This window comes from Procambarus clarkii, chromosome 1 (assembly GCF_040958095.1).
Source record: "Procambarus clarkii isolate CNS0578487 chromosome 1, FALCON_Pclarkii_2.0, whole genome shotgun sequence".
NCBI lineage: Eukaryota > Metazoa > Arthropoda > Malacostraca > Decapoda > Cambaridae > Procambarus > Procambarus clarkii.
In genome coordinates, this window is record NC_091150.1 from 8037302 (window position 1) to 8109390 (window position 72089).

Genomic DNA, 72089 nt, shown 5'->3' on the forward strand with positions numbered 1-72089 from the left:
CAACACTTACGTTAGGATCATGAAGCAACACTCACGTTAGGGCCGTGACGCAACACTCACGTTAGGACCGTGTTGCAACCCTCGCGTTAGGACTGTGATGCAACACTCACGTTAGGTCCCTGAAGCAACACTCACGTTAGGACCGTGATGGAACACTCACGTTAGGACCGTAATGCAACACTCACGTTGGACAGTGATACATCACTCACGTTAGGATCGTGTTGCAACACTCACGTTAGGACCGTGATGCAACACTCACGTTAGGACCGTGTTCAACACTTACGTTAGGATCATGAAGCAACACTCACGTTAGGGCCGTGACGCAACACTCACGTTAGGATCATGAAGCAACACTCACGTTAGGACTGTGATGCAACACTCACGTTAGGACTGTGTTCCAACACTCGCGTTAGGATCATGAAGCAACACTCACGTTAGGACTGTGATGCAACACTCGCGTTAGGACCGTGATGCAACACTCACTTTAGGACCGTGATGCAACACTCACGTTAGGACCGGGATGCAACACTCACGTTAGGACCGGGATGCAACACTCACGTTTGGACCGCGATGCAACACTCACGTTAGGACCGTGATGCAACACTCACGTTAGGACCGGGATGCAACACTCATGTTAGGACCGGGATGCAACACTCAGGTTAGGACTGTGTTGCAACACTCACGTTAGGACAGTGATGCAACACTCACGTTAGGACCGTGATGCAACACTCACGTTAGGACAGTGATGCAACACTCACGTTAGGACCGTGATGCAACACTCACGTTAGGACAGTGATGCAACACTCACGTTAGGACCGTGATGCAACACTCACGTTAGTACCGTGATGCAACACTCACGTTAGGACCGTGATGCAACACTCACGTTAGGACCGTGATGCAACACTCACGTTAGGACAGTGATGCAACACTCAGGATAGGACTGTGTTGCAACACTCACGTTAGGACAGTGATGCAACACTCACGTTAGGACCGTGATGCAACACTCACGTTAGGACCGTGATGCAACACTCACGTTAGGACCGTGATGCAACACTCACGTTAGGACCGTGATGCAACACTCACGTTAGGACCGTGATGCAACACTCACGTTAGGACCGTGATGCAACACTCACGTTAGGACAGTGATGCAACACTCACGTTAGGACCCTGAGGCAACACTCACGTTAGGACCGTGATGCAACACTCACGTTAGGACAGTGATGCAACACTCAGGTTAGGACTGTGTTGCAACACTCACGTTAGGACAGTGATGCAACACTCACGTTAGGACCCTGAGGCAACACTCACGTTAGGACCGTGATGCAACCCTCACGTTAGGACAGTGAAGCAACACTCAGGTTAGGACTGTGTTGCAACACTCACGTTAGGACAGTGATGCAACACTCACGTTAGGACCGTGACGCAACACTCACGTTAGGATCATGAAGCAACACTCACGTTAGGACTGTGATGCAACACTCGCGTTAGGACCGTGATGCAACACTCACGTTAGGACCGTGATGCAACACTCACGTTAGGACCGGGATGCAACACTCACGTTAGGACCGCGATGCAACACTCACGTTAGGACCGTGATGCAACACTCACGTTAGGACCGGTATTCAACACTCATGTTAGGACCGGGATGCAACACTCATGTTAGGACCGTGATGCAACACTCACGTTAGGACCGTGATGCAACACTCACGTTAGGACCGTGATGCTACAATCACACTAGGACCATGATGCAACACTCACGATAGGACCGTGATGCAACACTCACGTTACGACCGTGTTGCAACACTCACGTTAGGACCGTGATGCAACACTCACATTAGGACTGTGATGCAACAATCACGTTACGACCGTGTTGCAACATTCGCCTTAGGACCGTGAAGCAACACTCACGTTAGGACCGTGATGCAACACTCACGTTAGGACCGTGATGCAACACTCACGTTAGGACCGTGATGCAACACTCACGTTAGGACAGTGATGCAACACTCACGTTAGGACCGTGATGCAACACTCACGTTAGGACCGTGATGCAACACTCACGTTAGGACAGTGATGCAACACTCACGTTAGGACCCTGAGGCAACACTCACGTTAGGACCGTGATGCAACCCTCACGTTAGGACAGTGATGCAACACTCAGGTTAGGACTGTGTTGCAACACTCACGTTAGGACAGTGATGCAACACTCACGTTAGGACCGTGATGCAACACTCACGTTAGGACAGTGATGCAACACTCACGTTAGGACCGTGATGCAACACTCACGTTAGCACAGTGATGCAACACTCACGTTAGGACCGTGATGCAACACTCACGTTAGGACCGTGATGCAACACTCACGTTAGGACCGTGATGCAACACTCACGTTAGTACCGTGATGCAACACTCACGTTAGGACAGTGATGCAACACTCAGGATAGGACTGTGTTGCAACACTCACGTTAGGACCGTGATGCAACACTCACGTTAGGACCGTGATGCAACACTCACGTTAGGACCGTGATGCAACACTCACGTTAGGACCGTGATGCAACACTCACGTTAGGACCGTGATGCAACACTCACGTTAGGACCGTGATGCAACACTCACGTTAGGACCGTGATGCAACACTCACGTTAGGACAGTGATGCAACACTCACGTTAGGACCCTGAGGCAACACTCACGTTAAGACCGTGATGCAACACTCACGTTAGGACAGTGATGCAACACTCAGGTTTGGACTGTGTTGCAACACTCACGTTAGGACAGTGATGCAACACTCACGTTAGGACCGTAATGCAACACTCACGTTAGGACAGTGATGCAACACTCACGTTAGGACCGTGATGCAACACTCACGTTAGGACCGTGATGCAACACTCACGTTAGGACCGTGATGCAACACTCACGTTAGGACCGTGATGCAACACTCACGTTAGGACCGTGATGCTACACTCACGTTAGGACCGTGTTGCAACACTCACGTTAGGACCGTGATGCAACACTCACGTTAGGACCGTGATGCTACACTCACGTTAGGACCGTGATGCAACACTCACGTTGGACAGTGATACAACACTCACGTTAGGACCGTGATGCAACACTCACGTTAGGACCGTGTTGCAACACTTACGTTAGGATCATGAAGCAACACTCACGTAAGGACCGTGATGCAACACTCACGTTGGACAGTGATACAACACTCACGTTAAGACCGTGATGCAACACTCACGTTAGGACCGTGATGCAACACTCACGTTGGACAGTGATACAACACTCACGTTAGGACCGTTTTGCAACACTCACGTTAGGACCGTGATGCAACACTCACGTTAGGACCGTGTTGCAACACTTACGTTAGGATCATGAAGCAACACTCACGTTAGGGCCGTGACGCAACACTCACGTTAGGACCGTGTTGCAACCCTCGCGTTAGGACTGTGATGCAACACTCACGTTAGGTCCCTGAAGCAACACTCACGTTAGGACAGTGATGGAACACTCACGTTAGGACCGTAATGCAACACTCACGTTGGACAGTGATACATCACTCACGATAGGATCGTGTTGCAACACTCACGTTAGGACCGTGATGCAACACTCACGTTAGGACCGTGTTGCAACACTTACGTTAGGATCATGAAGCAACACTCACGTTAGGGCCGTGACGCAACACTCACGTTAGGATCATGAAGCAACACTCACGTTAGGACTGTGATGCAACACTCACGTTAGGACTGTGTTCCAACACTCGCGTTAGGATCATGAAGCAACACTCACGTTAGGACTGTGATGCAACACTTGCGTTAGGACCGTGATGCAACACTCACGTTAGGACCGTGATGCAACACTCACGTTAGGACCGGGATGCAACACTCACGTTAGGACCGCGATGCAACACTCACGTTAGGACCGTGATGCAACACTCACGTTAGGACCGGGATGCAACACTCATGTTAGGACCGGGATGCAACACTCATGTTAGGACCGTGATGCAACCCTCACGTTAGGACCGTGATGCAACACTCACGTTAGGACCGTGATGCTACAATCACACTAGGACCATGATGCAACACTCACGATAGGACCGTGATGCAACACTCACGTTACGACCGTGTTGCAACACTCACGTTAGGACCGTGATGCAACACTCACATTAGGACTGTGATGCAACAATCACGTTACGACCGTGTTGCAACATTCGCCTTAGGACCGTGAAGCAACACTCACGTTAGGACCGTGATGCAACACTCACGTTAGGACCGTGATGCAACACTCACGTTAGGACCGTAATGCAACACTCACGTTAGGACAGTGATGCAACACTCACGTTAGGACCGTGATGCAACACTCACGTTAGGACCGTGATGCAACACTCACGTTAGGACAGTGATGCAACACTCACGTTAGGACCCTGAGGCAACACTCACGTTAGGACCGTGATGCAACCCTCACGTTAGGACAATGATGCAACACTCAGGTTAGGACTGTGTTGCAACACTCACGTTAGGACAGTGATGCAACACTCACGTTAGGACCGTGATGCAACACTCACGTTAGGACCGTGATGCAACACTCACGTTAGGACCGTGATGCAACACTCACGTTAGGACCGTGATGCAACACTCACGTTAGTACCGTGATGCAACACTCACGTTAGGACAGTGAAGCAACACTCAGGATAGGACTGTGTTGCAACACTCACGTTAGGACCGTGATGCAACACTCACGTTAGGACCGTGATGCAACACTCACGTTAGGACCGTGATGCAACACTCACGTTAGGACCGTGATGCAACACTCACGTTAGGACCGTGATGCAACACTCACGTTAGGACCGTGATGCAACACTCACGTTAGGACCGTGATGCAACACTCACGTTAGGACAGTGATGCAACACTCACGTTAGGACCCTGAGGCAACACTCACGTTAGGACCGTGATGCAACACTCACGTTAGGACAGTGATGCAACACTCAGGTTAGGACTGTGTTGCAACACTCACGTTAGGACAGTGATGCAACACTCACGTTAGGACCGTGATGCAACACTCACGTTAGGACAGTGATGCAACACTCACGTTAGGACCGTGATGCAACACTCACGTTAGGACCGTGATGCAACACTCACGTTAGGACCGTGATGCAACACTCACGTTAGGACCGTGATGCAACACTCACGTTAGGACCGTGATGCTACACTCACGTTAGGACCGTGTTGCAACACTCACGTTAGGACCGTGATGCAACACTCACGTTAGGACCGTGATGCTACACTCACGTTAGGACCGTGATGCAACACTCACGTTGGACAGTGATACAACACTCACGTTAGGACCGTGATGCAACACTCACGTTAGGACTGTGTTGCAACACTCACGTTAGGACCGTGATGCAACACTCACGTTAGGACCGTGTTGCAACACTTACGTTAGGATCATGAAGCAACACTCACGCAAGGACCGTGATGCAACACTCACGTTGGACAGTGATACAACACTCACGTTAGGACCGTTTTGCAACACTCACGTTAGGACCGTGATGCAACACTCACGTTTGGACCGTGTTGCAACACTTACGTTAGGATCATGAAGCAACACTCACGTTAGGGCCGTGACGCAACACTCACGTTAGGACCGTGTTGCAACCCTCGCGTTAGGACTGTGATGCAACACTCACGTTAGGTCCCTGAAGCAACACTCACGTTAGGACCGTGATGGAACACTCACGTTAGGACCGTAATGCAACACTCACGTTGGACAGTGATACATCACTCACGTTAGGATCGTGTTGCAACACTCACGTTTGGATCATGAAGCAACACTCACGTTAGGGCCGTGACGCAACACTCACGTTAGGATCATGAAGCAACACTCACAGTTAGGACTGTGATGCAACACTCACGTTAGGACTGTGTTCCAACACTCGCGTTAGGACCGTGATGCAACACTCACGTTAGGACCGTGATGCAACACTCACGTTAGGACTGTGTTGCAACACTCACGTTAGGACCGTGATGCAACACTCACGTTAGGACCGTGATGCAACACTCACGTTAGGACCGGGATGCAACACTCATGTTAGGACCGGGATGCAACACTCATGTTAGGACCGTGATGCAACACTCACGTTAGGACCGTGATGCAACACTCACGTTAGGACCGTGGTGCAACACTCACGTTACGACCGTGTTGCAACACTCACGTTAGGACCATGATGCAACACTCACATTAGGACTGTGATGCAACAATCACGTTACGACCGTGTTGCAACATTCGCCTTAGGACCGTGAAGCAACACTCACGTTAGGACCGTGATGCAACACTCACGTTAGGACCGTGATGCAACACTCACGTTAGGACCGTGATGCAACACTCACGTTAGGACCGTGATGCAACACTCACGTTAGGACAGTGATGCAACACTCACGTTAGGACCGTGATGCAACACTCACGTTAGGACCGTGATGCAACACTCACGTTAGGACCGTGATGCAACACTCACGTTAGGACCGTGATGCAACACTCACGTTAGGACCGTGATGCAACACTCACGTTAGGACAGTGATGCAACACTCAGGTTAGGACTGTGTTGCAACACTCACGTTAGGACCGTGATGCAACACTCACATTAGGACCGTGATGCAACACTCACGTTAGGACCGTGATGCAACACTCACTTTAGGACCGTGATGCAACACTCACGTGAGGACCGTGATGCAACACTCACGTTAGGACCGTGATGCAACACTCACGTTAGGACCGTGATGCAACACTCACGTTAGGACCGTTATGCAACACTCACGTTAGGACCGTGATGCAACACTCACGTTAGGACCGTGATGCAACACTCACGTTAGGACCGTGATGCAACACTCACGTTAGGACAGTGATGCAACACTCACGTTAGGACCCTGAGGCAACACTCACGTTAGGACCGTGATGCAACACTCACGTTAGGATAGTGATGCAACACTCACGTTAGGACCGTGATACAACACTCACGTTAGGACCGTGATGCAACACTCACGTTAGGACCGTGATGCAACACTCACGTTGGACAGTGATACAACACTCACGTTAGGACCGTTTTGCAACACTCACGTTAGGACCGTGATGCAACACTCACGTTAGGACCGTGTTGCAACACTTACGTTAGGATCATGAAGCAACACTCACGTTAGGGCCGTGACGCAACACTCACGTTAGGACCGTGTTGCAACCCTCGCGTTAGGACTGTGATGCAACACTCACGTTAGGTCCCTGAAGCAACACTCACGTTAGGACCGTGATGGAACACTCACGTTAGGACCGTAATGCAACACTCACGTTGGACAGTGATACATCACTCACGTTAGGATCGTGTTGCAACACTCACGTTAGGACCGTGATGCAACACTCACGTTAGGACCGTGTTCAACACTTACGTTAGGATCATGAAGCAACACTCACGTTAGGGCCGTGACGCAACACTCACGTTAGGATCATGAAGCAACACTCACGTTAGGACTGTGATGCAACACTCACGTTAGGACTGTGTTCCAACACTCGCGTTAGGATCATGAAGCAACACTCACGTTAGGACTGTGATGCAACACTCGCGTTAGGACCGTGATGCAACACTCACTTTAGGACCGTGATGCAACACTCACGTTAGGACCGGGATGCAACACTCACGTTTGGACCGCGATGCAACACTCACGTTAGGACCGTGATGCAACACTCACGTTAGGACCGGGATGCAACACTCATGTTAGGACCGGGATGCAACACTCAGGTTAGGACTGTGTTGCAACACTCACGTTAGGACAGTGATGCAACACTCACGTTAGGACCGTGATGCAACACTCACGTTAGGACAGTGATGCAACACTCACGTTAGGACCGTGATGCAACACTCACGTTAGGACAGTGATGCAACACTCACGTTAGGACCGTGATGCAACACTCACGTTAGTACCGTGATGCAACACTCACGTTAGGACCGTGATGCAACACTCACGTTAGGACCGTGATGCAACACTCACGTTAGGACAGTGATGCAACACTCAGGATAGGACTGTGTTGCAACACTCACGTTAGGACAGTGATGCAACACTCACGTTAGGACCGTGATGCAACACTCACGTTAGGACCGTGATGCAACACTCACGTTAGGACCGGGATGCAACACTCACGTTAGGACCGCGATGCAACACTCACGTTAGGACCGTGATGCAACACTCACGTTAGGACCGGTATTCAACACTCATGTTAGGACCGGGATGCAACACTCATGTTAGGACCGTGATGCAACACTCACGTTAGGACCGTGATGCAACACTCACGTTAGGACCGTGATGCTACAATCACACTAGGACCATGATGCAACACTCACGATAGGACCGTGATGCAACACTCACGTTACGACCGTGTTGCAACACTCACGTTAGGACCGTGATGCAACACTCACATTAGGACTGTGATGCAACAATCACGTTACGACCGTGTTGCAACATTCGCCTTAGGACCGTGAAGCAACACTCACGTTAGGACCGTGATGCAACACTCACGTTAGGACCGTGATGCAACACTCACGTTAGGACCGTGATGCAACACTCACGTTAGGACAGTGATGCAACACTCACGTTAGGACCGTGATGCAACACTCACGTTAGGACCGTGATGCAACACTCACGTTAGGACAGTGATGCAACACTCACGTTAGGACCCTGAGGCAACACTCACGTTAGGACCGTGATGCAACCCTCACGTTAGGACAGTGATGCAACACTCAGGTTAGGACTGTGTTGCAACACTCACGTTAGGACAGTGATGCAACACTCACGTTAGGACCGTGATGCAACACTCACGTTAGGACAGTGATGCAACACTCACGTTAGGACCGTGATGCAACACTCACGTTAGCACAGTGATGCAACACTCACGTTAGGACCGTGATGCAACACTCACGTTAGGACCGTGATGCAACACTCACGTTAGGACCGTGATGCAACACTCACGTTAGTACCGTGATGCAACACTCACGTTAGGACAGTGATGCAACACTCAGGATAGGACTGTGTTGCAACACTCACGTTAGGACCGTGATGCAACACTCACGTTAGGACCGTGATGCAACACTCACGTTAGGACCGTGATGCAACACTCACGTTAGGACCGTGATGCAACACTCACGTTAGGACCGTGATGCAACACTCACGTTAGGACCGTGATGCAACACTCACGTTAGGACCGTGATGCAACACTCACGTTAGGACAGTGATGCAACACTCACGTTAGGACCCTGAGGCAACACTCACGTTAAGACCGTGATGCAACACTCACGTTAGGACAGTGATGCAACACTCAGGTTTGGACTGTGTTGCAACACTCACGTTAGGACAGTGATGCAACACTCACGTTAGGACCGTAATGCAACACTCACGTTAGGACAGTGATGCAACACTCACGTTAGGACCGTGATGCAACACTCACGTTAGGACCGTGATGCAACACTCACGTTAGGACCGTGATGCAACACTCACGTTAGGACCGTGATGCAACACTCACGTTAGGACCGTGATGCTACACTCACGTTAGGACCGTGTTGCAACACTCACGTTAGGACCGTGATGCAACACTCACGTTAGGACCGTGATGCTACACTCACGTTAGGACCGTGATGCAACACTCACGTTGGACAGTGATACAACACTCACGTTAGGACCGTGATGCAACACTCACGTTAGGACCGTGTTGCAACACTTACGTTAGGATCATGAAGCAACACTCACGTAAGGACCGTGATGCAACACTCACGTTGGACAGTGATACAACACTCACGTTAAGACCGTGATGCAACACTCACGTTAGGACCGTGATGCAACACTCACGTTGGACAGTGATACAACACTCACGTTAGGACCGTTTTGCAACACTCACGTTAGGACCGTGATGCAACACTCACGTTAGGACCGTGTTGCAACACTTACGTTAGGATCATGAAGCAACACTCACGTTAGGGCCGTGACGCAACACTCACGTTAGGACCGTGTTGCAACCCTCGCGTTAGGACTGTGATGCAACACTCACGTTAGGTCCCTGAAGCAACACTCACGTTAGGACAGTGATGGAACACTCACGTTAGGACCGTAATGCAACACTCACGTTGGACAGTGATACATCACTCACGATAGGATCGTGTTGCAACACTCACGTTAGGACCGTGATGCAACACTCACGTTAGGACCGTGTTGCAACACTTACGTTAGGATCATGAAGCAACACTCACGTTAGGGCCGTGACGCAACACTCACGTTAGGATCATGAAGCAACACTCACGTTAGGACTGTGATGCAACACTCACGTTAGGACTGTGTTCCAACACTCGCGTTAGGATCATGAAGCAACACTCACGTTAGGACTGTGATGCAACACTTGCGTTAGGACCGTGATGCAACACTCACGTTAGGACCGTGATGCAACACTCACGTTAGGACCGGGATGCAACACTCACGTTAGGACCGCGATGCAACACTCACGTTAGGACCGTGATGCAACACTCACGTTAGGACCGGGATGCAACACTCATGTTAGGACCGGGATGCAACACTCATGTTAGGACCGTGATGCAACCCTCACGTTAGGACCGTGATGCAACACTCACGTTAGGACCGTGATGCTACAATCACACTAGGACCATGATGCAACACTCACGATAGGACCGTGATGCAACACTCACGTTACGACCGTGTTGCAACACTCACGTTAGGACCGTGATGCAACACTCACATTAGGACTGTGATGCAACAATCACGTTACGACCGTGTTGCAACATTCGCCTTAGGACCGTGAAGCAACACTCACGTTAGGACCGTGATGCAACACTCACGTTAGGACCGTGATGCAACACTCACGTTAGGACCGTGATGCAACACTCACGTTAGGACAGTGATGCAACACTCACGTTAGGACCGTGATGCAACACTCACGTTAGGACCGTGATGCAACACTCACGTTAGGACAGTGATGCAACACTCACGTTAGGACCCTGAGGCAACACTCACGTTAGGACCGTGATGCAACCCTCACGTTAGGACAATGATGCAACACTCAGGTTAGGACTGTGTTGCAACACTCACGTTAGGACAGTGATGCAACACTCACGTTAGGACCGTGATGCAACACTCACGTTAGGACCGTGATGCAACACTCACGTTAGGACCGTGATGCAACACTCACGTTAGGACCGTGATGCAACACTCACGTTAGTACCGTGATGCAACACTCACGTTAGGACAGTGAAGCAACACTCAGGATAGGACTGTGTTGCAACACTCACGTTAGGACCGTGATGCAACATCACGTTAGGACCGTGATGCAACACTCACGTTAGGACCGTGATGCAACACTCACGTTAGGACCGTGATGCAACACTCACGTTAGGACCGTGATGCAACACTCACGTTAGGACCGTGATGCAACACTCACGTTAGGACCGTGATGCAACACTCACGTTAGGACAGTGATGCAACACTCACGTTAGGACCCTGAGGCAACACTCACGTTAGGACCGTGATGCAACACTCACGTTAGGACAGTGATGCAACACTCAGGTTAGGACTGTGTTGCAACACTCACGTTAGGACAGTGATGCAACACTCACGTTAGGACCGTGATGCAACACTCACGTTAGGACAGTGATGCAACACTCACGTTAGGACCGTGATGCAACACTCACGTTAGGACCGTGATGCAACACTCACGTTAGGACCGTGATGCAACACTCACGTTAGGACCGTGATGCAACACTCACGTTAGGACCGTGATGCTACACTCACGTTAGGACCGTGTTGCAACACTCACGTTAGGACCGTGATGCAACACTCACGTTAGGACCGTGATGCTACACTCACGTTAGGACCGTGATGCAACACTCACGTTGGACAGTGATACAACACTCACGTTAGGACCGTGATGCAACACTCACGTTAGGACTGTGTTGCAACACTCACGTTAGGACCGTGATGCAACACTCACGTTAGGACCGTGTTGCAACACTTACGTTAGGATCATGAAGCAACACTCACGCAAGGACCGTGATGCAACACTCACGTTGGACAGTGATACAACACTCACGTTAGGACCGTTTTGCAACACTCACGTTAGGACCGTGATGCAACACTCACGTTTGGACCGTGTTGCAACACTTACGTTAGGATCATGAAGCAACACTCACGTTAGGGCCGTGACGCAACACTCACGTTAGGACCGTGTTGCAACCCTCGCGTTAGGACTGTGATGCAACACTCACGTTAGGTCCCTGAAGCAACACTCACGTTAGGACCGTGATGGAACACTCACGTTAGGACCGTAATGCAACACTCACGTTGGACAGTGATACATCACTCACGTTAGGATCGTGTTGCAACACTCACGTTTGGATCATGAAGCAACACTCACGTTAGGGCCGTGACGCAACACTCACGTTAGGATCATGAAGCAACACTCACAGTTAGGACTGTGATGCAACACTCACGTTAGGACTGTGTTCCAACACTCGCGTTAGGACCGTGATGCAACACTCACGTTAGGACCGTGATGCAACACTCACGTTAGGACTGTGTTGCAACACTCACGTTAGGACCGTGATGCAACACTCACGTTAGGACCGTGATGCAACACTCACGTTAGGACCGGGATGCAACACTCATGTTAGGACCGGGATGCAACACTCATGTTAGGACCGTGATGCAACACTCACGTTAGGACCGTGATGCAACACTCACGTTAGGACCGTGGTGCAACACTCACGTTACGACCGTGTTGCAACACTCACGTTAGGACCATGATGCAACACTCACATTAGGACTGTGATGCAACAATCACGTTACGACCGTGTTGCAACATTCGCCTTAGGACCGTGAAGCAACACTCACGTTAGGACCGTGATGCAACACTCACGTTAGGACCGTGATGCAACACTCACGTTAGGACCGTGATGCAACACTCACGTTAGGACCGTGATGCAACACTCACGTTAGGACAGTGATGCAACACTCACGTTAGGACCGTGATGCAACACTCACGTTAGGACCGTGATGCAACACTCACGTTAGGACCGTGATGCAACACTCACGTTAGGACCGTGATGCAACACTCACGTTAGGACCGTGATGCAACACTCACGTTAGGACAGTGATGCAACACTCAGGTTAGGACTGTGTTGCAACACTCACGTTAGGACCGTGATGCAACACTCACATTAGGACCGTGATGCAACACTCACGTTAGGACCGTGATGCAACACTCACTTTAGGACCGTGATGCAACACTCACGTGAGGACCGTGATGCAACACTCACGTTAGGACCGTGATGCAACACTCACGTTAGGACCGTGATGCAACACTCACGTTAGGACCGTTATGCAACACTCACGTTAGGACCGTGATGCAACACTCACGTTAGGACCGTGATGCAACACTCACGTTAGGACCGTGATGCAACACTCACGTTAGGACAGTGATGCAACACTCACGTTAGGACCCTGAGGCAACACTCACGTTAGGACCGTGATGCAACACTCACGTTAGGATAGTGATGCAACACTCACGTTAGGACCGTGATACAACACTCACGTTAGGACCGTGATGCAACACTCACGTTAGGACCGTGATGCAACACTCACGTTGGACAGTGATACAACACTCACGTTAGGACCGTTTTGCAACACTCACGTTAGGACCGTGATGCAACACTCACGTTAGGACCGTGTTGCAACACTTACGTTAGGATCATGAAGCAACACTCACGTTAGGGCCGTGACGCAACACTCACGTTAGGACCGTGTTGCAACCCTCGCGTTAGGACTGTGATGCAACACTCACGTTAGGTCCCTGAAGCAACACTCACGTTAGGACCGTGATGGAACACTCACGTTAGGACCGTAATGCAACACTCACGTTGGACAGTGATACATCACTCACGTTAGGATCGTGTTGCAACACTCACGTTGGGACCGTGATGCAACACTCACGTTAGGACCGTGTTGCAACACTTACGTTAGGATCATGAAGCAACACTCACGTTAGGGCCGTGACGCAACACTCACGTTAGGATCATGAAGCAACACTCACGTTAGGACTGTGATGCAACACTCACGTTAGGACTGTGTTCCAACACTCGCGTTAGGATCATGAAGCAACACTCACGTTAGGACTGTGATGCAACGCTCGCGTTAGGACCGTGATGCAACACTCACTTTAGGACCGTGATGCAACACTCACGTTAGGACCGGGATGCAACACTCACGTTAGGACCGCGATGCAACACTCACGTTAGGACCGTGATGCAACACTCACGTTAGGACCGGGATGCAACACTCATGTTAGGACCGGGATGCAACACTCATGTTAGGACCGTGATGCAACACTCACGTTAGGACCGTGATGCAACACTCACGTTAGGACCGTGATGCTACAATCACACTAGGACCATGATGCAACACTCACGATAGGACCGTGATGCAACACTCACGTTACGACCGTGTTGCAACACTCACGTTAGGACCGTGATGTAACACTCACATTAGGACTGTGATGCAACAATCACGTTACGACCGTGTTGCAACATTCGCCTTAGGACCGTGAAGCAACACTCACGTTAGGACCGTGATGCAACACTCACGTTAGGACCGTGATGCAACACTCACGTTAGGACCGTGATGCAACACTCACGTTAGGACAGTGATGCAACACTCACGTTAGGACCGTGATGCAACACTCACGTTAGGACCGTGATGCAACTCTCACGTTAGGACAGTGATGCAACACTCACGTTAGGACCCTGAGTCAACACTCACGTTAGGACCGTGATGCAACCCTCACGTTAGGACAGTGATGCAACACTCAGGTTAGGACTGTGTTGCAACACTCACGTTAGGACAGTGATGCAACACTCACGTTAGAACCGTGATGCAACACTCACGTTAGGACAGTGATGCAACACTCACGTTAGGACCGTGATGTAACACTCACGTTAGGACAGTGATGCAACACTCACATTAGGACCGTGATGCAACACTCACGTTAGGACCGTGATGCAACACTCACGTTAGGACCGTGATGCAACACTCACGTTAGTACCGTGATGCAACACTCACGTTAGGACAGTGATGCAACACTCAGGATAGGACTGTGTTGCAACACTCACGTTAGGACCGTGATGCAACACTCACGTTAGGACCGTGATGCAACACTCACGTTAGGACCGTGATGCAACACTCACGTTAGGACCGTGATGCAACACTCACGTTAGGACCGTGATGCAACACTCACGTTAGGACCGTGATGCAACACTCACGTTAGGACCGTGATGCAACACTCACGTTAGAACAATGATGCAACACTCACGTTAGGACCCTGAGGCAACACTCACGTTAGGACCGTGATGCAACACTCACGTTAGGACAGTGATGCAACACTCAGGTTAGGACTTTGTTGCAACACTCACGTTAGGACAGTGATGCAACACTCACGTTAGGACCGTGATGCAACACTCACGTTAGGACAGTGATGCAACACTCACGTTAGGACCGTGATGCAACACTCACGTTAGGACCGTGATGCAACACTCACGTTAGGACCGTGATGCAACACTGACGTTAGGACCGTGATGCAACACTCACGTTAGGACCGTGATGCTACACTCACGTTAGGACCGTGTTGCAACACTCACGTTAGGACCGTGATGCAACACTCACGTTAGGACCGTCATGCTACACTCACGTTAGGACCGTGATGCAACACTCACGTTGGACAGTGATACAACACTCACGTTAGGACCGTGATGCAACACTCACGTTAGGACTGTGTTGCAACACTCACGTTAGGACCGTGATGCAACACTCACGTTAGGACCGTGTTGCAACACTTACGTTAGGATCATGAAGCAACACTCACGTAAGGACCGTGATGCAACACTCACGTTGGACAGTGATACAACACTCACGTTAGGACCGTGATGCAACACTCACGTTAGGACCGTGATGCAACACTCACGTTGGACAGTGATACAACACTCACGTTAGGACCGTTTTGCAACACTCACGTTAGGACCGTGATGCAACACTCACGTTTGGACCGTGTTGCAACACTTACGTTAGGATCATGAAGCAACACTCACGTTAGGGCCGTGACGCAACACTCACGTTAGGACCGTGTTGCAACCCTCGCGTTAGGACTGTGATGCAACACTCACGTTAGGTCCCTGAAGCAACACTCACGTTAGGACCGTGATGGAACACTCACGTTAGGACCGTAATGCAACACTCACGTTGGACAGTGATACATCACTCACGTTAGGATCGTGTTGCAACACTCACGTTAGGACCGTGATGCAACACTCACGTTAGGACCGTGTTGCAACACTTACGTTAGGATCATGAAGCAACACTCACGTTAGGGCCGTGACGCAACACTCACGTTAGGATCATGAAGCAACACTCACAGTTAGGACTGTGATTCAACACTCACGTTAGGACTGTGTTCCAACACTCGCGTTAGGACCGTGATGCAACACTCACGTTAGGACCGTGATGCAACACTCACGTTAGGACTGTGTTGCAACACTCACGTTAGGACCGTGATGCAACACTCACGTTAGGACCGTGATGCAACACTCACGTTAGGACCGGGATGCAACACTCATGTTAGGACCGGGATGCAACACTCATGTTAGGACCGTGATGCAACACTCACGTTAGGACCGTGATGCAACACTCACGTTAGGACCGTGGTGCAACACTCACGTTACGACCGTGTTGCAACACTCACGTTAGGACCATGATGCAACACTCACATTAGGACTGTGATGCAACAATCACGTTACGACCGTGTTGCAACATTCGCCTTAGGACCGTGAAGCAACACTCACGTTAGGACCGTGATGCAACACTCACGTTAGGACCGTGATGCAACACTCACGTTAGGACCGTGATGCAACACTCACGTTAGGACAGTGATGCAACACTCACGTTAGGACCGTGATGCAACACTCACGTTAGGACCGTGATGCAACACTCACGTTAGGACCGTGATGCAACACTCACGTTAGGACCGTGATGCAACACTCACGTTAGGACCGTGATGCAACACTCACGTTAGGACAGTGATGCAACATTCAGGTTAGGACTGTGTTGCAACACTCACATTAGGACCGTGATGCAACACTCACATTAGGACCGTGATGCAACACTCACGTTAGGACCGTGATGCAACACTCACTTTAGGACCGTGATGCAACACTCACGTGAGGACCGTGATGCAACACTCACGTTAGGACCGTGATGCAACACTCACGTTAGGACCGTGATGCAACACTCACGTTAGGACCGTGATGCAACACTCACGTTAGGACCGTGATGCAACACTCACGTTAGGACCGTGATGCAACACTCACGTTAGGACCGTGATGCAACACTCACGTTAGGACAGTGATGCAACACTCACGTTAGGACCCTGAGGCAACACTCACGTTAGGACCGTGATGCAACACTCACGTTAGGATAGTGATGCAACACTCACGTTAGGACCGTGATGCAACAGTCACGTGAGGACCGTGATGCAACACTCACGTTAGGACCGTGATGCAACACTCACGTTAGGACCGTGATGCAACACTCACGTTAGGATAGTGATGCAACACTCACGTTAGGACCGTGATGCAACACTCACGTTAGGACCGTGATGCAACACTCACGTTAGGACCGTGATGCAACACTCACGTTATAACCGTGATGCAACACTCACGTTAGGACCGTGATGCAACACTCACGTTAGGACCGTGATGCAACACTCACGTTATAACCGTGATGCAACACTCACGTTAGGACCGTGATGCAACACTCACGTTAGGACAGTGATGCAACACTCACGTTAGGACCGTGATGCAACACTCACGTTTGGACCGTGATGCAACACTCACGTTAGGACAGTGATGCAACACTCACGTTAGGACCGTGATGCAACACTCACGTTAGGACCGTGATGCAACACACGTTAGGACAGTGATGCAACACTCACGTTAGGACCGTGATGCAACACTCACGTTAGGACCGTGATGCAACACTCACGTTAGGACAGTGATGCAACACTCACGTTAGGACCGTGATGCAACACTCACGTTAGGACCGTGATGCAACACTCACGTTAGGACAGTGATGCAACACTTACGTTAGGACCGTGATGCAACACTCACGTTAGGACCGTGATGCAACACTCACGTTAGGACAGTGATGCAACACACACGTTAGGACCGTGATGCAACACTCACGTTAGGACCGTGATGCAACACTCACGTTAGGACAGTGATGCAACACTCACGTTAGGACCGTGATGCAACACTCACGTTAGGACCGTGATGCAACACTCACGTTAGGACAGTGATGCAACACTCACGTTAGGACCGGGATGCAACACTAACGTTAGGACAGTGATGCAACACTCACGTTAGAACAGTGATGCAACACTCACGTTAGGACCGTGATGCAACACTCACGTTAGGACCGTGATGCAACACTCACGTTAGGACCGTGATGCAACACTCACGTTAGGACCGTGATGCAACACTCACGTTAGGACCGTGATGCAACACTCAAAACACACATTCCCATCAAGTGTTTAACGTTGTATTCTTGCCCGATATTAATGTTTTATTGCTAATATTAAATTTGATAAAAGTTAGCGATTGAATAAATCAACAAAAGGTGATAGAAAATATAACTAACAAGTGATTAAGTAGAGGAACAAAAAATAAGTGAATAAATAAAACGTGACTAAAGAAACAAATTATATTAGATTGAACAGCTAATACAAGTGATTAACTAGAGAAACATAGGTGATCAGATATCGAAAAACAGGCGATTGCTTTGGTAAATGATGCTTGAACAAATAGATACAAAGATATATATATATATATATATATATATATATATATATATATATATATATATATGTGTGTGTGTGTGTGTGTGTCGTACCTAGTAGCCTGTTACGGACCCGAATCCAGCGTCCGAGCACGGAGCAGTGACGACCGCGCCATCTGTGGGTCAGCTCCCGAAACCCCCACCAAATGGACGACGCCACCTGGTGAGGACGAAGTGTACTGGTCACAAGGGCCAGTTTCCAGTCCTGTTCATCACATAACACAGCCGTTGCTGACCTCTGGTGAGGTGGTGCTCAGACGACAGCCCCATCTGTGGAGTGGATAGGTGGGCGTTTGTGTCTGAGCCTGTAAGTGAGGTGCTTGAGTGTGTCCCTGTTATTGATGACGTGTCTGCTTACAGAGTCGACCTGGGACTGCTGTGATGGAAGTTGAGTCAGTCTACCCAAGGCAGCCGTCCCCATACCTTGTGCTTTGCTGCAGCAGCTGTGAGTCGCCTCCCGGATGAACACTGTGGTGTTACCCTGCCTGTGAAGCGGCAGTGAAGGATTGTCGTACCCGGGACCGACTGCTGGAGACGATTAACCACTGGGGTATTGTAGACAGGAGAGTGATCTGTGGTATCACACGAGGCTCCTGACTAGGGCGTTACCCTAGTATCGCTCGTGGAGTGGCCCGACCAGCGTTGCTGATCCGCAACCTGCCAGCTGTTTTGCTGGACTTGTGGTTGACGGCTTCCACGGCGGTGCCCCCAGTGGAACTGTGTTTTGGCTGGCCTGAGGCCGGGGTAGACTCAGCTTCTCAAAGGATTCGTTGTGAGGCCACGAGAGCACCGAGAGCTTGCATCCAGAGTCTTCAGGAGAAGACGATAGTGTAAATAATTCCCCTGTCCAGTGTTAATACCCCTCCCCCCGTGTAATCTTTTTATATATTATTTATTGGTGATGGAAATAATTATAATCTTAAGTTCTTAACTTTATTTCCCTTCCCCTTTTAGTTACTTGCGTCACGGATCTCATCCCTTGAAAGCCACTACTGGCTTGGGGCCGGATACAACTTCCTCTAATAACATCAGAGTACGAACTCAGTTGCGACCCGAGAGGGCCGTAACATAGCCAGAACGCACTTTTCAGCCTACTATGCAAGGCCCGATTTGCCTAATAAGCCAAGTTTTCCTGAATTAATATATTTTCTCTATTTTTTTTCTTATGAAATGATAAAACTACCCATTTCCTTATGTATGAGGTCGATTTTTTTTTATTGCAGTTAAAATTAACATAGATATATGACCGAACCTAACCATCCCTACCTAACCTAACCTAACCTATCTTTATAGGTTAGGTTAGGTTAAGTAGCGGAAAAAGTAAGGTTAGGTTAGGTTAGGTAGGTTAGGTAGTCGAAAAAAACATTAATTCATGAAAACTTGGCTTATTAGGCAAATCGGGCCTTGCATAGTAGGCTGAGAAGTGCGTTCTGGCTACTAGGTACGACATATATATATATATATATATATATATATATATATATATATATATATATATATATATATATATATATATATAACTGAAAATATATATATATATATATATATATATATATATATATATATATTAGACTTGATACAATTTACAAATAAAACGTGATAAAATATTTTAAGTGCAATTAAATAGAAGAAAATTGCGATTGAATAATTTAAACTGAACTATTATTTATCTAAATGAAAAAAGAAAGATGAAACTACGGGGGTCGAAGTGGTGACCACGTGAACACCGGGTCAGACATCTCAGCCTGGCCACGACGCTTCGTGCTGAATGAAGAACTCATCACTCATACATTTATCCACTTCATCATACCAGATGAAGTGGATGAGGTGAATCTACCAATCTGAGGTGAGACATCTGTTTGGCGTGAAGTCACCAGTGGAGTCCCACTGGGTTTTGTATTCGGACCTATCCTGTTTCTGATACACGTAAATGATCTCTCAGAGGGTATAGACTCATTCCTCTCAATGTTTGCTGATGAAGCCCAAATTATGAGAAGGATTAAGACAGATGAGAACAGCATGAGGCTTCAAGAAGACCTTCAAAAACTGGTTGAATAGTCCAACAAATGGTTGTTAGAATTGAGCCTTAGGAAATGTAATGTAATTAAAATAGGTGTAGGGAGCAAGAGGCCCGTTGCCAGGCATCACTTGGGAGATGAAACTCTACTAGAATCACAGAGAGAGATAAAATGGACACAACCGGGAGTTTGATATCACGCCAGACCTGTCCCCCGATGCCACATCAAGAGGATAACATCAGCGGCATATGTCAGGTTGGGCAACATAAGAACGTCGCTTAGAAACTTGTGTAAGGAATCATTCACAATCTTAAATACCACGTATGTCAGACTAATTGTGGAGTAAGCATCTCCAGCATGGAGTCCATATCCCGTCAAACATAAAACTAGATTGGAGAAGGTTGAGAGGTTTGCCACCAGAGTAGTACCCAAACTGAGGGGCATGAGCTCTGAGGAGAGACAACTGAAAATAAACCTCACGTCGCTGGAAGACAAGAGAGTTAGAAAGGACATGATCACCACCTTATCTTGAGGTTACCTTGAGGTGCTTCCGGGGCTTAGTGTCCCCGCGGCCTGGTCGTCGACCAGGCCTCCTGGTTGCTGGACTGATCAACCAGGCTGTTAGACGCGGCTGCTCGCAGCCTGACGTATGCGTCACAGCCTGGTTGATCAGGTATCCTTTGGAGGTGCTTATCCAGTTCTCTCTTGAACACTGTGAGGGGTCGGCCAGTTATGCCCCTTATGTGTAGTGGAAGCGTATTGAACAGTCTCGGGCCTCTGATGTTGATAGAGTTCTCTCTCAGAGTACCTGTTGCACCTCTGCTTTTCTACGGGGGTATTCTGCACATCCTGCCATGCCTCCAGGTCTCATGTGATGTTATTTCTGTGTGCAGGTTTGGGACCAGCCCCTCAATTATTTTCCACGTGTAAATTATTATGTATCTCTCCCGCCTGCGCTCAAGGGATTACAGATTTAGGCTCTTTAGTCGGTCCCAGTAATTTAGATGTTTTACTGAGTGGATTCTAGCAGTAAAGGATCTCTGCACGCTCTCCAGGTCAGCAATTTCTCCAGCTTTGAAAGGGGCTGTCATTGTGCAGCAGTACTCCACTCTAGAGAGCACAAGCGTTTTGAAAAGTATCATCATCGGTATAGCATCTCTAGTGTGAAAAGTTCTTGTTATCCAACCTGTCATTTTTCTTGCAGTTGTGACGGCTACTTTATTGTGTTCTTTAAAGGTAAGGTCTTCCGACATGAGTACACCCAGATCCTTTGCATTGCCTTTTCGTTCTATGTTATGATTTGCCTGAGTTTTGTACGTGGTTTCCGTTTTTATATATTTTTTTCCGTAGCGCATGAGCTGGAACTTATCCTCGTTAAACACCATATTATTTTCTGTAGCCCATAGAAAGACCTGATCTACATCTGATTGGAGGTTTGCCGTGTCCTCTATGTTGCCAACTCTCATGAAAATCCTAGTGTCATCTGCAAAGGATGAGACAGTGCTGTAGGTTGTGTTCTTGTCTATGTCCGATATGAGGATGAGAAAAAGTACTGGAGCAAGCACAGTGCCCTGGGGGACTGAGCATTCAAGACTCTCAAAGGAATTGATAGGGCAGACAAAGACAGTTTATTTAACACAAGAGGCACACGCACTAGGGAACACAGATGGAAAATGAGTGCCCATATGATCAACAAAGACATTACAAAGAGTTTTTATTTTGTCAAAGTTGTTAATAAAAGGAATGCATTAGGAAGTGATAAGGTGGAGACTAACTCTGTACACAGTTTCAAGTGTAGATATGATAGAGTTCAATAATCTCAGGAACCAGTACACCTGTTGATTGACAGTTGAGAGGCAGGACCAAAGAGCCGAAGCTCAACCCCCGCAAACACAACTAGATGAGAACATCTTCAATTGACAGTTGAGGCCTGAGAAGCCAAAATCTGTGAGGAAAAGATGTAAGGTAAGGCAAGGTAATCATTAGGTGAAAGCGCTTGGCCAATATGCATATAGCACTTGGAAGTTACATTAAGATGAGATGGGACGTGAGGACGGAGTGAAGGAACGTTGCCCAACCACTTCGACCTTCGGGGATCGATCATAAACATATTTTATACACAACAAAGTGTTACGGCCCTCTCGGGACGCAACGGGGTTCTTACTCTGATGTTGTTAGAGGAAGTTGTATCCGACCCCAAGCCAGTAGTGGCTTTCAAGGGATGTGATCCGTGACGCAAGTAACTTAAAGGGGAAGGGAAATAAAGGCAAAAACTTAATATAATATAATGATTTCCAACACCAATAAATAATATATAAAAGTAACACAGGGGGAGGGGTATTAACACTTATTTACAGGGGAAAATACACTGTAGTCTTCTGCTGAAGACTCTGGACACAGGCTCTCGGTGCTAAATCCTCGGTGCTTCTTCGTGGCCTCACAACGAATCCTCTGAGAATGCTGAGCCTACCCTGGCCACAGGTCAGCCAAAACACAGGTCCACTGGGGACACCGCCGTGGAGGCCGTCAACCACACGTCCAGCAAGTCTGCTGGCAGGTTCCGGATCAGCAAGGCTGGTCAGGCCACTCCACGGGCAATATTGGGGTAACGCCCTAGACAGGAGCCTCGTGTGATATCACAAATCACTCTCCTGTCCTCAGTACCCCAGTGGATAATCTTCTCCAGCAGTCGGTCCCGGGTATGACGATCCTTCTACTGCCACTCCACTGGCAGGGTAACACCACAGTGTTCTTCCGGGAAGCGACTTCACAGCTGCTATAGCAAAGCACAAGGTCTGGGGATGGCTGCCTCGGGTAGACTGACTCAACTTCCATCACAGCAGTCCCAGGTCGACTCTGTAAGCAGACACGTCATCAATAACAGGGACACTGAAACACCTCACTTACAGGCTCAGACACAAACGCCAGACATATCCACTCCATAGATGGCGTTGTAGTCTGAGCACCACCTCACCAGAGGTCAGCGGCAGAGGTGTTGAGTGCTGAATGGGACTGAAAACTGGCCCTCGTAGCTAGTACACGTCGTCCTCACCAGGTGTCGTCGTCCTTTTGGAGGGGGTTTCGGGAGCTGACCAACAGATGGCGCGGTCGTCACTGCTCCGTGCTCGGACGCTGGATCCGGGTTCGTAACACAAAGATCTGAATATATTTAAACAAAGGAAACTGTATATAGTTGTTCTCGGGAATTCTTTAAGGTATATCAAGGTGTTATTTAACTTTCATAAAAAAATCAAGGTTTTTATTTAATAAATTAATAATTTTTGTGCTAGGTTGTTTAAAGGCATTGATGTGCTCACCTAGATGTGTTCACCTAGATGTGTTCACATACATGTGTTCACCTAGATGTGCTCACCTAGATGTGTTCACATACATGTGTTCACCTAGATGTGCTCACCTAGATGTGTTCACCTACATGTGCTCATCTAGATGTGTTCACATACATCTGTTCACCTAGATGTGCTCACCTAGATGTGCTCACCTACTAGAGAGCCTACTGGGCTCTATCATATCTACATTTGAAACTGTGTATGGAGTCAGCCTCCACCACATCACTTCCTAGTGCATTCAATTTATTAACTACTCTGACACTGAAAAAATTCTTTCTAACGTCTCTGTGGCTCATCTGGGTACTAAGTTTCCACCAATGTCCCCCTTGTTCGTGTCCCTCCTATACTGAAGAGTTTGTCTTTGTCCACCCTGTCAATTCCCTTGAGAATTTTGTAGGTGGTTATCATGTCTCCCCTTACTCTTCTGTTTCCAGGGATGTGAAGTTCAGCTCCTTTAGCCTTTCCTCGTAGTTCATTCCTCTCAGTTCCGGGACGAGCCTGGTGGCATACCGCTGGATCTTCTCTAACTTTGTCTTGTGTTTAACTAGGTATGGACTCCAGGCTGGAGCTGCATACTCCAAGATTGGTCTTACATAAGTGGTATACAGGGTCCTGAACGATTCCTTACACAAGTTTCTAAAGACAGTTCTTATGTTGGCAAGTCTAGCATATGCCGCTGATGATATTCTTTTGATGTAGGCCTCTGGGGACAGGTTCGGTGTGATATCAACCACCAGATCTTTCTCTCTATTTGACTATTGCAGGATTTCACCTCTAAGATGATACCTTGTGTTCAGCCTCCTGCTCCCTTCGCCTAATTTCATTACCTTACACTTTCCTGAGTTAAAATTTAGCAGCCATTTTCTAGACCATTTCTCCAATTTGTCCAAGTCATTCTGTAGTCTCTGTCTATCTTCATCCATCTTGATTCTTCTCATAATATTAGCATCATCAGCAAATTACTACCCACTACTACCCACAGGATAGATATAGGGTCAGCTACCACCCACAGGATGGGTACAGAGTCCACTACCACCCACAGGATGGGTACGGAATCCACTACCACCCACAGGATGAGTATGGGGTTTACTACCACCAACAAGATGAGTATGGGGTCCACCTGCACCCACAAGATGGGTGTGGGGTCCATTACCACACACAGGATGGGTACCGGGTACACTACCACCCACAGGATGGGTATGGGGTCCACTACCACCCACAAGATGGGTATGAGGTCCACTACCACCGACAGGATGGGTATAGAGTCCACTACCACCCACAGGATGGGTATGGGGTCCACTACCACCCACAAGATGGGTATGGGGTTTCACTACCACCCGCAAGATGGGTATGGGGTCCACTACCACCCACAAGATGGGTATGGGGTCCACTACCACCCACAAGATGGGTATGGGGTCCACTACCATCCACAAGATGGGTATGAGGTCCACTACCACCCACAGGATGGGTATAGAGTCCACTACAAACCACAGGATGAGTATAGGGTCCACTACGACCCACAGGATGAGTATGGGGTTCACTACCACCGACAAGATGGGTATGGGGTCCACTACCATCCACAAGATGGGAATGGGGTCCAATACTCACAAGATGGGTATGGGGTTCCACTACCACCCACAAGATGGGTATGGGGTCCACTACCACCCACAAGATGGGAATGGGGTCCAATACTCACAAGATGGGTATGGGTTCCACTACCACCCACAAGATGGGTATGGGGTCTACTACCACCACAAGATAGATATGCAAGGGTTCACTACCATCCACAAGATAGGTATGGGGTCTACTACCACCCACAAGAATGGTATGGCGTTCACTACCACCCACAAGATGGGCATGGTGTCCACTTCCACCCACAAGATAGGTATGGGGTCCACTTACCACCCACAAGATGAGTGGTAGTGGTCCATTACCACCGACTTCATGGGTAAGGGGTCCATTACCACCCACAAGATTGTAATGGGGTCCAGTACCACCACAAGATGGGTATGGGGTCCATTATCACCCACAAGATGGGTATGGGGATCTACTACCGCCCACAATATGGGTATGGGGTCCACTAACACCCACAAGATGGGTATGGGGTCCACTACCACCCACAGAATGAGTATGGGGTTCACTACCACCAACAAGATGGGTATGGGGCTCCACTACCACCCACAAGATGGGTATGGGGTCCACTACTACCCACAGGATGGGTATAGAGTCCACTACCAACCACAGGATAGGTGTGGGGTCCACTACGACCCACAGGATGAGTATGGGGTCTACTACCACCGACAAGATGGGTATGGGGTCCACTACCATCCACAAGATGGGTATGGGGTCCACTACTACCCAGAAGATTGGTATGGGGTCCACTACCACCCAAAAGATTGGTATGGGTTCCACTACCACCCACAAGATGGGTATGGAGTCCCTACCACCCACAAGATGGGTATGGGGTTCACTACCACCCACAAGATGGGTATGGAGTACACTACTACCCACATGATTGGTATGGGGTCCACTACCACCCACAAGATGGGTATGGGGTCCAGGTCCACCTACAAGGTAGGTATGGGGTCTACTACCACCCACAAGATGGGTATGGGGTCCACTTCCACCTACAAGATAGGTATGGGGGCCACTACCACTCACAAGATGGGTATTGGGTCCACTACCACCGACCTGATGGGTATGGGGTCCACTAACACCCATAGGATGGGTAAGGGGTCCATTACCACCCACAAGATGGGTATGGGGTCCACTATCACCCACAAGATGGGTATGGGGTCCACTAGCGCCCACAAGATGGGTATGGGGGTCTACTACCGCCCAGAAGATGGGTATGGGGTCCACTACCACCCACAAGATGGGTATGGGGTCCACTACCACCCACAGGATGGGTATCGGGTCCACTACCACCCAAAGGATGGGTATGGGGTTCACTATTACCATCAAGATGGGTATGGGGTCCACTAGCACCCACAAGATGGGTATGCATGGGTTCCCCTACCACCCACAGGATGGGTATTGGGTCCACTACCACCTTCAGAATGAGTATGGGGTCCACTACCACCAACAAGATGGGTATGGCGTCCACTCCCACCCACAGAATGAGTATGGGGTCCACTACCACCAACAAGATTGATATGGGGTCCACTAACACCCACAAGATGGGTTTGGGGTCCACTAACACAGACGGGATGAGTATCGGGTCCACTACCACCCACAGGATGGGTATGGGGTCCACTACCACCTACAAGATGGGTATGGGGTCCACTACCACCCACATGATGGGTATTTTAAGTTCTAAGTCAATTCAATTTATTTCTTTATTATGCACCCCATACCCATCCCGTGGGCGGTGGTGTAAAGGATTACAGAGGCACATAATCGGTTCAGGAATTGAACCCTCTAGTTCCTTTAGCTTAGCAAATAAAAAAATTTTGACACTAGTTACAAAATGATTAATGTTATATATACATGTACACATTCTCATACATACATGTACATATATATACGTATACATATATACATACACAAACAGGTGGAGTAGTGGATTCTCAGACATTTCACTAAGTGCATTGAGTATGTCGTAGGTGACGCCATCTTCACCAGGTGCTGTACTTTTACCCTTTTTCACAGCGCCCCTTACTTCCTGGGCTGCGATTGGTTCCCCATATTAGATGTCGTCATCATGTCGCAGGAGATGTTCCCTGCAGAAATTTTGTGCATCCGACTGTTGCACAAAATAGGCAGGTTAGGTTAGAGGGTCAATGGATTTGTTAAAGGACGGAGCACAGCAAATTGTATAGTTAATTACTTGGCTAATGACATGGCTAAGTACTCTATTTGTTGACATAAAAGGAGCCTTCGACCAGTGCACTACCTGTGAGGTAGAAGACTACCTCACAGGAAGGAAAGCCAAGGTTTGCTTCAATGGAGCAGTCTCCAGAACAATGAATATCGAACTCGGGACCCCCCAAGGCGGAGTCTTAAGCACTACACTATTCAATGTACTTATGAACGCCATTGCAAATATTGATTATCCGGAAGGAACACAACAAGTGGGATATGCAGATGATGTCCTAATACAAGCTCCCACCTTGGGAAAAATTGAACAGTCCATTGAACTCCTCGGAAGGAAATGTATTGAGCTCGGTTTCACTCTCTCCACAAACAAGACGAAGGCATCCTTCCATCACAAGCGGAGAGCAAATGAAGAACTGCAAATTAATGGTGTAACACTTGAATGGGTTGACCACTATCGGTACCTTGGCGTCACTGTCGGCTCTAACAAGGGGAAGAAAGAGGAGCTCAATCAACTTATATTTATTTATTTATTTATTTATTTATTTATTTATTTATTTATTTATTTATTTATGTATTTATATACAAGAAGGTACATTGGGGTTATGAGGATACATAGTATAGTAATTTATTATGTTCATAGGATTATCATCAATGAACATATTACTTCAAAAAAATGAGGCACAAGTATCTCGAGGAAATTTATAAAGAAGCCGGAAATGAACTAGATCAAATCTACACTGACGGGTCATCTAATCCTGTCAATGGAAGGGCTGGTGCAGCATACACGGTAATAACATAGGTTATCATGTTCATAGGAACATGCAAAAGTCGACTCAGGGCACTGAAAGCCATGACCTGGAATGGACATGGAGCCTCTATTGCCGTGCTTAAAATAATGTTCACAGCCTATGTGCGCTCCGTCATAGACTATGCCGTACCAGTTCTGTCCACCTACTTCCAAAGCGATATGAAAAGGCTTGAAAGCATTCTTTTTTTTTTTTAGATATATACAAGAGTTGTTACATTCTTGTACAGCCACTAGTACGCGTAGCGTTTCGGGCAGATCCCTGGAATACGATCCCCGCCGCGAAGAATCGTTGTTACAACCAAGTACATATTTTACTGCTGTTGACTTAAACAGAGGCTACAGTTAAGGATTTGCGCCCAGTAAATCCTCCCCGGCCAGGATACGAACCCATGACAAAGCGCTCGCGGGAACGCCAGACGAGTGTCCTTACCACTACACCACGGAGATTGGTCATTCAAAATGAAACCATGACAATTATTCTTGGAGTTCCAAGAACTGCCAAAACGTACTAATTTACGAGAGAAGTTATCCCTCCCCAGTGTTAAAAGGCAGAATTAAGGAGCTGAATGCTAAGCTTGCAATTAGGATAACCAGAGATCCCCATTACAATGATATTGCTAAGAAAAAACTGAGCTTTGTGCTACTTTCAGGGGGAAACAGGAAAAGCAAAAATTGGCAGCACAGATCAGTTTGCTACCTCGAAGAGCTTCACCTGCTTGAGCAAGCCCGTGAGCTCGTGCCTGTAGAGAGGTTACCTCCCTGGGAGGATGGCTCATGCAAGATTATCATCAATGAAATGGCAATGAAAAAATCCAACATGTTACCACAATAAATGAGGCACAAGTATCTCGAGAAATTTATAAGAAGCCGGAGATGAACTAGATCAAACCTACACTGTTAGGTCATCTAATCCTGTCAATGGCAGGGCTGGTGCAGCATACACGGTAATCAAGGATAATACTTTCCAACGCAGAAATGAAGAAAAAGCGCGTATTGAGAACTATGCCTCTTCAACGCAAGCAGAAGAATGGCAACCTTAACTGCCATTGTTATGGCGTTAAGGTTTCATGAACGGAACACTAATGGTGCAGTGATTTGCACCGATTCAAAAGCAGCACTGCAAAGTCTAAGTTAAAATCGGGCAGAAAATCTTGCAATAGTCGCTGAAATTAAGAGAGCTGTGAGAGTACTTACCAATCAGGGAAGAGTCATCAAATTTCTGTGGATCCCCTCCCATGTTGGAATAAGTGGGAATGAACGAGCAGATGGGCTGGCTGCTGAAGGAGACCATATTGAATACTTCATACCCAAGTCTCTACTACAAATTAGAGGTATTGTCAGGCAACATCACCGCGACAAGGTAACTGAGGAAAGGAGGATAGAAGCACAAACCAGTGAATCTGTACGATTGTACAAAATGGTTGCAGCTGGCAATCTCAATCATTATGGCCGAAGAGGAGGAGGACTAGGGAGAGAATCAGTAATAGCGAGAATCCATCTTGGATACAAATATCCATGGAGATATGGAATGGAAAACAACAGTTGATCAGCGAAGTTGCAGAATCTGTGGTGAGAATGATGGACACCGCCTTGAACACTATCTACGTGAATGTGAACACCTGAGAGAAATCAGAATTATGTGTAGAATAATAAACCCCACATTAATTGAGTTAGGAAAACAGTATTTGTCAAATATTGATACTGTTCTTAAAAGATTCCCCCTTTTTGCACCCGCAAGTTAACTAAAGCTTTTAAGGGTTGATAGATGTTATTCTTCTTGTTTGAGGAGCTGTTCACTTGAGACAGTTAAGCAATTCCCAGCTGTGACTGGGTACAAGTGGCAGGATGAACAACCCAGCGGGTTTTCTTCCTATTGGGGAGTGTTGTACATGCTGCTAAGGCGGTATGTCCACTCACAAGATGAGTGGCGCTGCCCATTAAGCTCGCCCCTCGGGGCAAAATTTAAAAATTTAAAATACACATACATATTTAATCACCCACACAAATACACACATCAATAATCTTTTGTGTCACAAGTGATCAACAAGAGGCTCACAACAGTCACTATACAAGGCACCTTACATCTCTGGTGAGTCACACAGTTACTAGTCTTGCTGCACACCCACCCAACTAGGCGGCAGCTTTACAGTCATGCATTACCTGCATGCATTACCTACAGTAAGCAAATTTTGGATACTTCGTTAAGATTTCGGGCAGCACATCATTATGAATGAAGTACTTATACACATTTCATGGACACTATTGATGTTGTTTTCTTTAAATTCCGCGATTTTTTCACATTCCATTATATAAGGACGCAAAGTATGCGAATAGTTCTGATGACAGTTTACATTTAGTCAAATCTACATCATCAGATGTTACAAATTCCCAGAGGTACTTCTAGCCGAGCCTAAACCTAGCAGTGGTAACATCTCGAAGTCTGCTAACATTATTGGATGACCCATAGACGTGCGATTCATCAAAGTTTATACAATATTGTGAAATTGAGAGTCAGTGTAGTAACATAAACTGGTAAATCATAAATATTGTAAGTTAAGAATCTGATGCATGTGTGTGTGTTGGGGGGTGGGGGGGGGGGGCGATACCCTTGGTAAGCGAGAGTGGAAAGTAACCTAAGACGTTCTGCGGTCAATGGGGGGGGGGGGGGGGAGGGAGGGTGGGAGGGGTCAAATCCACCCTCCAACATCTGGGCATAGTACCACCAGCCTCCACAACACTCCATCAGCCTCCAGCTGATGCTTGTAGATGCTTCATCTAACCTCACCTATGTCACACATTAACCTACAGTTCCTGTGATATTTAAACTCCTCATCACAGTGGCGTCTCACCAATATAAATTGTACTGAATTTTGTCCCGAAATAGCTATATGCTGATTGGACGTGTATGTATGTATGTATGTATGTATGTATGTATGTATGTATGTATGTATGTATGTATGTATGTATGTATGTATGTATGTATGTATGTATTATTAAATATGACCGAAAAAGTAAGATTTTACTATTACTAAATTCTAACATTAATTTTCTCAATATTTCTTATGTTTCTTTTCACTGTCGATGGTAATTGAAAAATTAATTCTCCAAAATTCATTTTTATTTCTAGTCTGACGCGACACTTGAACGCGTTTCGTAATAACTTATTATATTTTCAAAGACTTTAGTTTACACACACACACAACTATAACCTGCAAACACTAAACAGAGTTTAAACAGCTTTCATTTTATACCTGCATTTGGGTGAGATGATATGTTACAACAGTTTTGGATGAGGTGAAAACAAACTTTCAACACAAGACAGGACACGAAACAATGGGTATAATATTGGGTAAGTTAAAGGGAAGAATGGAAGTAACTGCAAAAAGCCTATTGGCCCATATTTCTTGTTGCTTCTATATTGGTGCGGAGTCTTGAGGTGGGTAGAATATAGTTGTGCATTAATTGGCTGTTGATTGCTGGTGTTGACTTCTTAATGTGTAGTACCTCGCAGATATCAAGCCGCCTGCTGTCGCTGTATCTATCAATGATTTCCGTGTTTTTTGCTAAGACTTCTCTGGTGATGGTCTGGTTGTGGGAAGAAATTATATGTTCCTTAATGGAGCCCTGTTGCTTATGTATCATTAATCGCCTGGAAAGAGATGTTGTTGTCTTGCCTATATACTGAGTTCTTTGAGGCTTACAGTCCTCAAGTGGGCATTTGAAGGCATAGACGACGTTGGTCTCTTTTAAAGCGTTCTGCTTTGTGTCTGGAGAGTTTCTCATGAGTAGGTTGGCAGTTTTCTTGGTTTTATAATAATAATAATAATAATAATAATTTTTATTTAGGTAAGGTACATACATAAAGAGATTTTACAAAGTTTGTTGGCTTTATAGATAGAGCTAGTACATACAATGCCTAAAGCCACTATTACGCAAAGCGTTTCGGGCAGTAAATCGTCAATTATATTTTCTGATTTTTGTCTGTAGGGATAATGTTTCTATTAACAACATCTTTCAGGACCCTTTCCTCCGTTTTATGAGCTGTGGAAAAGAAGTTCCTGTAAAATAGTCTAATAGGGGGTACAGGTGTTGTGTTAGTTTCTATTAACATTTCTATTCCTCTTCAGAGGTTGCATGGCATTTCACCTTCCTTCTTATGATGTCTTCAACGAAACCATTGGAGAAGCCGTTGTTGACTAGGACCTGCCTTACCCTATACAGAGTTCTTCATCGACTTGCTTCCATCCTGAGCTGTGGCTGAGAGCATGGTCGACATAAGCGTTAACAACACTCCTCTTGTACCTGTGTGGGCAGTCACTGTTGGCATTGAGGCACATTCCTATGTTTGTTTCCTTAGTGTAGACTGCAGTGTGGAAACCTCCGCTCCTTTCCATGACTGTTACATCTAGAAAGGGCAGCTTCCCTCAACATACCTGCAGTATATGGCCGGTTTCAAGTTCATGTTGACTAAGACCTTTTCACTATTAATCTTACTTTTTCGGTCATATTTAATAGTATATGTCTACAGGAAAGACTGCTACCAAAATATACTATTGTATGTATGTATGTATGTATGTATGTATGTATGTATGTATGTATGTATGTATGTATGTATGTATGTATGTATGTATGAATATGTATGTATGTATGTATGTATGTATGTATGTATGTATGTATGTATGTATGTATGTATGTATGTATGTATGTATGTATGAATATGTATGTATGTATGTATGTATGTATGTATGTATGTATGTATGTATGTATGTATGTATGTATTATGTATGTATGTATGTATGCATGCATGTATGCATGCATGTATGTATGTATGTATGTATGCATGTATGTATGTATGTATGTATGTATGTATGTATGTATGTATGTATGTATGTATGTATGTATGTATGTATGTATGTATGTATGTACGTATGTATGTATGTATGTATGTATGTATGTATGTATGTATGTATGTATGTATGTATGTATGTATATATGTATGTATGTATGTACGCATGCATGTCTGTATGTATATATGTATGTATGTATTCCCAATCACGTTAAAGACTCCCCCTCTATCATCCAATTTAAGAGAAAAACAACTATGTACTAAATAATCAACTCCTTGTAACTTTAATTTCGCGGACCTTCCTATTTGTATTCAGACTGAGCCTACCATCATTATAGGTGATTATAACGCTAGGCATAGGAATATTGGTAATTCGCAGTTCAATAATCGTTACGGCAACCATCTCTTGTCACTATTAGGTAGTCACGATGATGCACAGATTGTGGGTGACCTTGAACCGACGCATATCTACGGAGGTATTCTTGATCTATGTCTCGGTTTCAACGTCTCCCACACCGTCTGTGCCTCGTCAATAGTGCCAGATATGGCGTCTGATCATCTGGGCATATTAGCCACTGTAAACATTGGAAGCTCTATCCTCCCCGGTGGAGTGTTCAAGCGGAAGAGGCTGGCTGTGCCCATCGATCAACGAGATAATTTTGTTGCTCATGTGTCAGATTGGTGCAGTTCATCTGAGCCTTCATCAGTTGAAGATTTTAACAATGGGCTCACAGGTACTATCAAGCAGTTTATAGAATCACTTGATCCATCGTCCAGGCCACGTAACCCAAATTACACTGGTCATTGCACTTATGCTTATTATAATGATTCTAAATTGCATGCACTAAAACGCACTGCCAGAATAATTGGACTAGCTTATAGAAGGACCCGCACTGCTGAAATGCTTCGGCTCTTTCAAGCGGCTCTGGCTAAGGCCAGGGAACGTGTGGTGGAGCTGAGGCAGATAGACTGGGAAACCTTTGTCCGTGGTCTCAATTCTCACACGCCACTAAGTCGGGCATGGAAGGATATCAACAAGATCAAAGGGAAAAATGCTGCAGAGATCTCGTACCCTAATCCTCTGCACAGAGCAAATGAGCTTGTTGATGCTCGACTATGTTACCAAATACAAATACCTTGGTCTTGAGGTTCTACTGTACCGCAATGTTGTAGCCAGACTGGGTCGCCAATGTAGAGAGAGGCTCCGTGCTCTCAAGGCTGTGGCAGCCTATCTTCCAAGCTATTGCGCAAATGTGAGAATTGGAAAAATGATGTATCTCTCATATATTATGTTTCTGATTGATTATGCTGCACCCAGGCATAACTGTGACGTGCTTATCTCTGAAGCTAAACACAGATACAATGAAATAATCAATGATGGAGTCAGAGTCTGTCTTCTGTGGATTCCTTCCCATATTGGTCTACGAATGCATGATAAAACTGATGAGTTGGCCAAGACTTTTGCTCGTAAAGAGGGAATTGATTACCAACTTGGACTGCCCCTGAGCAGCCTGAGGGCAGTAATATTCGGGAACATCAACTGAATTTCGGAGACTTGAGGCAAAGTGAAATTCCCACCAGTTCCTCCATCTTATTTTCATTCTATTATGCAGGAAGTACCGCAAGTCTATAGTTCATCCAGTAAGATTAGCAGACTTCTAAATGTTACCACTGCTAGGCTTAGGCTCGGCTACAAGTACCTCTGGGAGTTTGTAACATCTGCTGATGTAGATTTGACTAAATGTAAACTCTGTCAGCAGAACTACTCGCATACTTTGCGTCATTATATAATGGAATGCGAAAAATTCACGGAATTCAGAGATAACACCATCAATAGTGTCCAAGAAATGTGTAAGTACTTCATTCATAATGATGTGCTGCCCGAAATCTTAGCGAAGTATCCAAAATTTGATTACTGTAGGTAATGCATGCACATGACTAAAGCTGCCGCCCAGTTGGGTGGGTGTGGAATACATGACTGTAATGATGCCGCCAAGTTGGGTGGGTGTTACGAACCCGGATCCAGCGTCCGAGCCCGGAGCAGTGACGACCGCGCCATCTGTGGGTCAGCTCCCGAAACCCCCTCCAAACGGACGACGACACCTGGTCAGGACGACGTGTACTGGCCTCGAGGGCCAGTTTCCAGTCCGGTTCAGCGCTCAACACAGCCGCTGCTGACCTCTGGTGAGGTGGTGCTCAGACACCAGCGCCATCTATGGAGTGGATGGATGGGCGTTTGTGTCTGAGCCTGTAAGTGAGGTGCCTTAGTGTGTCCCAGTTATTGATGACTTACCCGGGACCGACTGCTGGAGACGATTATCCACTGGGGTACTGAGGACAGGAGAGTGATTTGTGGTATCACACGAGGCTCCTGTCTAGGGCGTTACCCTAATATCGCTCGTGGAGTGGCCTTACCAGCGTTGCTGGTCCGGAACCTGCCAGCAGACCTGCTGGACTTGTGGTTGACGGCCTCCACGGCGGTGCCCCCAGTGGACCTGTGTTTTGGCTGACCTGTGGCCAGGATAGACTCAGCTTGGTCGAAGGATTCGTCAAGAGACCACGAAAGCACCGAGGACTCAGCACCGAGAGTATTTGGATCCAGAGTCTTCAGGAGAAGACGATTGTGTATTTCCCCTGTACAGTGTTAATACCCCTCCCCCTGTGCACTCTTTTATATATTATTTATTTGGTGATGGCAATAATTATAGTCTTAAGTTCTTAACTTTCTTTCCCTTCCCCCTTTAAGTTTCTTGCGTCACGGATCTCATTCCTTGAAAGCCACTACTGGCTTGGGGTCGGATACTACTTCCTCTAATAACATCAGAGTGAGAACCCCGTTGCGTCCCTAGAGGGCCGTAACAGTGGGTGTGGAGCACATGTCTGTAAAGCTGCCGCCCAGTTGGGTGGGTGTGAAGCACATGACAGTAAAGCTGCCGCCCAGTTGGGTGGGTGTGGAGCACATGACTGTAAAGCTGCCGCCCAGTTGGGTGGGTGTGGAACAACATGACTGTAATGATGCCGCCAAGTTGGGTGGGTGTGGAGCACATGTCAGTAAAGCTGCCGCCCAGTTGGGTAAGTGTGCACCACATGACTGTAAAGCTGCCGCCCAGTTGGGTGGGTGTGGAATACATGACTGTAATGATGCCGCCAAGTTGGGTGGGTGTGGAACACATGACTGTAAAGCTGCCGCCCAGTTGGGTTGGTGTGGAGCACATGACTGAAACCTGCCGCCCAGTTGGGTTGGTGTGGAGCACATGACTGTAAAGCTGCCGCCCAGTTGGGTTGGTGTGGAGCACATGACTGTAAAGCTGCCGCCCAGTTGGGTGGGTATGGAGCACATGACTGTAAAGCTGCCGCCCAGTTGGGTGGGTGTGGAGCACATGACTGTAAAGCTGCCGCCCAGTTGGGTGGGTGTGCAGCAAGACTAGTAACTGTGTGACTCACCATAGATGCAAAGTGCCTTGTATAGTGACTATTGTGAGCCTATTGTTGAATCACTTGTGACACAAAAGATTATTGATGTGTGTATTTGTGAAGGTGATTGAATATGTATGTGTAAGTGTATATATGTATATGTATATATATGTACATATTGTGACGGTGTTTCCCCCCCTTATATTTCTCCCACGCCTGCAGTAAGAGTCATGTCCACTTTACCCAAGCGTTCTCTAGGTCGCAGGCATCAATTTGATATATGTGGGAGAGTGGAGTGTTCTCGGAGAGAAACAAGTAATAAAAACTTTCGCGCGGAAGGGGGCGCTCAGCTGATCGTGACATTGACGAGAGGGGGAGGTGTTGCCACTTAATGAGTGCATAATATTTGTGGGAACGACCGGCTCCAGCCAGGATCAGCTGATTTATTTATTGGTATGACCTTGTGACATCTTTCATGAATTTTAAGTAAAATACAAAATACTTTTGTGTTTATATCATCCCCTCCATTTATCTTGTGGCTATATTATACTGGAAAGCAAAGAGTGATAAAAGTAAGTACCTGCCTGATTCGTGATCTATTGAGTGTGACCTTGCCAAGGCTACCACTAATTCAACCAGTCCACTGACGTGTTACTGGACACCGAAAACACCAGTTGGCGACCTTGTGGTTAATAGTAAAGCCCTATTGTTGGGGCGGGCCTACAACAGTTAAGTGAACAAGAAGTGTGTTCCCACTCCTTCTCAATCAGAGGCCGGTTGGGATTGACTGGGATACTCTCCTGGCGTGCAGTGGTGCCGAGAGGATTAGAGTGAAGACCCGCAGGGCTACGGTGAGTGACGTTGAGATAACTGGTGGTCACCCCAGAGTAAGAATAGAGTATAATTCCCCCAACAATATATGTATGAGTATGTGTACATGTACATATAACATTAATAATTGTGTAACTAGCGTCAAAAGATTGTTATTTGCTTAGCTAAACGGGCAGGAAAGGGCAGGAAAAACGTTAAAAACTAATACTTAATACTAATTGAGATTGAAGTATAAAATGTGTTGAGAACAAATAAAAATAAAAAAAGGGGAACATGACAGAAAAAGCAGCACAAATACAATTTGGTCGACAAACAGCATTGTTTAAAAAAACAGACATGGGTTGACAATATAGGGGTAAGGTATTTTACAGGGAATTTATTAGGTAATGCTTAGTTTTTATCTTAAACTGGTTGAGAGAGGTACAGTCTTTAACATGGTTGGGAAGGTCATTCCACATTCTGGGTCCCTTGATTTGTAGAGCATTTCTAGTTTGATTAAGTCTTACTCTTGGAATATCAAAACTGTATTTGTTTCTGGTGTGTTGCTCATGGGTTCTGTTACAACCTTCCATGAAGCTTTTGAGGTCAGGATTGGCATTACAGTTCAGCGTTTTATATATGTATAATACACAAGAGAGAATGTGCAGTGACTTAATATCTAACATATTCAGAGATTTGAGTAGGGGTACCGAGTGATGTCTGGGGCCAGAGTTGGATATTGCCCTAATAGCAGCTTTGTGTTGAGTAATTAGAGGACGTAAATGATTTTGGGTAGTAGAAACCCAAGCACAAATACCATAGTTGAGATATGGATAGACGAGGGAGTAATAGAGAGTCACCAGGGCAGGGCGAGGTACACAATATCTGATCTTAGAAAGAATGCCAACAGTTAATGCCAATGCCAATAGTTAACCCCATACCCAACCTGTCGGCGGTAGTTAACCATATACCCATCCTGTAGCGGTAGTTAACCATATACCCATTCCGTGGACGGAACTGGACCCTATACTCATGCTGTGGGCGGCAATGGAGGCCATACCCATCCTGTGGGCGGTAGTAGACACAATTTAATTTCATCCTGTGGGTGATTGTGGACCCCATACCCATCCTGTCGGCTGTTTAGTGGACGCCACACACATCCTGTGGGCGGTATAGTGGACGCCACACACATCCTTTGAACGAAATTAGAACATATACCCATCCAGTGGGCAGTAGTGGACCCCATACTCATCCTGAAGATGATAGTGGACCCCAAACCCATCGTGTGGGCAGTAGTAGACCCCATACTCATCCTGTAGATGATAGCGAACCCAAAACCCATCCTGTGGGCAGTAGTAGACCCCATACCCATCCTGTAGATGATAGCGAACCCAAAACCCATCCTGTGGGCAGTAGTAGACCCCATACCCATCCTGTAGATGATAGTGAACCCCAAACCCATCCTGTGGGCTGTAGTAGACCCCATACCCATCCTGTAGATGATAGCGAACCCCAAACCCATTCTGTGGACAGTAGTAGACCCCATACCCATCCTGTAGATGATAGTGAACCCCAAACCCATCCTGTGGGCAGTAGTAGACCCCATACCCATCCTGTAGATGATAGTGAACCCCAAACCCATCCTGTGGGCAGTAGTAGACCCCATACCCATCCTGTAGATGATAGTGAACCCCAAACCCATCCTGTGGGCTGTAGTAGACCCCATACCCATCCTGTAGATGATAGTGGACCCCAAACCCATCCTGTGAGCTGTAGTAGACCCCATACCCATCATGCAGGCGGTAGTGGACGCCATACACATCCTGTGTGTGATAGTGGACCATATACCCATCCAGTAGGCGGTAGTGGACCCCATACCTCTCCCATGGGCAGTTGTTGGGCCCAGACCCATCCTACAAGTGGTATGGACCCCTTACCCACCTAACAGGTGGTAGTGGACCCTATACTCATCCTACAGTAGGTAATAGACGCTATACTATCCTGTTTGCAGTAGTCTATCCCATAGACATTCCAACGTAATATCGTTTTCTGTTGACGTTCCTACAATACATTATTTAAAGATTTTAAAAGCACAAACTAGTGTATATAATGTTGATTGGTGAAGCTCTATTATTTTATGTAATAATTTATAGTGCTTATTATAATTTACTAAGAAGAAATTAATATTTCTCAAAACAAAACTACGAATCTTCAATAGGATGTAGCTGATCTGTAATATTCCTAGAGCCTGGACAACAGTAGGTAAATTTCACAACCCATGTGGGACCTGAAAACTACAATTTTTCATTATAATTGAACCAATCACGACTCTTCTGCTGTCTACAGCGATGGACAGGTACTGTGAGACGTAAATTGGTACGTGAGGAAGAGTTTGGGCCTTAAAAAAAATGTAACTTGGAATATACCACATGTACTAATTCTTATTAAATATATTGACTTTAAGCATTAAGTCATATATATGCTGTCTCGTGTGAGAGCGGGTTGGAGAGGGAGAGCGAGGGAGAGAGGAAGATAGGCAGAGCGGGGGAGAGAGGAAAGAGGGCAATCAGGTGGGTGAGGGACGGAAGGTCAGTCCCAGAGGTGAGGTTGGCTGTAGGCTGGTTTGTACGTGTGTGTGTGTAATTACCTAAGTGTAGTTGCAGGATGAGAGCTACGCTCGTGGTGTCCCGTCTTCCCAGCACTCTTTGTCATATAACGCTTTGACAAACTGGCCTCCACCACCTTCTCACCTAACTTGTTTCAACCGTCTACCACTCTGTTTGCGAAAGTGAATTTTCTTGTATTTCTTCGGCATCTGTTTTTAGCTAGTTTAAATCTATGACCTCTTGTTCTTAAAGTTCCAGGTCTCAGGAAATCTTCCCTATCGATTTTATCAATTCCTGTTACTATTTTGTATGCAGTGATCATATCACCTCTTTTTCTTCTGTCTTCTTGTTTTGGCATATTTAATGCCTCTAACCTCTCCTCGTAGCTCTTGCCCTTCAGTTCTGGGAGCCACTTAGAAGCATGTCTTTGCATCTTTTCCAGTTTGTTGATGTGCTTCTTAAGATATGGGCACCACACAACCGCTGCATATTCTAGCTTTGGCCTTGTGTGTGTGTGTGTGTGTGTGTGTGTGTGTGTTTACACTGGCGTGTTATGGTGAGGAGGGGGGGGACTAGTCAGTGGCGGTGTAATGTAACACACAGGTGCGAAAAAACTAGTACCAAGCTGAGACTCTCAAGCTATTTGTTCGTATTTTAACTTAAGTCCAAAGCTAATTATTATGTAAATAACACTGTACACCTTGTATGACTGACTTTGAGAGGCACTCACTTCCAAGTAAGCACCCCACAGCACAATTAGGTGATTTATGAAGCGATGTCCGCCTTAATTGTTGACGTCCCTGTTGTAACACTGTAAAAAGTGTTTGGTTTAGTTGTATTTAATACATACATAGAGTACATGAGTCACAGACAGGGATTTGAGAAGGCGCCTTTGTTTAAAGGCATTGATATGCTCACCTAGATGTGTTCACCTAGATGTGTTCACATACATGTGTTCACCTAGATGTGCTCACCTAGATGTGTTCACCTACATGTGCTCATCTAGATGTGTTCACATACACCTGTTCACCTAGATGTGCTCACCTAGATGTACTCACCTACTAGAGAGCCTACTGGGCTCTATCATATCTACATTTGAAACTGTGTATGGAGTCAGCCTCCACCACATCACTTCCTAGTGCATTCAATTTATTAACTACTCTGACACTGAAAAAATTCTTGGCTCATCTGGGTACTAAGTTTCCACCTGTGTTCCCTTGTTCGTGTCCCTCCTATGCTGAAGAGTTTGTCTTTGTCCACCCTGTCAATTCTCTTGAGAATTTTGTAGGTGGTTATCATGTCTCCCCTTACTCTTCTGTTTTCCAGGGATGTGTAGTTCAGCTCCTTTAGCCTTTCCTCGTAGTTCATTCCTCTCAGTCCCGGGACGAGCCTGGTGGCATACCGCTGGATCTTCTCTAACTTTGTCTTGACTCCTGGCTGGAGCTGCATACTCCAGGATTGGTCTTACATAAGTGGTATACAGGGTCCTAAACGATTCCTTACACAAGTTTCTAAAGACAGTTCTTATGTTGGCAAGTCTAGCATATGCCGCTGATGATATTCCTTTGATGTGGGCCTCTGGGGACAGGTTCGGTGTGATATCAACCCCCAGATCTTTCTCTCTATTTGACTATTGCAGGATTTCACCTCTAAGATGATACCTTGTGTTCAGCCTCCTGCTCCCTTCGCCTAATTTCATTACCTTACACTTTCCTGAGTTAAAATTTAGCAGCCATTTTCTAGACCATTTGTTCAAGTCATCCTGTAGTCTCTGTCTATCTCCATCCGTCTTGATTCTTCTCATAATATTTGCATCATCAGCAAACTACTACCCACTACTACCCACAGGATAGATATAGGGTCAACTACCACCCACAGGATGGGTACAGGGTCCACTACCACCCACAGGATGGGTACAGGGTCCACTACCACCCACAGGATGGGTACGGGGTCCACTACCACCCACAGGATGAGTATGGGGTTCACTACCACCAACAAGATGAGTATGGGGTCCACCTGCACCCACAAGATGGGTGTGGGGTCCATTACCACACACAGGATGGGTACCGGGTACACTACCACCCACAGGATGGGTATGGGGTCCACTACCACCCACAAGATGGGTATGAGGTCCACTACCACCGACAGGATGGGTACAGAGTCCACTACCACCCACAGGATGGGTATGGGGTCCACTACCACCCACAAGATGGGTATGGGGTCCACTACCACCCACAAGATGGGTATGGGGTTCACTACCACCCACAAGATGGGTATGGGGTCCACTACCACCCACAAGATGGGTATGGGGTTCACTACCACCCGCAAGATGGGTATGGGGTCCACTACCACCCACAAGATGGGTATGGGGTCCACTACCACCCACAAGATGGGTATGGGGTCCACTACCATCCACAAGATGGGTATGAGGTCCACTACCACCCACAGGATGGGTATAGAGTCCACTACAAACCACAGGATGAGTATAGGGTCCACTACGACCCACAGGATGAGTATGGGGTTCACTACCACCGACAAGATGGGTATGGGGTCCACTACCATCCACAAGATGGGAATGGGGTCCAATACTCACAAGATGGGTATGGGTTCCACTACCACCCACAAGATGGGTATGGGGTCCACTACCACCCACAAGATGGGTATGGGGTCTACTACCACCACAAGATAGATATGCAAGGGTTCACTACCATCCACAAGATAGGTATGGGGTCTACTACCACCCACAAGAATGGTATGGCGTTCACTACCACCCACAAGATGGGCATGGTGTCCACTTCCACCCACAAGATAGGTATGGGGTCCACTACCACCCACAAGATGGGTGGTAGTGGTCCATTACCACCGACTTCATGGGTAAGGGGTCCATTACCACCCACAAGATTGTAATGGGGTCCAGTACCACCCACAAGATGGGTATGGGGTCCATTATCACCCACAAGATGGGTATGGGGATCTACTACCGCCCACAATATGGGTATGGGGTCCACTAACACCCACAAGATGGGTATGGGGTCCACTACCACCCACAGAATGAGTATGGGGTTCACTACCACCAACAAGATGGGTATGGGGCTCCACTACCACCCACAAGATGGGTATGGGGTCCACTACTACCCACAGGATGGGTATAGAGTCCACTACCAACCACAGGATAGGTGTGGGGTCCACTACGACCCACAGGATGAGTATGGGGTCTACTACCACCGACAAGATGGGTATGGGGTCCACTACCATCCACAAGATGGGTATGGGGTCCACTACTACCCAGAAGATTGGTATGGGGTCCACTACCACCCAAAAGATTGGTATGGGTTCCACTACGACCCACAAGATGGGTATGGAGTCCACTACCACCCACAAGATGGGTATGGGGTTCACTACCACCCACAAGATGGGTATGGAGTACACTACTACCCACATGATTGGTATGGGGTCCACTACCACCCACAAGATGGGTATGGGGTCCAGGTCCACCTACAAGGTAGGTATGGGGTCTACTACCACCCACAAGATGGGTATGGGGTCCACTTCCACCTACAAGATAGGTATGGGGGCCACTACCACTCACAAGATGGGTATTGGGTCCACTACCACCGACCTGATGGGTATGGGGTCCACTAACACCCATAGGATGGGTAAGGGGTCCATTACCACCCACAAGATGGGTATGGGGTCCACTATCACCCACAAGATGGGTATGGGGTCCACTAGCGCCCACAAGATGGGTATGGGGGTCTACTACCGCCCAGAAGATGGGTATGGGGTCCACTACCACCCACAAGATGGGTATGGGGTCCACTACCACCCACAGGATGGGTATCGGGTCCACTACCACCCAAAGGATAGGTATGGGGTTCACTATTACCATCAAGATGGGTATGGGGTCCACTAGCACCCACAAGATGGGTATGCATGGGTTCCCCTACCACCCACAGGATGGGTATTGGGTCCACTACCACCTTCAGAATGAGTATGGGGTCCACTACCACCAACAAGATGGGTATGGCGTCCACTCCCACCCACAGAATGAGTATGGGGTCCACTACCACCAACAAGATTGATATGGGGTCCACTAACACCCACAAGATGGGTTTGGGGTCCACTAACACAGACGGGATGAGTATCGGGTCCACTACCACCCACAGGATGGGTATGGGGTCCACTACCACCTACAAGATGGGTATGGGGTCCACTACCACCCACATGATGGGTATTTTAAGTTCTAAGTCAATTCAATTTATTTCTTTATTATGCACCCCATACCCATCCCGTGGGCGGTGGTGTAAAGGATTACAGAGGCACATAATCGGTTCAGGAATTGAACCCTCTAGTTCCTTTAGCTTAGCAAATAAAAAAATTTTGACACTAGTTACAAAATGATTAATGTTATATATACATGTACACATTCTCATACATACATGTACATATATATACGTATACATATATACATACACAAACAGGTGGAGTAGTGGATTCTCAGACATTTCACTAAGTGCATTGAGTATGTCGTAGGTGACGCCATCTTCACCAGGTGCTGTACTTTTACCCTTTTTCACAGCGCCCCTTACTTCCTGGGCTGTGATTGGTTCCCCATATTAGATGTCGTCATCATGTCGCAGGAGATGTTCCCTGCAGAAATTTTGTGCAACCGACTGTTGCACAAAATAGGCAGGTTAGGTTAGAGGGTCAATGGATTTGTTAAAGGACGGAGCACAGCAAATTGTATAGTTAATTACTTGGCTAATGACATGGCTAAGTACTCTATTTGTTGACATAAAAGGAGCCTTCGACCAGTGCACTACCTGTGAGGTAGAAGACTACCTCACAGGAAGGAAAGCCAAGGTTTGCTTCAATGGAACAGTCTCCAGAACAATGAATATGGAACTCGGGACCCCCCAAGGCGGAGTCTTAAGCACTACACTATTCAATGTACTTATGAACGCCATTGCAAATATTGATGATATCCGGAAGGAACACAACAAGTGGGATATGCAGATGATGTCCTAATACAAGCTCCCACCTTGGGAAAAATTGAACAGTCCATTGAACTCCTCGGAAGGAAATGTATTGAGCTCGGTTTCACTCTTTCCACAAACAAGACGAAGGCATCCTTCCATCACAAGCGGAGAGCAAATGAAGAACTGCAAATTAATGGTGTAACACTTGAATGGGTTGACCACTATCGGTACCTTGGCGTCACTGTCGGCTCTAACAAGGGGAAGAAAGTGGAGCTCAATCAACTTATATTTATTTATTTATTTATTTATTTATTTATTTATTTATTTATTTATTTATTTATTTATTTATGTATTTATATACAAGAAGGTACATTGGGGTTATGAGGATACATAGTATAGTAATTTATTATGTTCATAGGATTATCATCAATGAACATATTACTTCAAAAAAATGAGGCACAAGTATCTCGAGGAAATTTATAAAGAAGCCGGAAATGAACTAGATCAAATCTACACTGACGGGTCATCTAATCCTGTCAATGGAAGGGCTGGTGCAGCATACACGGTAATAACATAGGTTATCATGTTCATAGGAACATGCAAAAGTCGACTCAGGGCACTGAAAGCCATGACCTGGAATGGACATGGAGCCTCTATTGCCGTGCTTAAAATAATGTTCACAGCCTATGTGCGCTCCGTCATAGACTATGCCGTACCAGTTCTGTCCACCTACTTCCAAAGCGATATGAAAAGGCTTGAAAGCATTCTTTTTTTTTTTTTAGATATATACAGGAGTTGTTACATTCTTGTACAGCCACTAGTACGCGTAGCGTTTCGGGCAGATCCCTGGAATACGATCCCCGCCGCGAAGAATCGTTGTTACAACCAAGTACATATTTTACTGCTGTTGACTTAAACAGAGGCTACAGTTAAGGATTTGCGCCCAGTAAATCCTCCCCGGCCAGGATACGAACCCATTACAAAGCGCTCGCGGAACGCCAGACGAGTGTCTTACCACTACACCACGGAGATTGGTCATTCAAAATGAAACCATGACAATTATTCTTGGAGTTCCAAGAACTGCCAAAACGTCTAATTTACGAGAGAAGTTATCCCTCCCCAGTGTTAAAAGCAGAATTAAGGAGCTGAATGCTAAGCTTGCAATTAGGATAACCAGAGATCCCCATTACAATGATATTGCTAAGAAAAAACTGAGCTTTGTGCTACTTTCAGGGGGAAACAGGAAAAGCAAAAATTGGCATCACAGATCAGTTTGCTACCTCGAAGAGCTTCACCTGCTTGAGCAAGCCCGTGAGCTCGTGCCTGTAGAGAGGTTACCTCCCTGGGAGGATGGCTCATGCAAGATTATCATCAATGAAATGGCAATGAAAAAATCCAACATGTTACCACAATAAATGAGGCACAAGTATCTCGAGGAAATTTATAAAGAAGCCGGAGATGAACAGATCAAACCTACACTGTTAGGTCATCTAATCCTGTCAATGGCAGGGCTGGTGCAGCATACACGGTAATCAAGGATAATACTTTCCAACGCAGAAATGAAGAAAAAGCGCGTATTGAGAACTATGCCTCTTCAACGCAAGCAGAAGAATGGCAACCTTAACTGCCATTGTTATGGCGTTAAGGTTTCATGAACGGAACACTAATGGTGCAGTGATTTGCACCGATTCAAAAGCAGCACTGCAAAGTCTAAGTTAAAATCGGGCAGAAAATCTTGCAATAGTCGCTGAAATTAAGAGAGCTGTGAGAGTACTTACCAATCAGGGAAGAGTCATCAAATTTCTGTGGATCCCCTCCCATGTTGGAATATGTGGGAATGAACGAGCAGATGGGCTGGCTGCTGAAGGAGACCATATTGAATACTTCATACCCAAGTCTCTACTACAAATTAGAGGTATTGTCAGGCAACATCACCGTGACAAGGTAACTGAGGAAAGGAGGATAGAAGCACAAACCAGTGAATCTGTACGATTGTACAAAATGGTTGCAGCTGGCAATCTCAATCATTATGGCCGAAGAGGAGGAGGACTAGGGAGAGAATCAGTAATAGCGAGAATCCATCTTGGATACAAATATCCATGGAGATATGGAATGGAAACAACAGTTGATCAGCGAAGTTGCAGAATCTGTGGTGAGAATGATGGACACCGCCTTGAACACTATCTACGTGAATGTGAACACCTGAGAGAAATCAGAATTATGTGTAGAATAATAAACCCCACATTAATTGAGTTAGGAAAACAGTATTTGTCAAATATTGATACTGTTCTTAAAAGATTCCCCCTTTTTGCACCCGCAAGTTAACTAAAGCTTTTAAGGGTTGATAGATGTTATTCTTCTTGTTTGAGGAGCTGTTCACTTGAGACAGTTAAGCAATTCCCAGCTGTGACTGGGTACAAGTGGCAGGATGAACAACCCAGCGGGTTTTCTTCCTATTGGGGAGTGTTGTACATGCTGCTAAGGCGGTATGTCCACTCACAAGATGAGTGGCGCTGCCCATTAAGCTCGCCCCTCGGGGCAAAATTTAAAAATTTAAAATACACATACATATTTAATCACCCACACAAATACACACATCAATAATCTTTTGTGTCACAAGTGATCAACAAGAGGCTCACAACAGTCACTATACAAGGCACCTTACATCTCTGGTGAGTCACACAGTTACTAGTCTTGCTGCACACCCACCCAACTAGGCGGCAGCTTTACAGTCATGCATTACCTGCATGCATTACCTACAGTAAGCAAATTTTGGATACTTCGTTAAGATTTCGGGCAGCACATCATTATGAATGAAGTACTTATACACATTTCATGGACACTATTGATGTTGTTTTCTTTAAATTCCGCGATTTTTTCACATTCCATTATATAATGACGCAAAGTATGCGAATAGTTCTGATGACAGTTTACATTTAGTCAAATCTACATCATCAGATGTTACAAATTCCCAGAGGTACTTGTAGCCGAGCCTAAACCTAGCAGTGGTAACATCTCGAAGTCTGCTAACATTATTGGATGACCCATAGACGTGCGATTCATCAAAGTTTATACAATATTGTGAAATTGAGAGTCAGTGTAGTAACATAAACTGGTAAATCATAAATATTGTAAGTTAAGAATCTGATGCATGTGTGTGTGTTGGGGGGTGGGGGGGGGGGCGATACCCTTGGTAAGCGAGAGTGGAAAGTAACCTAAGACGTTCTGCGGTCAATAGGGGGGGGGGGAGGGAGGGTGGGAGGGGTCAAATCCACCCTCCAACATCTGGGCATAGTACCACCAGCCTCCACAACACTCCATCAGCCTCCAGCTGATGCTTGTAGATGCTTCATCTAACCTCACCTATGTCACACATTAACCTACAGTTCCTGTGATATTTAAACTCCTCATCACAGTGGCGTCTCACCAATATAAATTGTACTGAATTTTGTCCCGAAATAGCTATATGCTGATTGGACGTGTATGTATGTATGTATGTATGTATGTATGTATGTATGTATGTATGTATGTATGTATGTATGTATGTATGTATGTATGTATTATTAAATATGACCGAAAAAGTAAGATTTTACTATTACTAAATTCTAACATTAATTTTCTCAATATTTCTTATGTTTCTTTTCACTGTCGATGGTAATTGAAAAATTAATTCTCCAAAATTCATTTTTATTTCTAGTCTGACGCGACACTTGAACGCGTTTCGTAATAACTTATTATATTTTCAAAGACTTTAGTTTACACACACACACAACTATAACCTGCAAACACTAAACAGAGTTTAAACAGCTTTCATTTTATACCTGCATTTGGGTGAGATGATATGTTACAACAGTTTTGGATGAGGTGAAAACAAACTTTCAACACAAGACAGGACACGAAACAATGGGTATAATATTGGGTAAGTTAAAGGGAAGAATGGAAGTAACTGCAAAAAGCCTATTGGCCCATATTTCTTGTTGCTTCTATATTGGTGCGGAGTCTTGAGGTGGGTAGAATATAGTTGTGCATTAATTGGCTGTTGATTGCTGGTGTTGACTTCTTAATGTGTAGTACCTCGCAGATATCAAGCCGCCTGCTGTCGCTGTATCTATCAATGATTTCCATGTTTTTTGCTAAGACTTCTCTGGTGATGGTCTGGTTGTGGGAAGAAATTATATGTTCCTTAATGGAGCCCTGTTGCTTATGTATCATTAATCGCCTGGAAAGAGATGTTGTTGTCTTGCCTATATACTGAGTTCTTTGAGGCTTACAGTCCTCAAGTGGGCATTTGAAGGCATAGACGACGTTGGTCTCTTTTAAAGCGTTCTGCTTTGTGTCTGGAGAGTTTCTCATGAGTAGGTTGGCAGTTTTCTTGGTTTTATAATAATAATAATAATAATAATAATTTTTATTTAGGTAAGGTACATACATAAAGAGATTTTACAAAGTTTGTTGGCTTTATAGATAGAGCTAGTACATACAATGCCTAAAGCCACTATTACGCAAAGCGTTTCGGGCAGTAAATCGTCAATTATATTTTCTGATTTTTGTCTGTAGGGATAATGTTTCTATTAACAACATCTTTCAGGACCCTTTCCTCCGTTTTATGAGCTGTGGAAAAGAAGTTCCTGTAAAATAGTCTAATAGGGGGTACAGGTGTTGTGTTAGTAGTCTCTTCAGAGGTTGCATGGCGTTTCACCTTCCTTCTTATGATGTCTTCAACGAAACCATTGGAGAAGCCGTTGTTGACTAGGACCTGCCTTACCCTATACAGAGTTCTTCATCGACTTGCTTCCATCCTGAGCTGTGGCTGAGAGCACGGTCGACATAAGCGTTAACAACACTCCTCTTGTACCTGTGTGGGCAGTCACTGTTGGCATTGAGGCACATTCCTATGTTTGTTTCCTTAGTGTAGACTGCAGTGTGGAAACCTCCGCTCCTTTCCATGACTGTTACATCTAGAAAGGGCAGCTTCCCTCAACATACCTGCAGTATATGGCCGGTTTCAAGTTCATGTTGACTAAGACCTTTTCACTATTAATCTTACTTTTTCGGTCATATTTAATAGTATATGTCTACAGGAAAGACTGCTACCAAAATATACTATTGTATGTATGTATGTATGTATGTATGTATATATGTATGTATGTATGTATGTATGTATGTATGTATGTATGTATGTATGTATGTATGTATGTATGTATGTATGAATATGTATGTATGTATGTATGTATGTATGTATGTATGTATGTATGTATGTATGTATGTATGTATGAATATGTATGTATGTATGTATGTATGTATGTATGTATGTATGTATGTATGTATGTATGTATGTATGTATGTATGTATGTATGTATGTATGCATGCATGTATGCATGCATGTATGTATGTATGTATGCATGTATGTATGTATGTATGTATGTATGTATGTATGTATGTATGTATGTATGTATGTATGTATGTATGTATGTATGTATGTACGTACGTATGTATGTATGTATGTATGTATGTATGTATGTATGTATGTATGTATGTATGTATGTATGTATGTATGTATGTATGTATATATGTATGTATGTATGTACGCATGCATGTCTGTATGTATATATGTATGTATGTATTCCCAATCACGTTAAAGACTCCCCCTCTATCATCCAATTTAAGAGAAAAACAACTATGTACTAAATAATCAACTCCTTGTAACTTTAATTTCGCGGACCTTCCTATTTGTATTCAGACTGAGCCTACCATCATTATAGGTGATTATAACGCTAGGCATAGGAATATTGGTAATTCGCAGTTCAATAATCGTTACGGCAACCATCTCTTGTCACTATTAGGTAGTCACGATGATGCACAGATTGTGGGTGACCTTGAACCGACGCATATCTACGGAGGTATTCTTGATCTATGTCTCGGTTTCAACGTCTCCCACACCGTCTGTGCCTCGTCAATAGTGCCAGATATGGCGTCTGATCATCTGGGCATATTAGCCACTGTAAACATTGGAAGCTCTATCCTCCCCGGTGGAGTGTTCAAGCGGAAGAGGCTGGCTGTGCCCATCGATCAACGAGATAATTTTGTTGCTCATGTGTCAGATTGGTGCAGTTCATCTGAGCCTTCATCAGTTGAAGATTTTAACAATGGGCTCACAGGTACTATCAAGCAGTTTATAGAATCACTTGATCCATCGTCCAGGCCACGTAACCCAAATTACACTGGTCATTGCACTTATGCTTATTATAATGATTCTAAATTGCATGCACTAAAACGCACTGCCAGAATAATTGGACTAGCTTATAGAAGGACCCGCACTGCTGAAATGCTTCGGCTCTTTCAAGCGGCTCTGGCTAAGGCCAGGGAACGTGTGGTGGAGCTGAGGCAGATAGACTGGGAAACCTTTGTCCGTGGTCTCAATTCTCACACGCCACTAAGTCGGGCATGGAAGGATATCAACAAGATCAAAGGGAAAAATGCTGCAGAGATCTCGTACCCTAATCCTCTGCACAGAGCAAATGAGCTTGTTGATGCTCGACTATGTTACCAAATACAAATACCTTGGTCTTGAGGTTCTACTGTACCGCAATGTTGTAGCCAGACTGGGTCGCCAATGTAGAGAGAGGCTCCGTGCTCTCAAGGCTGTGGCAGCCTATCTTCCAAGCTATTGCGCAAATGTGAGAATTGGAAAAATGATGTATCTCTCATATATTATGTTTCTGATTGATTATGCTGCACCCAGGCATAACTGTGACGTGCTTATCTCTGAAGCTAAACACAGATACAATGAAATAATCAATGATGGAGTCAGAGTCTGTCTTCTGTGGATTCCTTCCCATATTGGTCTACGAATGCATGATAAAACTGATGAGTTGGCCAAGACTTTTGCTCGTAAAGAGGGAATTGATTACCAACTTGGACTGCCCCTGAGCAGCCTGAGGGCAGTAATATTCGGGAACATCAACTGAATTTCGGAGACTTGAGGCAAAGTGAAATTCCCACCAGTTCCTCCATCTTATTTTCATTCTATTATGCAGGAAGTACCGCAAGTCTATAGTTCATCCAGTAAGATTAGCAGACTTCTAAATGTTACCACTGCTAGGCTTAGGCTCGGCTACAAGTACCTCTGGGAGTTTGTAACATCTGCTGATGTAGATTTGACTAAATGTAAACTCTGTCAGCAGAACTACTCGCATACTTTGCGTCATTATATAATGGAATGCGAAAAATTCACGGAATTCAGAGATAACACCATCAATAGTGTCCAAGAAATGTGTAAGTACTTCATTCATAATGATGTGCTGCCCGAAATCTTAGCGAAGTATCCAAAATTTGATTACTGTAGGTAATGCATGCACATGACTAAAGCTGCCGCCCAGTTGGGTGGGTGTGGAATACATGACTGTAATGATGCCGCCAAGTTGGGTGGGTGTTACGAACCCGGATCCAGCGTCCGAGCCCGGAGCAGTGACGACCGCGCCATCTGTGGGTCAGCTCCCGAAACCCCCTCCAAACGGACGACGACACCTGGTCAGGACGACGTGTACTGGCCTCGAGGGCCAGTTTCCAGTCCGGTTCAGCGCTCAACACAGCCGCTGCTGACCTCTGGTGAGGTGGTGCTCAGACACCAGCGCCATCTATGGAGTGGATGGGTGGGCGTTTGTGTCTGAGCCTGTAAGTGAGGTGCCTTAGTGTGTCCCAGTTATTGATGACTTACCCGGGACCGACTGCTGGAGACGATTATCCACTGGGGTACTGAGGACAGGAGAGTGATTTGTGGTATCACACGAGGCTCCTGTCTAGGGCGTTACCCTAATATCGCTCGTGGAGTGGCCTTACCAGCGTTGCTGGTCCGGAACCTGCCAGCAGACCTGCTGGACTTGTGGTTGACGGCCTCCACGGCGGTGCCCCCAGTGGACCTGTGTTTTGGCTGACCTGTGGCCAGGGTAGACTCAGCTTGGTCGAAGGATTCGTCAAGAGACCACGAAAGCACCGAGGACTCAGCACCGAGAGTATTTGGATCCAGAGTCTTCAGGAGAAGACGATTGTGTATTTCCCCTGTACAGTGTTAATACCCCTCCCCCTGTGCACTCTTTTATATATTATTTATTTGGTGATGGCAATAATTATAGTCTTAAGTTCTTAACTTTCTTTCCCTTCCCCCTTTAAGTTTCTTGCGTCACGGATCTCATTCCTTGAAAGCCACTACTGGCTTGGGGTTGGATACTACTTCCTCTAATAACATCAGAGTGAGAACCCCGTTGCGTCCCTAGAGGGCCGTAACAGTGGGTGTGGAGCACATGTCTGTAAAGCTGCCGCCCAGTTGGGTGGGTGTGAAGCACATGACAGTAAAGCTGCCGCCCAGTTGGGTGGGTGTGGAGCACATGACTGTAAAGCTGCCGCCCAGTTGGGTGGGTGTGGAACAACATGACTGTAAAGATGCCGCCAAGTTGGGTGGGTGTGGAGCACATGTCAGTAAAGCTGCCGCCCAGTTGGGTAAGTGTGCACCACATGACTGTAAAGCTGCCGCCCAGTTGGGTGGGTGTGGAATACATGACTGTAATGATGCCGCCAAGTTGGGTGGGTGTGGAACACATGACTGTAAAGCTGCCGCCCAGTTGGGTTGGTGTGGAGCACATGACTGTAAACCTGCCGCCCAGTTGGGTTGGTGTGGAGCACATGACTGTAAAGCTGCCGCCCAGTTGGGTTGGTGTGGAGCACATGACTGTAAAGCTGCCGCCCAGTTGGGTGGGTATGGAGCACATGACTGTAAAGCTGCCGCCCAGTTGGGTGGGTGTGGAGCACATGACTGTAAAGCTGCCGCCCAGTTGGGTGGGTGTGCAGCAAGACTAGTAACTGTGTGACTCACCATAGATGCAAAGTGCCTTGTATAGTGACTATTGTGAGCCTATTGTTGAATCACTTGTGACACAAAAGATTATTGATGTGTGTATTTGTGAAGGTGATTGAATATGTATGTGTAAGTGTATATATGTATATGTATATATATGTACATATTGTGACGGTGTTTCCCCCCCTTATATTTCTCCCACGCCTGCAGTAAGAGTCATGTCCACTTTACCCAAGCGTTCTCTAGGTCGCAGGCATCAATTTGATATATGTGGGAGAGTGGAGTGTTCTCGGAGAGAAACAAGTAATAAAAACTTTCGCGCGGAAGGGGGCGCTCAGCTGATCGTGACATTGACGAGAGGGGGAGGTGTTGCCACTTAATGAGTGCATAATATTTGTGGGAACGACCGGCTCCAGCCAGGATCAGCTGATTTATTTATTGGTATGACCTTGTGACATCTTTCATGAATTTTAACACTTTGGTGTACCCCGCGCGCCACCCCTCAACTGTGCGATTTGGGTCCCAGGGTGTCAAGGGAGCGTGTGTAAATTCTGAAAAGTGTATACTCTCTTCAACTTTGTTACCTTAATTCTCGTCCTACGAGATTAAATTTTGTATCATTGTGTTCGCAATAGAATTCTCTACAGCAATAAATGCATATAAACTCCAAAAGCCCGGCTAATTACCCGCAGCAAACAGAGAAAGTGCGAACGAGTTACCCAGGAGCGCGCAAACGCGATAAAATGTTTTCACTATTTTCACTCTGGTCACCTCAATTTTTGTCCTAGTTTTTTCATTTTGGTCTCAATGGGTTCGCAATAGAATTCTCTAGAGGAACATTAGCATATAAAATAAAAATCTTGGTCACGCTCCAACCGCCGACGAGTTGAAGACGGGCCATGCGTTAGCTGTGAGTGAGCGCTCAGACGCCATCCAGCTACACTCCCAATTCCCGCCCGTTTCAAGCCTTTCTTTCGCAATTTTCTTCCTGGAAGGGCCTTGTTCATGATCACTATCCATCGTGGAGTAAGCGTAGATAGTTTCTAAAGCCGCAGTAAGAAATATAGCCACAGAAAATAGCCAAAATGTTCACACGTTTGAGATGCGAGGGGAGGCGACATTGGTCACAACAGTGCAGCAAAAACAATGGGCCCCATGGCGTGTGCCAAGCTGCCTGAGGGCCACAAGGCTCAACAAAGAAAATGGAAAGACATCGGCGCGCATTTTAAAACCAGTCTCCAAAAAATCGGATAAAAACCTGATTTTTGGAGATTATTTAAAGTGGATGACGCAATGCTGCGTCATCCCCGGCATTACCGACAGTAAACGGATGACGCAAAGCTGCGTCATGCCCGGGGGAAAGTGTTAAGTAAAATACAAAATACTTTTGTGTTTATATCATCCCCTCCATTTATCTTGTGGCTATATTATACTGGAAAGCAAAGAGTGATAAAAGTAAGTACCTGCCTGATTCGTGATCTATTGAGTGTGACCTTGCCAAGGCTACCACTAATTCAACCAGTCCACTGACGTGTTACTGGACACCGAAAACACCAGTTGGCAACCTTGTGGTTAATAGTAAAGCCCTATTGTTGGGGCGGGCCACACAACAGTTAAGTGAACAAGAAGTGTGTTCCCACTCCTTCTCAATCAGAGGCCGGTTGGGATTGACTGGGATACTCTCCTGGCGTGCAGTGGCGCCGAGAGGATTAGAGTGAAGACCCGCAGGGCTACGGTGAGTGACGTTGAGATAACTGGTGGTCACCCCAGAGTAAGAATAGAGTATAATTCCCCCAACAATATATGTATGAGTATGTGTACATGTACATATAACATTAATAATTGTGTAACTAGCGTCAAAAGATTGTTATTTGCTTAGCTAAACGGGCAGGAAAAACGTTAAAGACTAATACTTAATACTAATTGAGATTGAAGTATAAAATGTGTTGAGAACAAATAAAAATAAAAAAAGGGGAACATGACAGAAAAAGCAGCACAAATACAATTTGGTCGACAAACAGCATTGTTTAAAAAAACAGACATGGGTTGACAATATAGGGGTAAGGTATTTTACAAGGAATTTATTAGGTAATGCTTAGTTTTTATCTTAAACTGGTTGAGAGAGGTACAGTCTTTAACATGGTTGGGAAGGTCATTCCACATTCTGGGTCCCTTGATTTGTAGAGCATTTCTAGTTTGATTAAGTCTTACTCTTGGAATATCAAAACTGTATTTGTTTCTGGTGTGTTGCTCATGGGTTCTGTTACAACCTTCCATGAAGCTTTTGAGGTCAGGATTGGCATTACAGTTCAGCGTTTTATATATGTATAATACACAAGAGAGAATGTGCAGTGACTTAATATCTAACATATTCAGAGATTTGAGTAGGGGTACCGAGTGATGTCTGGGGCCAGAGTTGAATATTGCCCTAATAGCAGCTTTGTGTTGAGTAATTAGAGGACGTAAATGATTTTGGGTAGTAGAAACCCAAGCACAAATACCATAGTTGAGATATGGATAGACGAGGGAGTAATAGAGAGTCACCAGGGCAGGGCGAGGTACACAATATCTGATCTTAGAAAGAATGCCAACAGTTAATGCCAATGCCAATAGTTAACCCCATACCCAACCTGTCGGCGGTAGTTAACCATATACCCATCCTGTAGCGGTAGTTAACCATATACCCATTCCGTGGACGGAACTGGACCCTATACTCATGCTGTGGGCGGCAATGGAGGCCATACCCATCCTGTGGGCGGTAGTAGACACAATTTAATTTCATCCTGTGGGTGATTGTGGACCCCATACCCATCCTGTCGGCTGTTTAGTGGACGCCACACACATCCTGTGGGCGGTATAGTGGACGCCACACACATCCTTTGAACGAAATTAGAACATATACCCATCCAGTGGGCAGTAGTGGACCCCATACTCATCCTGAAGATGATAGTGGACCCCAAACCCATCGTGTGGGCAGTAGTAGACCCCATACTCATCCTGTAGATGATAGCGAACCCAAAACCCATCCTGTGGGCAGTAGTAGACCCCATACCCATCCTGTAGATGATAGCGAACCCAAAACCCATCCTGTGGGCAGTAGTAGACCCCATACCCATCCTGTAGATGATAGTGAACCCCAAACCCATCCTGTGGGCTGTAGTAGACCCCATACCCATCCTGTAGATGATAGCGAACCCCAAACCCATTCTGTGGACAGTAGTAGACCCCATACCCATCCTGTAGATGATAGTGAACCCCAAACCCATCCTGTGGGCAGTAGTAGACCCCATACCCATCCTGTAGATGATAGTGAACCCCAAACCCATCCTGTGGGCAGTAGTAGACCCCATACCCATCCTGTAGATGATAGTGAACCCCAAACCCATCCTGTGGGCTGTAGTAGACCCCATACCCATCCTGTAGATGATAGTGGACCCCAAACCCATCCTGTGAGCTGTAGTAGACCCCATACCCATCATGCAGGCGGTAGTGGACGCCATACACATCCTGTGTGTGATAGTGGACCATATACCCATCCAGTAGGCGGTATTGGACCCCATACCTCTCCCATGGGCAGTTGTTGGGCCCAGACCCATCCTACAAGTGGTATGGACCCCTTACCCACCTAACAGGTGGTAGTGGACCCTACACTCATCCTACAGTAGGTAATAGACGCTATACTATCCTGTTTGCAGTAGTCTATCCCATAGACATTCCAACGTAATATCGTTTTCTGTTGACGTTCCTACAATACATTATTTAAAGATTTTAAAAGCACAAACTAGTGTATATAATGTTGATTGGTGAAGCTCTATTATTTTATGTAATAATTTATAGTGCTTATTATAATTTACTAAGAAGAAATTAATATTTCTCAAAACAAAACTACGAATCTTCAATAGGATGTAGCTGATCTGTAATATTCCTAGAGCCTGGACAACAGTAGGTAAATTTCACAACCCATGTGGGACCTGAAAACTACAATTTTTCATTATAATTGAACCAATCACGACTCTTCTGCTGTCTACAGCGATGGACAGGTACTGTGAGACGTAAATTGGTACGTGAGGAAGAGTTTGGGCCTTAAAAAAAATGTAACTTGGAATATACCACATGTACTAATTCTTATTAAATATATTGACTTTAAGCATTAAGTCATATATGTGCTGTCTCGTGTGAGAGCGGGTTGGAGAGGGAGAGCGAGGGAGAGAGGGAGATAGGCAGAGCGGGGGAGAGAGGAAAGAGGGCAATCAGGTGGGTGAGGGACGGAAGGTCAGTCCCAGAGGTGAGGTTGGCTGTAGGCTGGTTTGTACGTGTGTGTGTGTAATTACCTAAGTGAAGTTGCAGGATGAGAGCTACGCTCGTGGTGTCCCGTCTTCCCAGCACTCTTTGTCATATAACGCTTTGACAAACTGGCCTCCACCACCTTCTCACCTAACTTGTTTCAACCGTCTACCACTCTGTTTGCGAAAGTGAATTTTCTTGTATTTCTTCGGCATCTGTTTTTAGCTAGTTTAAATCTATGACCTCTTGTTCTTAAAGTTCCAGGTCTCAGGAAATCTTCCCTATCGATTTTATCAATTCCTGTTACTATTTTGTATGCAGTGATCATATCACCTCTTTTTCTTCTGTCTTCTTGTTTTGGCATATTTAATGCCTCTAACCTCTCCTCGTAGCTCTTGCCCTTCAGTTCTGGGAGCCACTTAGAAGCATGTCTTTGCATCTTTTCCAGTTTGTTGATGTGCTTCTTAAGATATGGGCACCACACAACCGCTGCATATTCTAGCTTTGGCCTTGTGTGTGTGTGTGTGTGTTTGTGTGTGTGTGTGTGTGTGTGTGTGTGTGTGTGTGTGTGTGTGTGTGTGTGTGTGTGTGTTTACACTGGCGTGTTATGGTGAGGAGGGGGGGGACTAGTCAGTGGCGGTGTAATGTAACACACAGGTGCGAAAAAACTAGTACCAAGTTGAGACTCTCAAGCTATTTGTTCGTATTTTAACTTAAGTCCAAAGCTAATTATTATGTAAAAAACACTGTACACCTTGTATGACTGACTTTGAGAGGCACTCACTTCCAAGTAAGCACCCCACAGCACAATTAGGTGATTTATGAAGCGATGTCCGCCTTAATTGTTGACGTCCCTGTTGTAACACTGTAAAAAGTGTTTGGTTTAGTTGTATTTAATACATACATAGAGTACATGAGTCACAGACAGGGATTTGAGAAGGCGCCTTTGTTTAAAGGCATTGATATGCTCACCTAGATGTGTTCACCTAGATGTGTTCACATACATGTGTTCACCTAGATGTGCTCACCTAGATGTGTTCACCTACATGTGCTCATCTAGATGTGTTCACATACACCTGTTCACCTAGATGTGCTCACCTAGATGTACTCACCTACTAGAGAGCCTACTGGGCTCTATCATATCTACATTTGAAACTGTGTATGGAGTCAGCCTCCACCACATCACTTCCTAGTGCATTCAATTTATTAACTACTCTGACACTGAAAAAATTCTTGGCTCATCTGGGTACTAAGTTTCCACCTGTGTTCCCTTGTTCGTGTCCCTCCTATGCTGAAGAGTTTGTCTTTGTCCACCCTGTCAATTCCCTTGAGAATTTTGTAGGTGGTTATCATGTCTCCCCTTACTCTTCTGTTTTCCAGGGATGTGTAGTTCAGCTCCTTTAGCCTTTCCTCGTAGTTCATTCCTCTCAGTTCCGGGACGAGCCTGGTGGCATACCGCTGGATCTTCTCTAACTTTGTCTTGACTCCTGGCTGGAGCTGCATACTCCAGGATTGGTCTTACATAAGTGGTATACAGGGTCCTGAACGATTCCTTACACAAGTTTCTAAAGACAGTTCTTATGTTGGCAAGTCTAGCATATGCCGCTGATGATATTCCTTTGATGTGGGCCTCTGGGGACAGGTTCGGTGTGATATCAACCCCCAGATCTTTCTCTCTATTTGACTATTGCAGGATTTCACCTCTAAGATGATACCTTGTGTTCAGCCTCCTGCTCCCTTCGCCTAATTTCATTACCTTACACTTTCCTGAGTTAAAATTTAGCAGCCATTTTCTAGACCATTTGTTCAAGTCATCCTGTAGTCTCTGTCTATCTCCATCCGTCTTGATTCTTCTCATAATATTTGCATCATCAGCAAACTACTACCCACTACTACCCACAGGATAGATATAGGGTCAACTACCACCCACAGGATGGGTACAGGGTCCACTACCACCCACAGGATGGGTACAGGGTCCACTACCACCCACAGGATGGGTACGGGGTCCACTACCACCCACAGGATGAGTATGGGGTTCACTACCACCAACAAGATGAGTATGGGGTCCACCTGCACCCACAAGATGGGTGTGGGGTCCATTACCACACACAGGATGGGTACCGGGTACACTACCACCCACAGGATGGGTATGGGGTCCACTACCACCCACAAGATGGGTATGAGGTCCACTACCACCGACAGGATGGGTATAGAGTCCACTACCACCCACAGGATGGGTATGGGGTCCACTACCACCCACAAGATGGGTATGGGGTTTACTACCACCCACAAGATGGGTATGGGGTCCACTACCACCCACAAGATGGGTATGGGGTCCACTACCACCCACAAGATGGGTATGGGGTCCACTACCATCCACAAGATGGGTATGAGGTCCACTACCACCCACAGGATGGGTATAGAGTCCACTACCAACCACAGGATGAGTATAGGGTCCACTACGACCCACAGGATGAGTATGGTGTTCACTACCACCGACAAGATGGGTATGGGGTCCACTACCATCCACAAGATGGGAATGGGGTCCAATACTCACAAGATGGGTATGGGTTTCACTACCACCCACAAGATGGGTATGGGGTCCACTACCACCCACAAGTTAGATATGCAATGGTTCACTACCATCCACAAGATGGGTATGGGGTCTACTACAACCCACAAGAATGGTATGGCGTCCACTACCATCCACAAGATGGGTATGAGGTCCACTACCACCCACAAGATGGGTATGGGGTCCATTATCACCCACAAGATGGGTATGGGGTCCACTACCGCCCACAAGATGGGTATGGGGTCCACTACCGCCCACAAGATGGGTATGGGGATCTACTACCGCCCACAAGATGGGTATGGGGTTCACTACCACCAACAAGATGGGTATGGGGGTCCACTACCACCCACAAGATGGGTATGGGGTCCACTACTACCCACAGGATGGGTATAGAGTCCACTACCAACCACAGGATAGGTGTGGGGTCCACTACGACCCACAGGATGAGTATGGGGTCTACTACCACCGACAAGATGGGTATGGGGTCCACTACCACCCAGAAGATGGGTATGGGGTCCACTACCATCCACAAGATGGGTATGGGGTCCACTACTACCCAGAAGATTGGTATGGGGTCCACTACCACCCAAAAGATTAGTATGGGGTCCACTACCACCCACAAGATGGGTATGGGGTTCACTACCACCCACAAGATGGGTATGGAGTCCACTACTACCCACATGATTGGTATGGGGTCCACTACCACCGACAAGATGGGTATGGGGTCCACGTCCACCTACAAGGTAGGTATGGGGTCTACTACCACCCACAAGATGGGTATGGGGTCCACTTCCACCTACAAGATAGGTATGGGGTCCACTACCACTCACAAGATGGGTATGGGGTCCACTACTACCGACCTGATGGGTATGGGGTCCACTAACACCCATAGGATGGGTAAAGGGTCCATTACCACCCACAAGATGGGTATGAGGTCCACTATCACCCACAAGATGGGTATGGGGTCCACTAGCACCCACAAGATGGGTATGCATGGGATCCCCTACCACCCACAGGATGGGTATTGGGTCCACTACCACCTACAGAATGGGTATGGCGTCCACTCCCACCCACAGAATGAGTATGGGGTCCACTACCACCAACAAGATTGGTATGGGGTCCACTAATACCCACAAGATGGGTTTGGGGTCCTCTAACACACACAGGATGAGTATCGGGTCCACTAACACCCACAGGATGGGTATGGGGTCGACTACCACCTACAAGATGGGTATGAGGTCCACTACCACCCACATGATGGGTATAGGGTCTATTACCAACCACTGGATGGGTATGGGGTCCACTACCACCCACAGGATGAGTATGGGGTCCACTACCACCCACAGGATGAGTATGGGGTCCTCTACCACCGACAAGATGGGTATGGGCTCAATTACCATCCACAAGATGGGTATAGAGTTCACTACCACTCACAGGATGGGTATAGGGTCCACTACCAACCACAGGATTGGTATGGGGTCCATTACCTCCTACAAGATGGGTATGGGGTCCACTACCATTAACAGGATGGGTATGGGGTTCACTACCATCCATAAGATGGGTATGGGGTCCACTACCACCCACAAGATGGGTATGGGGTCCACTACCTTCCATAAGATGGGTATGGGGGTCCACTACAACCCACAGAATGGGTAACAAAGTTATCAATTTATGAAACAGATTGACAAATTTTAAGTTCTAAGTCAATTCAATTTATTTCTTTATTATGCACCCCATACCCATCCCGTGGGCGGTGGTGTAAAGGATTACAGAGGCACATAATCGGTTCAGGAATTGAACCCTCTAGTTCGTTTAGCTAAGCAAATAAAAAAAATTTGACACTAGTTACAAAATGATTAATGTTATATATACATGTACACATTCTCATACATACATGTACATATATATATACGTATACATATATACATACACAAACAGGTGGAGTAGTGGATTCTCAGACATTTCACTAAGTGCATTGAGTATTTCGTAGGTGACGCCATCTTCACCAGGTGCAGTACTTTTACCCTTTTTCACAGCACCCCTTACTTACTGGGCTGTGATTGGTTCCCCATATTAGATGTCGTCATCATGTCGCAGGAGCTGTTCCCTGCAGAAATTTTGTGCAACCGACTGTTGCACAAAATAGGCAGGTTAGGTTAGAGGGTCAATGGATTTGTTAAAGGACGGAGCACAGCAAATTGTATAGTTAATTACTTGGCTAATGACATGGCTAAGTACTCTATTTGTTGACATCAAAGGAGCCTTCGACCAGTGCACTACCTGTGAGGTAGAAGACTACCTCACAGGAAGGAAAGCCAAGGTTTGCTTCAATGGAGCAGTCTCCAGAACAATGAATATGGAACTTGGGACCCCCCAAGGCGGAGTCTTAAGCACTACACTATTCAATGTACTTATGAACGCCATTGCAAATATTGATTATCCGGAAGGAACACAACAAGTGGGATATGCAGATGATGTCCTAATACAAGCTCCCACCTTGGGAAAAATTGAACAGTCCATTGAACTCCTCGGAAGGAAATGTATTGAGCTCGGTTTCACTCTCTCCACAAACAAGACGAAGGCATCCTTCCATCACAAGCGGAGAGCAAATGAAGAACTGCAAATTAATGGTGTAACACTTGAATGGGTTGACCACTATCGGTACCTTGGCGTCACTGTCGGCTCTAACAAGGGGAAGAAAGTGGAGCTCAATCAACTTATATTTATTTATTTATTTATTTATTTATTTATTTATTTATTTATTTATTTATGTATTTATATACAAGAAGGTACATTGGGGTTGTGAGGATACATAGTATAGTAATTTATTATGTTCATAGGATTATCATCAATGAACATATTACTTCAAAAAAATGAGGCACAAGTATCTCGAGGAAATTTATAAAGAAGCCGGAAATGAACTAGATCAAATCTACACTGACGGGTCATCTAATCCTGTCAATGGAAGGGCTGGTGCAGCATACACGGTAATAACATAGGTTATCATGTTCATAGGAACATGCAAAAGTCGACTCAGGGCACTGAAAGCCATGACCTGGAATGGACATGGAGCCTCTATTGCCGTGCTTAAAATGATGTTCACAGCCTATGTGCGCTCCGTCATAGACTATGCCGTACCAGTTCTGTCCACCTACTTCCAAAGCGATATGAAAAGGCTTGAAAGCATTCTTTTTTTTTTTTTAGATATATACAAGAGTTGTTACATTCTTGTACAGCCACTAGTACGCGTAGCGTTTCGGGCAGATCCCTGGAATACGATCCCCGCCGCGAAGAATCGTTGTTACAACCAAGTACATATTTTACTGCTGTTGACTTAAACAGAGGCTACAGTTAAGGATTTGCGCCCAGTAAATCCTCCCCGGCCAGGATACGAACCCATGACAAAGCGCTCGCGGAACGCCAGACGAGTGTCTTACCACTACACCACGGAGACTGGTTATTCAAAATGAAACCATGACAATTATTCTTGGAGTTCCAAGAACTGCCAAAACGTCTAATTTACGAGAGAAGTTATCCCTCCCCAGTGTTAAAAGCAGAATTAAGGAGCTGAATGCTAAGCTTGCAATTAGGATAACCAGAGATCCCCATTACAATGATATTGCTAAGAAAAAACTGAGCTTTGTGCTACTTTCAGGGGGAAACAGGAAAAGCAAAAATTGGCATCACAGATCAGTTTGCTACCTCGAAGAGCTTCACCTGCTTGAGCAAGCCCGTGAGCTCGTGCCTGTAGAGAGGTTACCTCCCTGGGAGGATGGCTAATGCAAGATTATCATCAATGAAATTGCAATGAAAAAATTAAACATGTTACCACAAGAAATGAGGCACAAGTATCTCGAGGAAATTTATAAAGAAGCCGGAGATGAACTAGATCAAACCTACACTGTTAGGTCATCTAATCCTGTCAATGGCAGGGCTGGTGCAGCATACACGGTAATCAAGGATAATACTTTCCAACGCAGAAATGAAGAAAAAGCGCGTATTGAGAACTATGCCTCTTCAACGCAAGCAGACGAATGGCAACCTTAACTGCCATTGTTATGGCGTTAAGGTTTCATGAACGGAACACTAATGGTGCAGAGATTTGCACCGATTCAAAAGCAGCACTGCAAAGCCTAAGTTAAAATCGGGCAGAAAATCTTGCAATAGTCGCTGAAATTAAGAGAGCTGTGAGAGTACTTACCAATCAGGGAAGAGTCATCAAATTTCTGTGGATCCCCTCCCATGTTGGAATATGTGGGAATGAACGAGCAGATGGGCTGGCTGCTGAAGGAGACCATATTGAATACTTCATACCCAAGTCTCTACTACAAATTAGAGGTATTGTCAGGCAACATCACCGTGACAAGGTAACTGAGGAAAGGAGGATAGAAGCACAAACCAGTGAATCTGTACGATTGTACAAAATGGTTGCAGCTGGCAATCTCAATCATTATGGCCGAAGAGGAGGAGGACTAGGGAGAGAATCAGTAATAGCGAGAATCCATCTTGGATACAAATATCCATGGAGATATGGAATGGAAACAACAGTTGATCAGCGAAGTTGCAGAATCTGTGGTGAGAATGATGGACACCGCCTTGAACACTATCTACGTGAATGTGAACACCTGAGAGAAATCAGAATTATGTGTAGAATAATAAACCCCACATTAATTGAGTTAGGAAAACAGTATTTGTCAAATATTGATACTGTTCTTAAAAGATTCCCCCATTTTGCACCCGCAAGTTAACTAAAGCTTTTAAGGGTTGATAGATGTTATTCTTCTTGTTTGAAGAGCTGTTCACTTGAGACAGTTAAGCAAGTGTCAGCTGTGACTGGGTACAAGTGGCAGGATGAACAACCCAGCGGGTTTTCTTCCTATTGGGGAGTGTTGTACATGCTGCTAAGGCGGTATGTCCACTCACAAGATGAGTGGCGCTGCCCATTAAGCTCGCCCCTCGGGGCAAAATTTAAAAATTTAAAATACACATACATATTTAATCACCCACACAAATACACACATCAATAATCTTTTGTGTCACAAGTGATCAACAAGAGGCTCACAACAGTCACTATACAAGGCACCTTACATCTCTGGTGAGTCACACAGTTACTAGTCTTGCTGCACACCCACCCAACTAGGCGGCAGCTTTACAGTCATGCATTACCTGCATGCATTACCTACAGTAAGCAAATTTTGGATACTTCGTTAAGATTTCGGGCAGCACATCATTATGAATGAAGTACTTATACACATTTCATGGACACTATTGATGTTGTTTTCTTTAAATTCCGCGATTTTTTCACATTCCATTATATAATGACGCAAAGTATGCGAATAGTTCTGATGACAGTTTACATTTAGTCAAATCTACATCATCAGATGTTACAAATTCCCAGAGGTACTTGTAGCCGAGCCTAAACCTAGCAGTGGTAACATCTCGAAGTCTGCTAACATTATTGGATGACCCATAGACGTGCGATTCATCAAAGTTTATACAATATTGTGAAATTGAGAGTCAGTGTAGTAACATAAACTGGTAAATCATAAATATTGTAAGTTAAGAATCTGATGCATGTGTGTGTGTTGGGGGGTGGGGGGGGGGGCGATACCCTTGGTAAGCGAGAGTGGAAAGTAACCTAAGACGTTCTGCGGTCAATAGGGGGGGGGGAGGGAGGGTGGGAGGGGTCAAATCCACCCTCCAACATCTGGGCATAGTACCACCAGCCTCCACAACACTCCATCAGCCTCCAGCTGATGCTTGTAGATGCTTCATCTAACCTCACCTATGTCACACATTAACCTACAGTTCCTGTGATATTTAAACTCCTCATCACAGTGGCGTCTCACCAATATAAATTGTACTGAATTTTGTCCCGAAATAGCTATATGCTGATTGGACGTGTATGTATGTATGTATGTATGTATGTATTATTAAATATGACCGAAAAAGTAAGATTTTACTATTACTAAATTCTAACATTAATTTTCTCAATATTTCTTATGTTTCTTTTCACTGTCGATGGTAATTGAAAAATTAATTCTCCAAAATTCATTTTTATTTCTAGTCTGACGCGACACTTGAACGCGTTTCGTAATAACTTATTATATTTTCAAAGACTTTAGTTTACACACACACACAACTATAACCTGCAAACACTAAACAGAGTTTAAACAGCTTTCATTTTATACCTGCATTTGGGTGAGATGATATGTTACAACAGTTTTGGATGAGGTGAAAACAAACTTTCAACACAAGACAGGACACGAAACAATGGGTATAATATTGGGTAAGTTAAAGGGAAGAATGGAAGTAACTGCAAAAAGCCTATTGGCCCATATTTCGTGTTGCTTCTATATTGGTGCGGAGTCTTGAGGTGGGTAGAATATAGTTGTGCATTAATTGGCTGTTGATTGCTGGTGTTGACTTCTTAATGTGTAGTACCTCGCAGATATCAAGCCGCCTGCTGTCGCTGTATCTATCAATGATTTCCGTGTTTTTTGCTAAGACTTCTCTGGTGATGGTCTGGTTGTGGGAAGAAATTATATGTTCCTTAATGGAGCCCTGTTGCTTATGTATCATTAATCGCCTGGAAAGAGATGTTGTTGTCTTGCCTATATACTGAGTTCTTTGAGGCTTACAGTCCTCAAGTGGGCATTTGAAGGCATAGACGACGTTGGTCTCTTTTAAAGCGTTCTGCTTTGTGTCTGGAGAGTTTCTCATGAGTAGGTTGGCAGTTTTCTTGGTTTTATAATAATAATAATAATAATAATAATTTTTATTTAGGTAAGGTACATACATAAAGAGATTTTACAAAGTTTGTTGGCTTTATAGATAGAGCTAGTACATACAATGCCTAAAGCCACTATTACGCAAAGCGTTTCGGGCAGTAAATCGTCAATTATATCTTCTGATATTTGTCTGTAGGGATAATGTTTCTATTAACAACATCTTTCAGGACCCTTTCCTCCGTTTTATGAGCTGTGGAAAAGAAGTTCCTGTAAAATAGTCTAATAGGGGGTACAGGTGTTGTGTTAGTAGTCTCTTCAGAGGTTGCATGGCGTTTCACCTTCCTTCTTATGATGTCTTCAACGAAACCATTGGAGAAGCCGTTGTTGACTAGGACCTGCCTTACCCTATACAGAGTTCTTCATCGACTTGCTTCCATCCTGAGCTGTGGCTGAGAGCACGGTCGACATAAGCGTTAACAACACTCCTCTTGTACCTGTGTGGGCAGTCACTGTTGGCATTGAGGCACATTCCTATGTTTGTTTCCTTAGTGTAGACTGCAGTGTGGAAACCTCCGCTCCTTTCCATGACTGTTACATCTAGAAAGGGCAGCTTCCCTCAACATACCTGCAGTATATGGCCGGTTTCAAGTTCATGTTGACTAAGACCTTTTCACTATTAATCTTACTTTTTCGGTCATATTTAATAGTATATGTCTACAGGAAAGACTGCTACCAAAATATACTATTGTATGTATGTATGTATGTATGTATGTATGTATGTATGTATGTATGTATGTATGTATGTATGTATGTATGAATATGTATGTATGTATGTATGTATGTATGTATGTATGTATGTATGTGTGTATGTATGTATGTATGTATGTATGTATGTATGAATATGTATGTATGTATGTATGTATGTATGTATGTATGTATGTATGTATGTATGTATGTATGTATGTATGCATGTATGCATGTATGTATGTATGCATGTATGTATGTATGTATGTATGTATGTATGTATGTATGTATGTATGTATGTATGTATGTATGTATGTATGTATGTATGTATGTATGTATGTATGTATGTATGTATGTATGTATGTATGTATGTATGTATGTATGTATGTATGTATGTATGTATGTATGTATATATGTATGTATGTATGTACGCATGCATGTCTGTATGTATATATGTATGTATGTATTCCCAATCACGTTAAAGACTCCCCCTCTATCATCCAATTTAAGAGAAAAACAACTATGTACTAAATAATCAACTCCTTGTAACTTTAATTTCGCGGACCTTCCTATTTGTATTCAGACTGAGCCTACCATCATTATAGGTGATTATAACGCTAGGCATAGGAATATTGGTAATTCGCAGTTCAATAATCGTTACGGCAACCATCTCTTGTCACTATTAGGTAGTCACGATGATGCACAGATTGTGGGTGACCTTGAACCGACGCATATCTACGGAGGTATTCTTGATCTATGTCTCGGTTTCAACGTCTCCCACACCGTCTGTGCCTCGTCAATAGTGCCAGATATGGCGTCTGATCATCTGGGCATATTAGCCACTGTAAACATTGGAAGCTCTATCCTCCCCGGTGGAGTGTTCAAGCGGAAGAGGCTGGCTGTGCCCATCGATCAACGAGATAATTTTGTTGCTCATGTGTCAGATTGGTGCAGTTCATCTGAGCCTTCATCAGTTGAAGATTTTAACAATGGGCTCACAGGTACTATCAAGCAGTTTATAGAATCACTTGATCCATCGTCCAGGCCACGTAACCCAAATTACATTGGTCATTGCACTTATGCTTATTATAATGATTCTAAATTGCATGCACTAAAACGCACTGCCAGAATAATTGGACTAGCTTATAGAAGGACCCGCACTGCTGAAATGCTTCGGCTCTTTCAAGCGGCTCTGGCTAAGGCCAGGGAACGTGTGGTGGAGCTGAGGCAGATAGACTGGGAAACCTTTGTCCGTGGTCTCAATTCTCACACGCCACTAAGTCGGGCATGGAAGGATATCAACAAGATCAAAGGGAAAAATGCTGCAGAGATCTCGTACCCTAATCCTCTGCACAGAGCAAATGAGCTTGTTGATGCTCGACTATGTTACCAGATACAAATACCTTGGTCTTGAGGTTCTACTGTACCGCAATGTTGTAGCCAGACTGGGTCGCCAATGTAGAGAGAGGCTCCGTGCTCTCAAGGCTGTGGCAGCCTATCTTCCAAGCTATTGCGCAAATGTGAGAATTGGAAAAATGATGTATCTCTCATATATTATGTTTCTGATTGATTATGCTGCACCCAGGCATAACTGTGACGTGCTTATCTCTGAAGCTAAACACAGATACAATGAAATAATCAATGATGGAGTCAGAGTCTGTCTTCTGTGGATTCCTTCCCATATTGGTCTACGAATGCATGATAAAACTGATGAGTTGGCCAAGACTTTTGCTCGTAAAGAGGGAATTGATTACCAACTTGGACTGCCCCTGAGCAGCCTGAGGGCAGTAATATTCGGGAACATCAACTGAATTTCGGAGACTTGAGGCAAAGTGAAATTTCCACCAGTTCCTCCATCTTATTTTCATTCTATTATGCAGGAAGTACCGCAAGTCTATAGTTCATCCAGTAAGATTAGCAGACTTCTAAATGTTACCACTGCTAGGCTTAGGCTCGGCTACAAGTACCTCTGGGAGTTTGTAACATCTGCTGATGTAGATTTGACTAAATGTAAACTCTGTCAGCAGAACTACTCGCATACTTTGCGTCATTATATAATGGAATGCAAAAAATTCACGGAATTCAGAGATAACACCATCAATAGTGTCCAAGAAATGTGTAAGTACTTCATTCATAATGATGTGCTGCCCGAAATCTTAGCGAAGTATCCAAAATTTGATTACTGTAGGTAATGCATGCACATGACTAAAGCTGCCGCCCAGTTGGGTGGGTGTGGAATACATGACTGTAATGATGCCGCCAAGTTGGGTGGGTGTTACGAACCCGGATCCAGCATCCGAGCCCGGAGCAGTGACGACCGCGCCATCTGTGGGTCAGCTCCCGAAACCCCCTCCAAACGGACGACGACACCTGGTCAGGACGACGTGTACTGGCCTCGAGGGCCAGTTTCCAGTCCGGTTCAGCGCTCAACACAGCCGCTGCTGACCTCTGGTGAGGTAGTGCTCAGACACCAGCGCCATCTATGGAGTGGATGGGTGGGCGTTTGTGTCTGAGCCTGTAAGTGAGGTGCCTTAGTGTGTCCCAGTTATTGATGACGTGTCTGCTTACAGAGTCGACCTGGGACTGCTGTGATGGAAGTTGAGTCAGTCTACCCAAGGCAGCCGTCCTCATACCTTGTGCTTTGCTGCAGCTAGCTGTGAAGTCGCCTCCCGGAAGAACACTGTGGTGTTACCCTGCCAGTGGAGTGGCAGTAGAAGGATTGTCTTACCCGGGACCGACTGCTGGAGACGATTATCCACTGGGGTACTGAGGACAGGAGAGTGATTTGTGGTATCACACGAGGCTCCTGTCTAGGGCGTTACCCTAATATCGCTCGTGGAGTGGCCTTACCAGCGTTGCTGGTCCGGAACCTGCCAGCAGACCTGCTGGACTTGTGGTTGACGGCTTCCACGGCGGTGCCCCCAGTGGACCTGTGTTTTGGCTGACCTGTGGCCAGGGTAGACTCAGCTTGGTCGAAGGATTCGTCAAGAGACCACGAAAGCACCGAGGACTCAGCACCGAGAGTATTTGGATCCAGAGTCTTCAGGAGAAGACGATTGTGTATTTCCCCTGTACAGTGTTAATACCCCTCCCCCTGTGCACTCTTTTATATATTATTTATTTGGTGATGGCAATAATTATAGTCTTAAGTTCTTAACTTTCTTTCCCTTCCCCCTTTAAGTTTCTTGTGTCACGGATCTCATTCCTTGAAAGCCACTACTGGCTTGGGGCCGGATACTACTTCCTCTAATAACATCAGAGTGAGAACCCCGTTGCGTCCCTAGAGGGCCGTAACAGT